This window comes from Peromyscus eremicus, chromosome 15 (genome assembly GCF_949786415.1).
Source record: "Peromyscus eremicus chromosome 15, PerEre_H2_v1, whole genome shotgun sequence".
NCBI classification, from domain to species: Eukaryota; Metazoa; Chordata; class Mammalia; order Rodentia; family Cricetidae; genus Peromyscus; species Peromyscus eremicus.
The window spans coordinates 58,448,645-58,499,487 of record NC_081431.1 but is presented as its reverse complement, the minus strand read 5'-3'; the positions used below and the strand labels follow the sequence as shown (position 1 = coordinate 58,499,487).

The window sequence follows — 50,843 nt, the reverse complement described above, 5'->3', positions numbered from 1 at the left end:
GCACTGGAGAAAACTGAGTTTTTCCTTTTTTTTTTTTTTTTTTTTTGGTTTTTAGAGACAAGGTTTCTCTGTGTAGCTTTGCGCCTCTCCTGGAACTCACTTGGTAGCCCAGGCTGGCCTCGAACTCACAGAGATCCGCCTGCCTCTGCCTATAAGAGTTTTTCCTTTTTGAGGAGTTGTCAAATGGAGATAGTTTCCGGGTTAGAAAAGGAAGCGCCTGTCCACTTCTGCTCTCGGCGGCGGTGCGGGGACCCCATCTGTCCTAGCGCTGTACGTTCCTGTGCGTGCTGCTAGCGTCTTTGTGGGTTCACACGTGTGCCGGTCCTGTTTTGTCTGGAAGGCTGTTTCCTTGGAGTCATCCATGCCCTCTGGCTTTTAGTCTTTCCTCCTCTTTGTCTACTGTTTTTTAAGCTTTTCTCAAAGCTAAAGAAACGAGGACTGCGTATAACCAATTGCTTTTCACTAGGATGTTTATTCTCCTTTACATTAGAAAAAGAATGTTGGAACAGACTTGGCAGCACATGCCTTTCATCCCAGCACTCAGGAGACAGAGGCAGACTGATCTCCGAGTTTGAGGGTACCTTGGTCTACAGAGAAAGTTCCAGGACAGCCAGGATTACTCGAAAAATGGAGAGAGAGAGAGAGAGAGAGAGAGAGAGAGAGAGAGAGAGAAGAAGAAGAAGAAGAAGAAGAAGAAGAAGAAGAAGAAGAAGAAGAAGAAGAAGAAGAAGAAGAAGAAGAAAAGAAGAAGAAGAAAAGAAGAAGAAGAAGGGGCTGGAGAGTTGGCTCAGAGGTTAAGAACACAGGCTATTCTTCCTGAGTTCAATTCCCAGCAACCACATGATGGTTCACAGCCATCTATAATGAGATCTGGTGCCCTCTTATGGCATGGAAGCATACATGCAGACAGAACACTATATAAATAATAAGTAAATCCTAAATAAAAAAACAAATAAATGAGTTCCGGTGATCCAAACCCTGGAGTTACTGGTATTATTTTTAAAAAAAGGAAGAAAGAAAGAAAGAAAGAGAGAGAGGGGGAAGGAGGGAAGGAGGGAGGGAGGGAGGGAGGGAGGGAGGGAGGGAGGAAGGAAGGAAGGCAGGCAGGCGAGAATGTCAAGTCAGCAAGGTGTCTCAGTGGGTAAAGCTTGCTACTGAGCCTGATGTCCTGAGTTCAACTCCTGGAACCCAACATGGTGGAAGGAGAGAACTGATTCCTGCAAGTTGTCCTTTGCCACACCAAGGCGAGCACACACACACACACACACACACACACACACACACACACACACACTTACATAGTCTCTCTGTTTCCCTCTTTTTCAAAACAAATGAACAAAAACAGAATGTCATGAGATACCATGTGCACATCATTAAAAAGAACGTAATTCAGCCAGGCATGGTAGTACACACTTTTAATCCCAGTACTTGGGAAGCAGAGGCAGGAGGGTCTCTGTAAGTTCAAAGTTAGTCTGGTCTACATAGTGAGTTGCAGATCTCCACTTACATAGTGAGATCCTGTCTTAAAAATAAATAATAAATTATACACTTACATTATTTTTTTAAGACATTATCTGACTGTGTCCCCCAGGAAGGCTCTGTAAACCCGCTGGCCTTGAGCTCACAGATATCCACCTGCCTCTGTCCCCCACCCCAGGCCTCCAGTGATAAGATTAAAGGCATGCACTTCCTTATTGGCTTATTTTATGTGGTGGTTTTGTCTACATGTATGTCTGTGAACTACATGTATGCATGGTGCCCACAGGGCCAGAAGAAGGCATCCATTCCTGGAACTGAAGTCACAGGTGGTTATGAGCCACCAGGAATTGAACTCAGGTACTCTGGAAGAGCATCCATCTTGCTAGCCCTCTGGCTTTTTTATTTTACTTTTTTATTTAGATTTTTTTTGGGGGGGGCGGGGGACAGGGAGGGAGGGTTCAAGACAAGGTTTCTCTGTGTAGCCCTGGCTGTTCTGGAACTCTCTCTGTAGACCAGGCTGGCCTTGAATTCACAGAGATTTGCCGGCCTCTGCCTCCTAGTGCTAGGATTAAAGGTGTGTGCCACCACCACCACCACCACCCTACCCCAGCTTTTTATTTCAATTTTTAAAAAATCATTTTGAGTCATGCGTCTGTGTATTGGTGTCAGTGTGTTCATATGAGTGCATGTCCCTGCAGAGGCCAGAGACATCAGATCTCTCTGGAGTTGAGTTATAGGCATTTATGAGTCACCTGACATGGGTGCTAGGAACCAGATCTTGAACTGGACCTGGTGCTAGGACCTCTACCAGAGCAGACCACATTCTTAACCACTGAGCCATCTCCAGCCTTTCCTTCTTTCTTTTTTTCTTTTTCTTTTTTCTTTTTCTTTTTTTTGACCCAGGCTGCAAACAGCCCTAGAAGCTAATCTCTTCCTCCAGGGCCCAGGGCAGGTTTGTTTATAAAGACAGCAACTCCCTCTGCAGAGATTTAGAGGCTGCCTCTCCAGTGATAATGAAGCAATGAGAATTCCCCTTCCTCCCTAGAGAAGATCTGTTTGTTCCCTAACCAGAATCATAAAGATAATGTCTCCCCGTGCGGCAGAGGTTGGGCAGGTTTGATAGCGATCCTCTTATAAAATCAGAGCTTTCCTTAGATTAGCATGACTCAGCCATGATGCAGGCCCTCTGTGTGAGCAGTGTCCATCCAAGCCTCAGTGAATCATCCCTCACTAGACTCCCCCCCGGGACTGGAGGGCATGGGGAATTGTTACCTATAGTGTCTGCTCCACCAGGGAAGTCTGGCATGTCTGCCCAACAGTTAGCTCCCTGGTGTTCAGGGAGTGCAAGACTTCTTCACTTACCCGCAGCAGTGATTACATTTTCTTTTGTGTGTTTTTCCCAGAGCCCTTTCTTACCTCTTTATTATTCGTACTGTTCAAGGCACTTAGGATGCATCAGTAAACAGAGACTGTTCCCCCCAGGAGTGTGCACACTGAAGAGGGAGCAGAGATGTTAGACAGATATGTGAGGGTGTTCCAGAGGAGCCGTGGAGGTTTTCTATCAGGGGCGCGGCACAGTGTGCTAAAGTAACAGATGGAAGTCAGCCCCAGCACTCGAGGAAGAAGCAGGCGGATACCTGTGGGTTCAAGGCCAGCCTGGTCTACATAGTGAATTTCAGGTCAGCCAAGGCTACATTGTGATACCCCCCTAAGAAAAAAAGTGAATTAAATTAAATCAGTACATTGATTACAATTAAAGTGATTGGAGGAGGATGGAGGTGGAAATGAGATTAGTTAGTTAGGATGCAACTGCAGGAATCTGCAGAAAATATGGAGGTGCCTCGGCCAGAGCATTAGCAGTGGAGTGGGTGAGAACTGGTTGGATGTGCTTTGCCATACAAGGGTCCTATTTTTGTCTGAAAAACAAAGGATTGAGACTGTAAAGTAAGAAAGCACAAAAGAGCTTTGGAGGTGGTAAAATTATCCTATATCTTGATTGTGGTGATTACACAAATCTATACATGCTCTAAAATTCATACAATAATACATCGAAAGCCTACTTTAATGTATAACCATTTGCAATTATTGTATGTGTGATAGTGACATTATGGTTCTTTTTAGTGCCTTATCTTTTCAAGTTGTTCGCTAAAATATTTAAGGGCAAATTATATGAAACATGGGGTTTGCTTAAAAATGATACTGGAAGGGCTGAGCAAATCAAATTGCCCAGTGAGTCAAGTGCTTGCCAGGCAGTCGTGAGAACTTGTGTTTTTCACCAGTGCCTGGGGGGGGGGGATGGATGTGGTAGTGTGTACCTACTGTCCCAGCTCTAGGAAGTGGAGATGAGAGGATCCTGGGGCTTACTGTGCAGCCGGTAGGCACAAGCAACCAAAGAGTTCCAGGTCCATTGACTGACCTTGTCTCAAAAAATACGGTAGAAGTTGGGTATAGTGGTGAACACTTTAAGCCCAGCAATCGGGAAGCAGAGGCACATGGATCTCTACGTAGACCAGGCTGGTCTCGGAACTCACAGCGATCCGCCTGCCTCTGCCTCTGCCTCCCTACTGCTGGGCTTGTGCCACCACTGCCCAGCACCCAACTATTTATTATTTTTAGGGTTTTCAGGGAGAAGGGGTCCATGAGGTGCTGAGTCAAATCATTGTTTAAGCCAATATAATGATGTTGGGGGGCGGGGAATATTGAAGGAAAGCTTCAGTTCCTCCTTCCACACAAAACAAGGTCTCTTTTTCAAGGCTCCTTCGGAGGAGGTAGAGAAGGGGAGTGGTGCTCCACCGTTAGAGTAACGAGCCTGGTGAATATGTGACCTGTGGAATGACTGGAATGACCTGTGGGGTCTACAGGATGGTTAAAATGGGATACTAGTCAGGCTGCTACTCCCGAAAGACATGGAGGTTGGGCATGGTCTTGTCAGCCCTTGGTGGTTACGGCCTACTTACCTGAAAGGCCTGTTTTCCTGCCCATGTGACATGACAGTTGGGAGCACACAGTATGCAGGATAAGCCAGTCTCACATGCCTGACCCAGTGGTCCTCATTGTGTGCCCCTTTGACTGTAAGTATCCTCTCCTCTCCTTCTGTATCTCTCCCCGCTGCCACATCCCACCCAGGAAAAGGAGGAGGACCTGGAAGGAGCCTCTACAGACAGAACCAGGCAGTGAAAAGGTCAGTGGTGGTCAGCAAGCTGGGGACATCGGGGGCTCCAGTGACATTCTCAGCTAGCCCAGAAAAAGAAAACAAAACTTTTCTTGGATCACTCAGAGTTGACTGGAAACCAAGACTTCATTGTCCCCAGTGCCCTGAAGGTGTTAATTTCTGATGTCGGTAGTGTTATGTATGGGCCTTTCATCCATCACTCAAACAGCAAGTGTCACTCACTCTCTTTGGGAAACTTGTGTGTGTGAAAGCATGTTCATCTTGGCAAATGTGCAGCCCCAGCGGCTTCTGGCATCCATTTCTAATTCCTGTTCCTTGTTTACGATGTCAGCAGAGCTGAGTCCTAAACCCTCATGGAGCCTTGGGGCTGTCTTCTGACTTAAAGCAGTGATGCTATCCAGTTAGTGTTTTTGCCCTCTGACAGACATTACACTAAAGACAAGCACATCTCGCTGCGCCTCAGAATAACCTTATGAACCAAATACCCAAAGATTACGAACTATATCACCTACTGATGAAGAAACGCAGAGGAATGGAGTAAGTTGTCCAAGGTCACAGGGCCACTAGGGGCTAGAGGCATAATTCTTGTGTAGTATTACCTGCCTTGGTGAGGACCTGTGGGAAGCTTGACTTGAACCAAAAGGAAGCCCTTGATTTTTAAAATACATTTATTTTATTTTTGTTTTGGGTATGAGTGTTTTGCCTCCAGGTATGTATGTGTGTGCACCGTGTGTGTCCGGCCCGAGGATGCCAGAAGAGGACACCAGAACCCCTAGAGTTAGGATGACAGACGGTCTAGTATATGGGTGCTGGGAACCCACCCAGGGTCCTGCACAAGAGTGATGAACTCTTTAACTACGAAGCCATCTCCCTAGCCCCTCTCGACTGAATCTGATGAACTGATGTCGTGAGCAGAATCAGTTGTTTTGTTTGAAGGACTAGGAAATGAAGTTGCCCTGCCACTCTTCCTGAAACATCAGCCAGACAGTACAATTGTCTGGCAAGGCAACCGGCTGGGAAAAAACCAAGAATTGCCCTCTGATGACTTCCTGTTCTACTTTAAGCTTGTCTCTGGCTCAACACTCCACTTTCCATGAGGTTTTCAAACCGGCCAGAAGATTTCTTATCACTCGAATTAGCCTGGCTCCATGTTAGACAGAACTGTCATCCCTTCCCTTTGGGGTACTGTAAGTGGTAGAGGAGACCAGAAAGCTAGAAAGAAGTGGGTTGGGACTGCCTAGCTAACCGCATCCTTGGACCACCCAATCCGTAGGGAGGAGGCGGGCCACAGGGCCCTCCCCCATAGACCACGCCCTGGAGAGCTCCGCCCCCGGGCCCGCCCCGCGGCGCATTATGGGATCTGTCAGCCCCACTGGAGCGGGACGTAACCCTAGGTCATGGGAATCCAACCGGTAAGACCCTTGTTCGGTGCCCTGAGCCCGGGGTCGCCGCCTCACCTGGTTCTGGGCAGTCGGCTCCACGGGGCTGGGCAGCCCAGCCCCGGATGCCGGGGTGTCGCTGCACCAGCTGCGGGTTGGGGACGCGACTCCGCTCACTTCTGTGGCTTTGGCATTCTCTCTCGCTGGAGCTCGGGATCTTCATCCCTGGTCCCCCACCTACCCCCTGGCTCCTCCTCTACCCGTAGAGCCCGGTCCTGCTAGCCTCTCTGGGGGTGGGGCTGCTGACTCTGTTCGGACTGGCTGTGGGTACCTATCTGGTTCGAAGATCCCGCCGGCCGAAGGTCACTCTCCAGGACCCGGATGAGAAGTACCTGCTGCGATTGCTAGACAAGACGGTAAGTTGTGAAGAAGGTGGGTAGGGTGGAGAGGGGACCGAAGTTCCCCTACTTTGAGGGATAGCATCCACGGGGTGGTTGGATTGCTCCAAGGGACTTGGCAGACCAGACCTGCTTGATGAAACATCTTGTCATCCATCCTCTAGACTGTGAGCCACAACACCAGGAGGTTCCGCTTTGCCCTGCCCACCGCCCACCACATTCTGGGACTGCCTGTGGGTAAGGAAAAGGGAGTAGGCTTCTCTCCTTAGCATCCTACGAGGGCGAGTCACTGCTTAGCTATTTTCCCTGTACACACCATTCCCCTTTCCTCATTTGGCTTGGAATCCTTCAGCCTGTGAGAGACCACTCCTTTAGGGTGTGGCTTCTGTGCCCCTAGACACCTCTAACCTCCAGCAGCCCTCCCTCTTTCCCGTAGGACTCGTCATAACCCCCCTCCCACCCCAGCAAACACTCATTTCTTCCCACTGTGCAAAGCCTCTGCTCACCTGCTGCTGCTAAGATCCTGGCGGTAGCTGAGGGAGTTTCCCAGGTGGGAGGAGGCAGGAACTACTGCTGAGGGATCCTCCCCGAGGGACAGTCCCTTGGACCCACATCGGGAAGCAAAATATCCTTTTCTCTCAGATTTGGGTATTTTTGAGAGGTGGCGGGGACACAGCACATCCACAGCAGCTTATGTAACTCTCCCCCTGGTTCCAGGCAAGCATGTCTACCTCTCTGCCCGAATTGATGGAAGTCTAGTCATCAGGCCTTACACTCCTGTCACCAGTGATGAAGACCAAGGCTATGTGGATCTTGTCATCAAGGTAAGCTTAGAGAAAAGAAACCACAGGGCTGGGAAGATGGCCTACTCTTTGGGTAAAGCCCTTGCCACACAAGCCTGAGTTGCTATTCTCCAGAGTCTATGCAAAAGCTGGACACAGTAGCCCATGCATCTGAAATCCCAGCATGCCTCTACTGGGAGATGGGAGATGGGTGCCTGAGAACTATACACCATAAACTCGGAGTTTAGGGACCCACTAGCCTTTCAAGAACAAGAAAGATCCTGTCTGAAACAAGATGAAAGACACACATCAACATCTGAGGTTGTTCTCCAGCCTCTCCACCCTTGCTGTGGCAGGCATGCGCACACATGTGTGTGCGCACACACACATTACATGTGTGCATACACACACACACACACTGAACACACACACACACACACACACACACACACACACATTCATACACATTTTCCTCTTCTCTGCATCATCAGGTTTATCTGAAAGGTGTGCACCCCAAATTTCCTGAAGGAGGGAAGATGTCGCAGTACCTGGACAGCCTGAAGATTGGGGATGTGGTGGAGTTCCGAGGGCCGAGTGGGTTGCTCAGTTATGCTGGGAAAGGTGATTATCTGTCCTTTCCTTCCTCCTGCCTCACTTCTGTCCCTGCAGTCCCCGGTACAGTCTGTTTGTGCGCATGCTGTGTCCCCAAAGCACCTATGCTACTGAAAGGCAGGTTTCACCTCGTTCACCAGCCATGGCGGCCAGCTGTGGAGATTACCAAACCTCTGCTTCTCCTTCACTACCTCAGAGTCTTCCCTCTGGCTAAGAACCTAAAGAGAAAGCTTTTAGCCCTTCCCAAGGGAACAGCTGGGTGCTGTACCATCCCCCTGGTGAGTCTCTGGACCACCAGGGAAACGAAATTCACCCTGGCACCATGCCTACCACCTTCACCAGGGAGCAGTTCTCTGTCGGAGGGTCTTTGCTCCACACACCTTCTCTTGCCCTCACTTGGCTCTGAATCTTGCAGACAGTGTGGGACCACTGGGTTTCTTTGGGGTGTGGCTTCTGTGCCCCTACTCTGAGAACTGATGGGAGGCAGACAGCCCAGGCCCTCTGTCCTTCACAAGTAATTGTCAGGGCAGGTTTAACTCAAACCTCCGCCCAAGTCCCAGGATCAGATTTCATAGCAGCTGCTGAAACAGCCTAGGGCATGTTTTCAATTCTGCGTTTGTTTACTTAGTCCGTGGCTGAACTGACTCTAACCCTACACTTGACTTCTCAGGGAATTTTAACATTCAGCCCAACAAAAAATCTCCACCGGAACTGCGAGTGGCGAAGAAATTGGGAATGATTGCTGGTGGGACAGGTCTGTATTGCTGGAGGGATACTTTTGCTTATCATTGCTGGGTTTTGCTATGCAGATTCCTATGTGATCTCAAGTTTTGTAATAGAGGACAAGCCATTAATCAAGGGACCCCCCCATCACTGCCTAGACTTCCCCAGCAGCTGAAATCATAAGCAAGTAGAAACAAAAATAATTTTTCACAGAATGAGAGCAATAAATCAGGAGGGTTCTCCACAAACTGAGTGGATTTGATGACTTCGAGAGAAACAGGTATGAGTAGTTGAGGAGAAAAAAGCCAGGCCTGGTGGTACAGGCCTGTAATTCCAGCGACTTGGGGTTTGAATCAAGAGGATCAAAACGTTTAGAATCAGCCTAGGCTACATACAGAAAAACAGAGTTCTAGCCCAGCCTGGCCACTTTAGTGAGCACGGTGGTAGAAGAGCACTTGCCTAGCATGTTGGGTGTCCTAGATTCAATCCTCTATATCACACAAAATAGACTACTACAGTACCACCATCTGTTACATACCCACTACTCTGTAAGCAGGTAACCACGATCCCTTCTCATCTGCAAATGAGGAAATGGGTATCTCCTAGAACTTAGGTTTCCACAGGGTTTTTTTTGTTTAGTTGGTTTTGGGTTTTTGGTTTTTAGAGACAGAGTTTCACTGTGTAGCCCTGCTGTTCTGGAACTCATTCTGTAGACCAGGCTGGCTTCTGCTTCCCAAGTGCTGGGATTAAAGACGTGCACACCACCACTACCCAGCTACCACAGGGTTATTTAGTTAGTAATGGCCACAGGCAGGATTTGAATCTGACTCTGCCTGATTCCAAAGAACATGTTCTTAGCCTCTATAAGCAGTGTTCCAGGAGTTTTTTTTTTTTGTTTTTTTTTTTTGGTTTTTCGAGACAGGGTTTCTCTGTAGCTTTAGAGCCTGTCCTGGACGAGCTCTGTAGACCAGGCTGGCCTCGAACTCACAGAGATCCACCTGCCTTTGCCTCCCAAGTGCTGGGATTACAGGCATGCGCCACTACCGCCCGGCAGGACTCTTATCATTGAAATAGAAGGGATGGCAGTGGTCTGTGATCTATGACTTTTTTTTTTTTTTTTTTTTTTTGAGACAGGATCTTGTTATGTAGCTCTGGTTGGCCCAGAACTCTCTCTGTCCTCACAGAGATATGACAGAGTGCTGGGAATTGAAGACATGTGCTACTGTATCTGGCCTAATCTATAATGTCTGTGTTCCTACCTCCAAGAGACTTTCAGAGCAAGTGTCTTAGATTGAGTCCTTCAAAGGGCTTCTACACTGTGTTCTTAGGTGAATATTAAGGCCCAGTAATGTAGGGCCTGGTGAACATGGAAGTGGAGGCCGAGGACTAGATACAACAGGAAAACACAGGGAGTTTGAATGATAAGCTTTGAGATGGCGGAGTTGGCCAGCGAAGGAGCTGGGCCAGAGCGGGGAGAACACATCTCACTATGCGGTATCCTCATGCAGGAATCACCCCAATGCTGCAGCTGGTCCGGGCCATCCTGAAAGTCCCCGAAGATCCAACTCAGTGCTTTCTGCTCTTTGCCAACCAGGTTGGTTTGCTTTTCTCAGTCCCAGCACTTTCAAGTTGGCTGTGTGAATAGATAGGACTGAGAGAGAGAACTGGCCTGGTGCCTATTGCAGTGTCTGTCCAGAAGCCCCTCTGGGAATACAGGGTTCTCTATCACCATAAGAAGGAAAGAGGGGGACCGGCAAGAAGAAGACGCAGATTTGGTTTCCAGTCCCCACATGGCAGCTTACGACCTTCTCTCTCTCCAGTTCTACAGGGTCTGATACTCCCTCCTAGGTTCCAGGAGCAATGGGCACCCATGCAATGCACTTACATACATGCAGGCAAAATACTCATAAAATAAAAATAAATAAATATTGTGAAAAAAAGAAAAGAAGGAAAGGAGACCTAATATTAAGCCAAATCTCTTCCCTGCCTCCCAGGAGAAACAAGAGAAGATGGAGGTGTCTCCTGCTGAGCATAGGAACCTGGGCCTTCTTGGTCAAATACTCCTTTGTAATGTGTAAATGAAGGCCACTTCCTGATCCTTAGCACCTACAAGCACTGCCAGGTCTTGACTCTTCCTAGAACCTGAGCATGCTTTAGCTTTCCCTTTCCTTCTTGGTTGGAAGGTTGTCATGGCAAAGGCCTTTCCTGATGGGGGCCGGAGATTTCTAAGACTCTGCTTCCCCATTTGCATTTCAGACTGAAAAAGACATCATCCTACGGGAGGACCTAGAGGAACTGCAGGCCCAACATCCTAACCGGTTTAAGCTCTGGTTCACTCTGGACCATCCTCCAGAAGGTATCTTGTCATTTCTGAACATCCGGATAGTCCCTCATTATCTAAATCAAGACCTTGCCCCTCTGCGAGTTCTGGTTTCAGTAAAACAGACCCTCCCGACACCGCCAGAATCCTAAATCTGTGTGCACAGACAAAATGATCTCCTGATCCCTCTCCTCGAGGCTCCTGTTTTTCAGGTGGGTGGCGGGGATGTGGCTATAGTTGCCTCTCCAACCTGAGGCCTTCTCTGGGTCTTCCCAGTGGTCTGTCCTGGAAACATCACCTTCTCTTGCTGACATGGATCGGAAGCATATGTTCCCTTCCTATACTCCAGGTTGGACCTACAGCAAGGGCTTTGTGACTGCCGACATGATCCAGGAGCACCTGCCCGCTCCAGCAGATGATGTGCTGCTGCTGCTCTGTGGGCCGCCGCCTATGGTACAGCTGGCCTGCCATCCTAACCTGGACAAGCTGGGCTATTCACAAAAGATGCGATTCACCTACTGAGCGTCTCGAGGCCTCCCTGGTCCCATGTGTGCATTTGTCCCTCGTCAGTTCTTGACCACCATGAGGCCTCCTCGTGCCTGGGCTAAGAGCATCAGCCTTTGGCGTCTCAGCCTGGAACCTGGATGCTTGCAGAAACGACACTCCTCTAGCTATGGTAGAAGCAGGTCAGGCTGAGTCACTCCCTGGAAGCCTCCCTCACCCTAATCTCCATGTGATAAAAGGTCCAGATGAAGCTCACAAGGAGCAGTCTCTTTTGTAGGGCCAGAAAGAAGGGAGTATATCCATTTGTCATAAGGCTGGCTAGTTCCTGAGAACATCATGGGCTCACCTTCTTTGTGTCTGTGACGAGAGGAACGGGAAATGTACATTGTGCTCAATATTCAGCATTTCACCTACTACTTATGTGCGTACAGGTAGAGTGGGGCTTAGAGATATAGTCCTATGGAAACTGAAGGAAAGGAATTATTTCCCAGAATTCTAAACCTCAGAGAAAGGAGTCTGACTATGTGTTTGCACATGTGTCTCTCAGCCCTGGCCCAGGATAGCATGAAGTGTGTACCCACAATTTAAGACTGCTGCTTGTACAAGAAGTCTCTGGCTGTTCCAATAAATGGAGCTGAGGCCCTGATGATCTCAAGGAGTCATTGTGTGTGGGGTCTTTGTCTCCTGATGCCTGAGGACACCGGAAGGGAATGGCTCCCAGCACAGCATCTCCTGGGGGTTTTAAAGAGCTTCTGAGGAGTTGTGCCATGTGCTGAAATGTGAGCCGCCACCAGACTCAGAGCTCATTCCTGCAGCTGCCCTGCAGAGCCACAGCCCAAGTCCTCCCTGGAGGCTTTAGGGGTGGAGGGAAGAAAACATGGCGAGAGGGAGCTTTTAGAGTATGGATAGCCCACCCAGTGGTCCCTTAACTTGGCCGGTCTTCCCCTCTTTCTGTGGGCCTGCCTTTACGTTATTTACCCTTCACGGTACCCAGTATACAAAACAAAGGATTGCCTTTCCATTTGGAAGGGACATCTGTCCCTTTAAAAAGTAACCTGACATCACCAGCTCTGAACAGATTTGGTGACTGGACAGAGTTGGCCTCTCCCAGCCCCATCAGTCCTAAATAGCCTTCTGTGCTTGAGAATTCAAGATTCAATCTACTCACTTCTCCCAGGACAGGACTAAGTCAGCACTTTGGCTTCTTTCTTAGTTTCATTGGGAGAAAACAATGCTTTGGATTCAGTAGGAAGGTCAATTTTTTTTCCATTTTATTTTATATATGTGGGCGTTTTGCCTGTATGCATGTCTACGCACCACATGCATGCAGCTCCCAAGAATGCCAGAAGATAGCATCAGATCCCATGTAACTGGAGTTACAGACATTTGAGAGCTGTACTTGTGGGCAGTGGGGATTGAACCCTGGTCCTCTGGAAGAGCAGCCAGTACCCTTAACTGCTGAGCCATTTCTCTAGCCCCTCAACATGTTTTTCTGCATGGAACTGGGTGTCTGACTCTGGGGCTCCTGACAGAAGACTTATGAGACCCTCAGAATTCACACACACACACACACACACACACACACACACACACACACCCTAGTGGCAATAGAACAGATTCTTCAGTAAATTCTGTTGGTGTTATTCCATCTAATATATCTTGATTAAGTAGTATGTGAGTTCCACTGCTCTGTGAGCCACCTCACCTTCGGAAAGGAAATTCTTGGGAGGATTGTTGAACTGAGCGAAGCAGCCCAGCAAAGACAGTTTCCTGTGTGGAAGCTTACTAGTCCTTTTGTGCAGAAATGAGTGCAAACGTTTATTAAGGACCCATCATGTGAGTGAGCAATGTACTCTGAGGTTATAGCTGTGACCAAGGAGAGCTGGCGGTAGATTCTTCTCCCCCAAACTCCTCCAAGTCTAAGATAGACAAATAACAAATCATCTCAGCACATAGTGATCAACACTACTGCAGAGGTGTAGGGTCCTAATAAGAAGGAGTTGAGAAAGAGTCAGAGGAGGAAGAATTTATGTCTTGTTAACAGATATGTACCAGGTACCATGCTAAGAATTCTGACTGCATTGCACAATGTAATCCTTACGATAATCCTGTGAGTTGAAGATTAAGGATTTGCTGAAGGAAATACGGCTGGTCAGTAGCTGGCAGAGCCTGAAGCTGAATTTAGGATTATCTGCAGCCAAAGCCAAACCTAGAACTGAGCATTGTAAACTGCTTGGATCTTTTGGAAGATGGTGAGGGGAAGGCACTCCACAGAAGGATCCGAGTGCAAAAGCCAGAGGAATGAATGAGAAGGCTGGCTAGGGAAGGAAACGGGGTCTAGATGAACCCAGAGAGAATGCTTTTAACCAGAACAAAATTGACTTCACTCTCCTGGGGCAGCCATCTAGCATGCGGACACCTTTCCCAGCACCTAGAAGCATATTAGAGGTGCATCATTCTTTGGCGTGTAAGAAAATGGACAGTCCTCAAATTCTATATTGTGTAGTTCAGCTACGGCAAGAAATACACCCTCTCTTGTCTTCCAGGTGTGCCCTCTGGGTCACATGGGAACATGGACTGGAGCGGAAAATTGTCAAGCTAGGCTTGTTTGAAACAACTTCTCCTTTTCTGAGAAATCACAGGAACCAAAACTCAAATCCAGTTGAGTGCCAGACTCATGGTAGTCATTCCATAAATAACATACAGAAGGAAGGAAGAGGGGTATGGTGGGGGGGGGGGTAGGAAATTGGATATAGAAATGAAGAGTTTCGGGGTTGTGTATGGAGGCGCACGTTTGTTATCCCAGCATTCGGGAGGCCGAGACAGGAGGATTGCCACGAGTATGAGGCCAACCTTTTCTTAAAACGAAACAAAAAAGTGTTTCGGTGCTAGATATGTAGTTCAATGGTACAGGGCTTGCCTAGAGGTTCAATTCCTAACATCGAGGGAAGGGGAAAAAAAAGTGTTTCGGAGCTGAAAAGCCGGGAAGTGGAGTGGGAAATTCGGCATTCCTTCCCAGGGTCTGCTCTTATTCTCCGGGATCCCTTTTCCATCACGCGCGCAGTGTGTGCCCGGAGAAGCAGCTTTTGCAGTTGGCCAGCGTGAGGCCAAGCTGCGACAGCGCGAGCGAGCTATTGGTTCGGAGAGCGGCGAGGCGGGGCGTGCGCGGGAGCGCGCGGGTGATTGGCACGCGCAGGAATGCCTAGATCGGAGCGGGTGGGGGGGTGAGGTAGCGCCGGGAAGGTGACGCGGCTGCGGAGGTGACGCGGTGCGGTCGCGCGGCCCTTCCGGCGCGGGCAGGGCGCTGAGGATCGGGCGCCCCTTGGCCGCAGGCCACCTCCAGCGCCGCGGGATGTAGCGCCCGGGCCCGCGGCCCCCAGCAGAGGCAGCCGGCCCGGCCGTAAGTGTCCCGTGGGCGGGTGGGCGGGCGGGCGGGCGGGACGCGGGCCCTGCAGGCTCAGGAGGGGACTGCCCGGGAGTGGCCCGCCCCTGGATCGCTGCTCACCGCCCGGCCCTCCGAGAAGTCCGCCGTAAACATTTCCGGCCCCTCCCACCGCGCGCCGCCTCCGTTCGGGGGGCTGCTCGCCGCGGTCGGAGCCCAGCAGTCCTGGAGTGCTGCTGCCTTGGCAGCCAGCCGCGCGGGAGACGGCCGCGTTCCAGCCCTGCTGGCGACCCCCGGACTTGAGCCTGCGAGTTGGGTGCGGGAGCACCGGCCCCCGGTGGCCGGGATCCCCAAGGCCCCACCGCCACCCGCAGGTCTAACGTGACGGGGATCCCTCCTGGATAGGGTTGGAGGGGAGGTTGATGGACAGTCGACAGGCCTAAGGTAATACTCAGCTAGAATGTAAACAGATGCTGAAAGTGTTGGGAAAGAACCCAGATTTCATTTCAGAAATCTAGGGTTGATAGATGCTGTTTCGTTTGAGAGTTTGTGTCTTCTAGCACTTGGTTTTAAGAAAATAAAGTGACAGTTCCTCAGTTTCTGGTGCTTCGTGAGTGAAGAAGAAGAAGCTGGGCGAATTTCAGTTTACACAGTTTCAGATGTCAGCGGAGCACTAAGAAGCCACGGGATCTGCTATATTAATCAGATTATTTCCCTCGAGTATTTAGCAGACGGGCCAGAGAACCCAGCAATTGCATTGCCGTGGTAAATCAAACGAAGATGGTAATGGGTAGCTCTTTTCCAAACCAAAGTAATGTTGGGATGTGTTTACTGCCTTTGCCTTTGATAGTGCCGGGCAGACAGTGATGGTGTAACCGCTGTTCCTGGGGCTTTATAGCAGCGAAACACTGCCCGGAACTCCGGACGGCGCTAAATAGATTGCAATGTCAGGGTTCCCGGCTTGCAGCCACTACACATCTTTATTCCAGAAGTGGTTTCTGTGTCCCTGTTTTGTGCTAGGTCCTTGAGAAATCAGTCTTAAAAAAAAAAAAAAAAAAAAGCTGGTGCTATCTGCGAAGTATTGGACTTTGGTGTGGACCTTCACAAAACTGTACCCACTTGCAGAGTAGAACTCTCAAGTGGTGTTCACAGTAGCCCAGAAATTACACGATTTCTGAGGAAGAAGCAAGTAAGTGACTACTCCCTGCATGTGAGAGAGAATGCTGGGAAGCAGCCCCCACCGCGGATGGACACATAAATAGGATGTTGGGCTAACTTCTGTCTCTTCGGGGTGACCTCATTTTGTTTTTCTAAGATTCCCTGATGGAAAAATGGATTGTTCACTGCGCTGGGTGCCATGCTTTTTCACACCTTGTTTAGATTACTGTGGTGCCTCCCTGGAATGCCCTGCTCCTACTATCTATACCCATCAAATCTTAAAATACTTCTGCAAAGCTTTCTTGATCGTTTCAGCTAAAGTGACACTTTTCTCCTCAGCACCTGTTAGCTCTTAGCTTTATGGCGATGCTATTAGAAAGCAAATTATCCAGTAGACATCCCCTCCCCCTTTGTTCTTGGTTTTCCGAGACAGGATTTCTCTGTGTAACAGCCCTGGCTGTCGGGGAACTCGCTCTGTAGACCAGGCTGACCTCGAACTCACAAAAGATCTACCTGCCTCTGCCTCCTTGAGTGCCACTATGCCCTGCTAATATTTTTAATTTTTAAAAATGTTATATGTACAGCTGTTTGGTCTGCATGTATATGTATGTGCACCATGTGCATGCCTGGTGCCCACAGAAGATGGGTCGGATCCTTCAGAACTGTGAGCCAGCATGTGAATGCTGAGTGTTAAACCAGGGTTCTCTGGAAAGCAGCAAGTGCTTTTAACCACTAAGCCAACACTCTCAATGGCTTACAGCCCTCAGTAACCCTTTCTCTCTCTCTCTCTCTCTCTCTCTCTCGGTTTTTTTTTTCGAGACAGGGTTTCTCCGTGTAGTTTTGGTGCCTGACCTGGATCTCACTCTGTAGACCAGGTTGGCCTCGAATTCACAGAGATCCACCTGCCTCTGCCTCCTAACCACCACCCTTCTTAGAGGTGGTCAGTAACCATGCCAAGCTTCTTACTCTGCTTGCCTTCTCTCTGTAGCCAGAACTGTACGTTCTGTAGTACTCAATAGATATTCTCAGACTAAAGGATAGAATTTATTCTTTGTTGTAGGCCAGTAAATATTCTCTGCTTCTGGAGGAAGTAGTGTAAAGCCAGACCGAGACTCTTCGACACACCCCTGCTACATTATCTGCCCATCTACTTGTCACTCTGAGGAGCTGTGTCATCTTCACATCTAGGAGCTTTATTAAGTAACGTGTTTTTCTTGTCTGGTGCTGGTATTCAGCAAACTTGTTACATTTTGTCCTTAATGTCCCTTTGTCCCCAATCTGCTCATCAGACAGTTCTCATCATGCTGAACTTAGTCCCATTCGCTGCTCAGAAACGTTGGGGGTATGACTAATGTTTATGAAGGTTGTAGCAGTCTTGAATTGCAAAGATCCTAAAGATACACTCAAGCCAAACCAGTTCCCGGTGATTGGCTTTTCAGCAAGTACCTGCCAGTTTCCTTGTGCTTCAGTGCGGCTTTAGGGGCGTGCAGTTTCAAGTGAGTTTGGGGATAGATGGTTTAAAGTGAATTTGAGGGTGCACGGTTTGGAGTGAGTGCTATATTGTGCTTCTGTATCGACCAACTATTTGTAATGTGCTCGATTTTAAAAAGCAGCTGGAAGGGCATGGTACATGCTTGTAAGTAATCCCAGCATTTGGGAGGCTGAGGGAGGAGGATTGCCAGAGTTTCTAGACCAATCTAGGTTACATAGGATGCCCCAAGCCAGCCAGGATTGCTTGGCAAGACCCTGTCTCAAGAAGAATTGGGGTGGTGACATGAAAATCCCCCTTATTCCCTGTGCTCCTCCTCCTGCTTTTGCTGGGTCTTTAGGAAAGTTTACCCATCTCTGAGATTAAAGAAAGGCTTCGTTTCTTCAGTTGGGATAGCTGTAACTGGCAGAGGGCTACAGAGGAAGTTAGATTGTGACTTGCTTCCCCTTCAGATTCTGAGTCAGTGACACTTGGCATCAAATAGAAGAGCTAAGGCCCCAAAACTGTAGTTTGGTAATGTCAAACATTGACCTTTGCCTCGACTCATTTTTCCCCAGTAGAGCTGTGAAATTAACCCCCCTAACAAAGACTGGGCGGAGGAGAAGTGGGTCTCTGTCTGGACTGCTAGGCTGGTCTTTCTCTAGAATGACGAGAATCGAGCTGCATACACAGACCCAACTCCCCTTCACACTCTCAGAGAGTCTAAAGCCTTAGGTCAAATCTGGACCCTTTGAGCCTTTGACTCCAGGGAAAGTGTGTGTCATAGCTTGGAAAACTTGGAAACTGCTTCAGAGAATAAATTATCAAAATCTCTAAGGGAAACTCTCCAGCTAATTGGGCGGTGATTAAAACTCAACTTTTTCTCCAAGTTTGGTGCTGGATTATCTTATTTGTAGGAACACAAATACCTCTCCTTCTCCAGAGCTTTACTCTATAATAGCTTACATTTATCCAGTTGGGAAGCTTAGTGGTAAAGTTTATTAGCTTGAGTTGAAGAAATCCCAACAAAAATGCACTCGAGTTGGCTCAATTATAATTTGCTGTGTTGGGTGTAGCCCTTTGAGAGGAAAGGTGTTTCCTCTAAAATGCATAAGGACATAGAGTGTGGGCAGAAAGTTGTACTTCTTCTTGGCTCTCCTGGGTCTCCTGGAATCGGTCTAACACCTTAGGGGTTTGTGTTGAATTTAAATTGACAGAATAAGATGCTTGTAATTTCCTGTTGTTGGTGAGTGGTTCACCATACAGCAATGTTATTTTCAGGGCCTAGTGTTACTGCTCTTTTTTCTTGCCAGACCTCAGATCCCTCTCTCTTCCTTTCCTGTCTCTGTGTTGCTACAGTTTAGAAGACCAAACTGGACAATGGACTTTTCTCACTATGCTGACATGATCTCCATTGACCTCCATTGTATGTACATTAATGCATGATGATATGTTTTGTATGATGAATTGTAGCTGATGGCTGCGATGTGAGTTAGCTGGGATGGCTGTTAGGTTTAGAGACTCTGGGTCTAAGGAGATGGGAGGGGCTGGGAGCTAGTGATGGAGGAGCTGGACAGAATCGGTAGAATCAAGTGATTTGGAAGGAAAAGAGAGTAAGACTTTGTCCAGTGGATTTGAAGTCACAAAACTTCTGGTCGGTTAAAGAAACCAGTAAAAATACCTAGTTGGATTCTGCTTCTGATCTTTGGACTCTTATAGTACAACTTAAAGCTTGTATTTTCCTTGTGTTTCTTGTGGAATATTTGAACAGCACTCAACTGAATTAAGTGCGTGACCATTCTGTTTAAAGAGTTCTCTTCCTGCACTGTTCTCCTGGAGCAGTGAGATCATGTCACTTAATGTGGACATGTCACAAATTAACTTAAGCCATCTGATTATGCCAACAGTGATAGAACTTCTGTTTTGCACAGGACCTCATACTACTAAGTATGTTTGTTAAATATTTGATGACTCAGTTGCCTTACCCTGGGGGAAAGGAGAAGAGAAAGCCCCGCAGTAGAGAAGAAAGGCACAAACCTTGACCAGTGGAATGATGATAAATCCTATGTTTGTTGGCTGGATTGTACCCCCTTCATTCGTTTGGAAATACAGATTCAGACCAAAACTGTGGATCTGCATCATTTTAGGACTCGTGTGTTATTATTGTGTTCCAGAATGCAAGTGCTTTTGTTTAGTTTCTCCCCTGGTTGCCTGCTGGAACTGGTAGTTTAGTGTGTGCCCTTCTTTTCAGACTTCTCAAAGATAACCAAAGCTATTTGTTGGTTTGTTTGTTCCTCAATATTACGAATTAATCTCGGAGGACTGTTTATTCGGTAGGACTTCCCTTTGAGGAAGTACGTTTTGAGGTCAGCAGTTAAGATTTCCCAATATTTCTTTTCATGTGAGTTGCTTATCCGCTGAGGTTTCCAGGGGCCTCCAGTTTCCTGTTCTTCTTGAGCTCAAGTGTTGACTGTGACTGTGTGTATGTTGGCAAATGTCTCGTCACAGTCTTGCCCACTTGAAGGAGGAGGAACTGGCTGTGTTGACATAAAGGTGTGCTGTATAGTGAGTTATTGTTTGTGTCTCACTGGGACTAGATTTGACTCTTTCAGCTTTGCGTGTGTGTTAAGCAGAGGATGATGCATGAGTTCTGAGGATTGCCTTCACCTGAGGGCAGATTAAAATATTAGTCAGGCATCTCCAGAACCAATAGGAGGCAGGCAAGCAGGTAGGTAGGTACAGGCATTTGATAGGGGGAATTAGCCCACGTGAGCGTGGAGGTTAACTCTCCAAATAGACCATCTGCAAGCTAGAGGACTAGGGAATCCAGTGGTGTCGTTACCAAGTGACGGCTGAGGGCTTCAGAACCTGGAGGCCCTTGGTGCTTGTCCCAGAGTCCAAAGGCCAGAGAACCTAGATTCTAAATGTCTGCAAGAAGAAGCTTCCATCACTGAGAGAGAACACTTAAAATTTATTTATTATTTATCTACCCATCTGTTTATTTATTTATTTATTTGAGACAAGGTATAACTGTGTAGCTCTGGCTGGTCTGGAACTCTATGATGTAGACAAGGCTGGTCTTAAATTCACCCAGATCCACCTGCCTCTACCCCCCCCTCCCCCCGCCCCCATGCAGATTAAAGGTGTGCAACACCACACTCCCTCAGAGTTCACTTTTCTTCTGTCTTGTCCTGCCTGGGGGGCAGCCAGTTAGATGATGCTAACTCTCATGGGTGACAGCAGATCTTCCTTACTTGGGGTCACTAAATCAAATACCAGTGTCTTCCTGAAACCCAGCACCCCAAAGAATGCTCTCCCAGCTATCTGGATGCTCCTTAATCCAGTCATTGATCCCTAAGATTAACTATAACCTACATATGCCTAATTATAATCTCTGGGAGGGAATTGCGATTACTCTTGGGTAAAAAGTAGTGCAGATGCCAGAGGTGTTTGTTTATACAGTGAGCTGCCGTGGGGAAGCAGTACGTCTTTGGGGAATAGTCGTGTTTACTTCTCCACCTGAAATTCCTCTCCCGTCATAAACCCACTCTTCTTTTTCTGCATTGTCCTGTGTTAATATTCTGGCTAGGGCTGTTGCTATAAGTAACAAAGGTCCTTGTCTGTGGAGAAGGAAGACTTAGTCATTTACAACGTAGTAGAAATCTTTGGAAACATTCCTTTCCTTTTTTATATTATTTATATCTCCCTGAGGCCTAATTTGAAAATACTACATCAAGTCCAATGCAGAAAATCCTAGAATGTTTGAGAGTTTTCTGAGAAGATTGAATTCTGATTTTCCTAAATGATCTTGTATGTCTGTATCTAGTTCATAAAAATGTAATTTGAGTGGGGCTTAAGTTTACGGGCTATGGTGGTTGGGACATGCTCTTGCAGAGCTGGTGATCAGGTATGTGTGTGGCAAAGGGCGAACTTGGGGTGCCTCCTGTTTTCAGCTTCCTGCTTCCAGGTAAGTCATTGTCTGCTGTTAGAGAAGTGTGATGGAAGCTATTGTTGGAGCCTTGAACTCAGACTGGACTGTATTCTTAAAAACACTGTGGCAGATTTTGCAGAGGAATTAACCAATGAGTGTGTGTGTGTGTGTGTGTGTGTGTGTGTGTGTGTGTGTGTATGCAAGGCATATTTATCCAAATATTTGTAGATAAAGGTTAAAGGCCAAATTAATTCAGTTATTTAATCCATTACTATGCCTGTGTGATCTTTTAGTAATTGTAGCCATGTGTGTGTTTCACTTAAAAAAAAAGCGGGGGGCGGGGGTTGGGGATTTAGCTCAGTGGTAGAGCGCTTGCCTAGCAAGTGCAAGGCCCTGGGTTCGGTCCTCAGCTCTGGGGGAAAAAAAGAAAAAGAAAAAGCTAGGCCTGGTGGCACAGGCCTAGAGCACTCTAGCACTCTGGAGGCAGGGGCAGGTGGATCTCTGAGTTTGAAACCAGCCTGGTCTACATATCAAGTTCCAGGCTAACCGGAGCTACATAGTAAGGCTGATCTCAAACCTCCCTACCCCCGGCCCAAAGAAGAAACTAGATTTAGTGAGTACACTGCAGTAGCCAGCTAGACAGTACCAAGAGTACAGTCTACAGCAAGTCTTGGTATTCTTGTTGTCAGTTTCACATCTAGGCCTCTCATGGGGAGACGGGGTTTGAGGAGGGAGTGGTAGGCATTACTGTCCTCACTGAGTGGGCTCCGTTCCTGTGGGAGAGCCTTTTCAGAGTGGGTGCCCACTTCGTGATGGTGGCAGTTTGGTATAGTAACAATAAAACCTGTGATGGCAAAGAAAAGTAGGTGTTACATTTTTCATATATATGTGTGTGTGTGTGTGTATGTATATATAATGAGATCATATATGTATATAATGAGATTCTATATGTATATGAGATTTTTATATATGCATATATCTGAGATTAGAGTTTCTGGTGAAGCATAGTATTCTAAAAAAGACAGTATATTTCATTTAAACAATGAGCTAGCCTTTACAGTTAGGGTCGGGTGAGCTGACTAGCTGTGTCATATTCAGTTAGAATTACAGAAATGAATTCCATGCTGTCAACACCCCTCATGTTCTTGTTTGCAGGTCCACCATCACAGGAAGATCTCTGCCCCCTGGGGCCGAGAGACCCCAACCTTTCCTCAAGCTGAAGCTGCAGGGTACTGAGGTAGCAGCCAGATGTCTTCCCACAAAGGGCCTGTGGTGGCACAGGGCAATGGGGCTCCTTCTAGTAACAGAGAAACTGACACAGTGGAACTGGCTGAACTGGGACCCCTGCTGGAGGAGAAGGGCAAACGGGCAACCACCAGCCCAGCCAAGGTAAGGAATTGTTCCCTCGCCCGGTGCCCTCCTGAGCCTCTTCAGCATGTTAAGATCAGTGTACCAGGCTCTGCTGACTCCCCATGGGAGGGCATACCATGTTGGAGGAGGGAATGGGGGAATGGGTTGGGGTGAAAGGCTGGAGGGGCTGGAGGAGGGAGGAGAGGGGGATCTGTGGTTGGTATGTAAAATGAATAAAGAATTCCTTAATAAAAAAAAAAAATTAAATCCGCCGGTTGGTGGTGGTGCATGCCTTTAATCCCAGCACTCAGGAGGCAGAGCCAGGTCGATCTCTGTGAGTTCGAGGCCAGCCTGGTCTACAGAGCAAGATCCAGGACAGCTGGGACTACACAGAGAAGAAACCCTGTCTTGAAAAAAAAAACAAAAAAAGAAAAAATTAAAATTAAAAAAAAGATCTCATCTTACTTCCAGAATAACCACAGTTCCCTGGGAATAGCTCTACGCGAGTCTTTATCGCGCTGACTTGTAGGTCTCTTTATTTTTCTCACTGTGCACTTTCGGGAGTTAATTTCCCAAAAGAGCACCAGTACTTTTGTAAACTCAGTGTTCGGCAGAAGAACTGAAATAAAATAATCACTAAGTGAACATGAATTAATGTAATAGAAGAAACCTCCTTCAACTTTGACTAGTGGAAATCTTTCAGGTAAAAGGATCCTAGAAGTAACCAATCCAGAGCTGATGTGGAGACTCCCTGACACACACCTCTCTTGTTCCTAGTCCTGGAACTCACTCTGTAGACCAGGCTGGCCTCCAATTCACAGAGATCCTTCTTCCTCTGCCTCCCAAGTGCTGGTGGGCTTTTTTTTTTTTTTTTTTTTTTAAGGCAAGTACTTTCCTGGGAACTGGGTATGGTAACATATGTTGGTAGTTTGAAAATTTGATAGGCTGAGGCAGGATGATTGCAAATTTGAGCCTATCTTGGGCTCTACCGACCTTTTCTCAAAAACAACATCAGCAACAGGAATTGCTGTGCTTAGTCGGGTGTGCGGCTCACGCCTGTAATCCTTTAATCCCAGCACTTAGAAGGCAGAGGCGGACAGTCTTTGTGAGTTCCAGGACCGACAGGGCAACGTAGACCCTCCTTAAATAATTAGTAAGTGACTGTTGCTGAGCTGGGTGTACTTGCTTGGCCTAGGGATGAGTGGACCAGTTTGGAGGCCCCACATGCCTGGGAGCTGCTGTAGATTCAGAGTGGTTGACACTTCGACTTTTTAAGAAAATATGTATTTTATGAGACAAGGGAGTGTGTGTGTGTGTGTGTGTGTGTGTGTGTGTGTGTGTGTGTGTGCATGCGAGAACCTGTGGAGGTTTGAATAGGGCATCAGATCCCCTAGAACTAGAGGATCTGCCTAGTTGTGAGCTGCCACGCCGGTGCTGGGAACTGAACCCCAGTCCTCTGGAAGAGCAAATAAGTTCTCTTAACCACAACGCCGTTTGCCCTATTTTTATTTTATTTGTTTTTGTTGTTGTTATTTTATGTAGCTCTGACTGGCCTAGAACTTAACTAATTTACCGTGTAGATGAGACTGGCCCCCAAAGTCTCAATGATCGACCTGCCTGCCTGCCAGTGCTGGGATTAAAAGTGCGAGCCATCACCCCGGCCACAGCTGTCATGATAGCAGTCCCAGAGTAAGTGATCAGAGAGCAGCAAGTAACAGTGTCAGCATAGTCACTAAGGCGACAGGCTTTCGGTTTTGTTTTGAAAATCAGTGGACTGGAGCTCAGTGTGATGGTGCAGTTTCAATCCCAGCTCTCAGGAGGCAGAGGCAGGTGCATCTTCCTGGGTTGAGGGGCCAGCCTGGTCTATTTAATGAATTCCAAACCAGCCAGGCCTACATATTGTAAGAAACCCTGTCAGAGAGGGGGGGAGGAGAAAGGAGAGGTAGATAGATAATTATTAGTAGACTGGAAGATAAGACTGTTTGGGAAAGTGGGGGAAGTTGTGGACTACTTGTCCTCCAAGAGATGTGGGCTGGCAGGATGGCCCAGTGAGTGAGGTGCTTGCTGCCAAGCCTGCAGAGCTGAGTTTGATCCCTGGAACCTACATGGTAGAAGGAGAGAACCAACTCCCTCAAGCTGACTTGAGTTCTGTATGCCTTCACATGTGTGCTCATACACACACACACACACACACACACACACACAAATAAATTTTTAAAAAATGCTTTAAGAGAACAGGTATAAAACGTCTAAGGCAACATGTACCTGTAGTAATATTGAAGTAAATGAGATTAAATTAAAAAAAAAAAATCTAGGGCTGGTGCACTAAGCCTGTGTCCTTCCAAGGCTAGTCTCTGTCAGTCTGCCTCCTCTGTGCCCAATAGAACTTTACTCTGGTATTGACGAAGTGTGAACCTGAGACAGCAGTGGTGTGAACTCTGTATGTTTGGGAGAGGAGGCACCGCTTTACGAGGAGGCTGGGTAGGATGCCGTGACTTTGAGCTCCTTTGGATCTCCCCGGAAACGGTCCAGGTTAGGAGGTGAGGTCTAGCTCATTGTGTTGGTTGTCCTTAGGCTGAAGAAGAACAGACATGCCCGGTGCCTCAGGAAGAGGAGGAGGAGGTGCGGGTGCTGACACTTCCTCTGCAGGCCCACCATGCCATGGAGAAGATGGAGGAGTTCGTGTATAAGGTGCAGCCTAGAGCTGGAAAGGGAAGGGTGGGGGATGGGGGGGGAGCAGGCTTGTCTGGGATGTTTCCAACTGGCAAGCTTACCTGGGGTTGAAGAACATTTGCTTGATGACCTGATTTCAATCCCTTGATCCTCGTGGTAAAAAAATGAATGATTCCCACAAGTTGTCCTCTGATCTTCACATGCCCACTCCTGAACATGTATGAACACATAGATGCATACAGAATAAATACATTTAAAAAAGAAAGAAGAAAGAATTCCTGCTTTAAAAGATGTAGTATTAGCCCAGTAAGAACTTAGTATGTAAATGGGGGCAGAGGAGCAGGAGACAAAGGGTCTTTCTAGGAGAACATCAGAGGAAGGATTTGTCTATAATTTGAAAATTCAAGAAGCCTAAGGAGGTTCACCATAAACTGGTCAAAATATGGTCAATACCCTGATAGTCCCATTTTTTTTTTTTTTTTTTTCTGTCTTTTGGTATCTCCAAGTCCAGGCTTATTTTGCTGTGACTTGGGACCATCTGAATCCTGAGTGACAGCCTCCTAGACAGGTTCTTCTGCAGTATCTCAGAAAACCTGCTCTTCACTGTGGCCCATCTAAAGGTGCTGTGTGTATTGTAGGTCTGGGAGGGACGCTGGAGAGTCATCCCATATGATGTCCTTCCGGACTGGCTGAAAGACAACGACTACCTGTTACACGGCCATAGACCACCTATGCCCTCCTTTCGGGCTTGCTTCAAGAGCATCTTCCGCATCCATACAGAAACTGGCAACATCTGGACCCATCTGCTTGGTGAGTGATTTAGATGAGGAAAACACACAATTTTTATTGACAAGTGCTATACCACTGAGCAACATTCTCAGCAACTCTAGTCTTCGATTAGTGGTAGTGATGCACACTGTAGTAGTTTGAAAGAAAATGGCCCCATAGGAATGCCACAGGAAGTGACACCATTAGGTAGTGTGGCCTTGTTGGAGTAGGTGTGGCTTTGTTGGAGGAAGTGTGTCACTGGCGGTGGGCTTTGAGGTCTCAAATGCTCAAGCAAGGCCCTTTGTGACATTCTCTTCCTGCTACCTGCCAATCCAGATGTAGAACTTCCAGCTCCTTCTCCAGCACCATGTCTGCCTGTGTGCTGCCATGCTTCCTGCCATGACGATAATGTGAACTGTAAACCACCCAATTAAATGTTTTCCTTTATAAGAGTTGCCGTGGTGCCGGGTAATGGTGGTGCACACCTTTAATCCCAGCACTTGGCCTACAGAATGAGTTCTAGGACAACTAGGGTTGTTACACAGAGAATCCCTATCTTGAAAAAAAAAAAAAAAAAAGAGAGTTGCCATGGTCATGGGTATCTTCACAGCAATAGAAACTCTAACTACGACACAGGGTCTCACCATGTAGCTCTGGTCAGCCTGAAACTCATATAAACCAGACTCAAACAGAGATCCAAGTGCTAGAATTAAAGGTGTGTGTCTTAGTTGGGGTTTCTATTGCTGTGAAGAGACACCATGACCACAGCAACTCTTATAAAGGAAAACATTTAATTGGGGCTGACTTACAGTTCAGAGGTTCAGTCCACTGTCATCGTGGTGGGAAGCATGGCGCCTGCAGGTAGACTTGGTGCTGGAGAAGGAGCTGAGAGTTCTACATACGAATCTGCAGGCAGCAGGAAGAGTGAGTGAGCATGACTAGGCCTGACTTGGGCATCTGAGACCTCAAAGCCCACCCCCAGTGACACACTTACCCCAACAAAGCCACACCTACTCCAACAAGGCCTCTAATAGTGTCATCCCGGGTGAGCCTATGGGGCCATTGTCTTCCAAACCACCACACCGTGTCTCAAAACCAAAGACACAAACAACAAAAAAGGAATTCCAGTCTTACTTGCTAAGGAAGTCTGTAGTGTTTGTCCATGGGGAGAAATAAAGTTTCTCTGAATAATTGATATCAGGAGTCTTGCCTTTAAATCACCATTGACCTTAATTGACATTTGCTTGCTGCTCTTTACAACAGAGTAGAAGCCCCAAAACAAGGGAAAATGGTACCATGTGTCCTATTGGATTCCTGGTAGAACGTTCATGTGGTGGGAACTTGCTGCTATAAAAACAAAATGCCAACATTTCACAGAATATTATTTTTGTGGCCTGAGAATGTACGTTTGCTGATAGTATGTTTGCCTGTCTTCAAGAAGCCCTGGGTTTGATTCCTGGCACGATTACACTGGGCATGGTGGCACATGCCCGTAATCCCAGTCCTCAGGATGTGGAGACAGGAGGATGGGAAGGATCATCCTTAGCTACACAGGGAGTTGGGGGCCAGTCAGAGTTACATGACACCCTGTCTCAAAAATAAAATGTCTTGCTGGGTGGTGGTGGCCCACGCCTTTAATTGCAGCATTTGGGAGGCAGAGGCAAGTGGATCTCTGAGTTTGTGGACATCCAGGGCTACACAAAGAAACCTTGTCTCGAGAAAATAAGAAGAAGAAAAATGAAATGTCTTTGTTTGGGTTGGTTTCTCTCGCTGATGGCAATTCTCATGGCTGCTTCTCCTGGGTGACTGATAGAAGCAGCAGCTGTCACGGCTCAGACATTCCACTTTTCCTCATGGGTTCTGTGTTTCCTTTTTTCCTTGTGCAGGTTTTGTGCTGTTCCTGTTTTTGGGAATCTTGACCATGCTCAGACCAAATATGTACTTCATGGCTCCCCTCCAGGAGAAGGTGGTTTTCGGGATGTTCTTTCTGGGCGCAGTGCTCTGCCTCAGCTTCTCCTGGCTCTTCCACACCGTCTATTGTCATTCAGAGAAAGTCTCTCGGACTTTTTCTAAGTAAGTTGAAAGGACAGCAGTAGCGGGGACCATGTGCGTTATTGTCACATCTTGTCCCAGTGCTGAACAGGTGCTTGAGTTGCTCTAACGATGACTGAACCCCTGTTGTACCCAAGGGAGTGAAGTCTTCTCTTCTGTTGTTATGACAAGATGATGAGGTTTTTCTTGAAAAACTTCATGATAAACTTCCCACAGCCTCCTCAACAGATGGAAACAATCCTGACTGTGTTTTCTACTGAAACAGTACTGTCTTTTGTGAAACTTGAGGTGTCAGTGGGTTGTCTTCAAGGCCAAGTACATAACTGTAGCTTATCTTTGTATTGGCTCAGCCAAAGTCGCGTGTACAGGCAGTCTGTGCTTCATACAGCTAGTGCTCTTCACCCCCACCCCCGGAAAAGTTTATCTTTGTTGGCCAGGCATTACTAGACGCATCAGACCAGCTGCCTGTCAGGCGCTGTTGATGTCCCTGGCTCAGCCTGGGGATTTGTTTACTTGAGTGGTGGTGGTTGTTCCTGCTTTCTTAGTAAGGGTGGTAGATGATTTCATTTCTCCCGGTAACACCAGTGACTAGAGTACATCTTTATTACCTTGGTCTGTGCGGTGGTAGATGATTTCATTTCTCCCGGTAACACCAGTGACTAGAGTACATCTTTATTACCTTGGTCTGTGCGGTGGTAGATGATTTCATTTCTCCCGGTAACACCAGTGACTAGAGTACATCTTTATTACCTTGGTCCGTGCTGAGCAGGATGGAATGTACCTGTATTCTCAGCTACTCGGCGGCGGGATAAAGGAAAAGACAGGTCTGGTAGCCAACATTTGTAATCTCAGCCTCAGGAAGCTAAGGCAGGAGAATTGCTTTGAGTTTCAGGCTAGCCCAGGCTACATAGTGAATTTCAGGTCAGCCTGGGATAGAGAACAAGACTTACTCCAAAAAAAAAAACAAAACAGAGAGTTGGTCGGATGGCTCAGTGGATAAAAGCATTTGCCACTATGCCTAATGACCCACGTTCAATCCTGGGAGCCACATGTAGAAGGCAAGAACCACCTCTGACCTCCATACTCAGGCGATAGTGAACATACACACATATACACAGTAATTTAAAGGGAAAAGTAATGCGAGAAACCCAAGGATGTCTGGGGAGAAGACTTATTTATTAAGGGATGAAATGGACCACACCCTCACAAATACAAAAATGAAATGATGCCATTGCCTCTTCGTCTCCCAGAGACAGATGGGGAACGCTCCAGACCAGTTCACTGAACCATGCATCAGGAAGCCTTCCACGTCCAAGAGGTCTCTCAGCTCCAGCCCTCTTCCCTGTTAAGAGCTCACGTAGGCAGGCGAGAAGCACCGCCTCTATTGGGCCACATAGCCCAAGGTCATGGGTGGAGCGAATTCCCACTACACTTCCCCTTTTTGTCTAAATAAGAAGGTTCTAAACCTAATACAAAACTATATTCAATAAGAACGATTATCAAGTATTTTCCAGGAGAAAGAAACAAAAGTGGAACTACAACCAATAAGAACCTTAAGTAAGAAAGATACTAAATGTCCAGATCATAGGTAAATGGCAAATTATAGAGATTACTCCAAAAGCTGTCCTATCCTGAAGAATCTAAATCTAGTACCTGATATGCTCTTAGCTAAGATACGAATTGTTTACAACTGTAACCATCTAGTCTTCAACCCCATCAAAGACCTGAGAAGAAAAATATTATTACCTGGGTAAACAGGAAATGCAAGCAAGCAACTTCCGAAAAAATGCAAGAAACGACAGAGACAGCTGGCTGCCTGGACAGTCACCCAGAGTTTCTCTGCAATGCTGGGGCATCCACTTGGCTATAGACCTAGAATACCTGACAGACCATTTTCAGAAGCAGGATGTTTTGAAAGATTGTCCTACCCTGTCTTGGTAAGGTTCAATAGTTACTTTTCCTTGTGTCCTGCTCATCTGGAATGAACAGAATGCTTACTGTCAGCAGCTAAGGCAAGGGCAGTTCTTTACCCAACAGCCATTTTTTGCCGAGAAGAAGACAAACTCCATATGGAGTGTCTTTGATGCCCAACATCCTCTTGGGAGTAGATCGATGCTACCAGGAGCAATCGTGTCTCACATCAACAGAATTCTAAGTTATCAAAACATTTAAATGCCATATTCTTTAGGTCTATGACGTGTTTGAAGATCACCTATCTATCCAACATGTATTTCTGTATACCTAGAAAACCTAACTAACATGATCATAAATATGACAAGCATGGGTGACTATTGACCTGTAATATTATCAACCTAAAGAGCTTAAAGACTAAGGCTTCACATTACAAAAATAATCTGTAAACAGATGTCCAGTATAAGGACAATGACCTTGAATTTGTGACAATATACAAAAATATCTTAATCAGAGGTAGAAATGTATAGTATAATATGACAACAGTATCTTTAATATGTATCAATATACAAAATAGCCTAAACAGGTAGAACATACATACAGTATGACAAATGTAATTTTATATTTGCATCAATATACAAAATATTTCAAATAGTAGGAACATAAGTACAATATGACAAATATAGTTTTGTATTTGTATCAATATACAAATTATCTTAAACAGGAAAAGAAAAATAATTTTACATTTGTATCATTATACAAGAATCCATACCAATGCAAACTATCTAAAGCTGGTAGTTACTGATTTAGTTTATAAGTAAATACAATAATCTACCTTATTATAGTTCTCTTTTTTCTTTTCCAAAAGAGAATACTGAGTCTAAACTTTATTGTTCCACCCCCAACCCTTTTACAACTTATAATTACAACTTACGACCAACCTCGAGCAGATGACAATTATCCATAACCCTGAGAAAACAAAACCTGTTGGGAGAGGGGGGCATCGTTTTCTTAAAATTGCTTCCTGCTGTGTAGGGAACGACAGCTTCTGTGTGGGATTCTGTAAGAAAACCAAAACAATGGTTAAGTCTCATAAGAACTAGCTGTAATGTTAGTAGCCAGTCTCAGAGTAATGGGCAAAGCTTATATAAAGTTCTGGCTAGAGGTGTAAGATGGTGGACCATCACAGCCACCTTGGAATTGTCTTGGGCAGCTTGTAGTCCAAAGCTGATCTTTGAGTAGTGTTTATCAGCTTAATAGCATCATTACGAACCGTAAGAACAGGACAAGTGAAAGTACCTTACACCAGGCATGGTGGCCATAACTGTAATCCCAGCACTCAGGAATAGAGGCAGGAGAATGAACTACACATTGGAGACCAGTGTAGGCTACCTAACACAACCAAAATCCCCTATGCTCTTAATCTAGGGTTTTGTTTTCAGAACTCCATCAGATTGGGGAAATAACTCAGAGCCCTTCCTGAGTGTGATGCTGAGAACTAGCTGGATTGTGGCAGAATTTCTAAAAGTGTCTTATGCAGCCCAGGATAGCCTTAAGTTCTCTGTGTAGCCTTGAACTCCCCATCCTCTCCCCTCCACCTTCCAAGTGCTAGGATTATAAGTGTGCTCAACACACCAGGCTTTCTTAGAGAATTTTTTACTGGAAGGTAAAATATGCTTAATCTTGTGGAATCGGGAACTACAGAGTGAGTTCCAGGACAGCCAGGGCTACACAGAGAAACCTTGTCTCAAAAAAAGACAAAACAAACAAAACAATGTAAGTTTTATTGAGAACTTCATACTTGAATACAATGTGTTCTGATTCCATCTGTTCCTCCTCTAGCTTCCTTCCAGACCTTCCCCGGCCTGTCCTCTCCCAGCTTCATGCCCTCTCTTTTTTTTCTTTCTGTTTTGTTTTCAAATGGTCCGTTGAGTCCAGTTTAGTTCCCAGGATAGATTGTGGGGAAGGCTGAGATTGGAGAAGGTCAATTCTGGGTGCAGGTGAAAAACAGTAAACTGCAATGAGCCACAGGAATTCTTCACTTCTCCCATTCATGCGCTTGATTTTTGTGGCTTGTTTTTAGACTGGACTATTCAGGGATTGCTCTACTGATTATGGGGAGCTTTGTCCCCTGGCTCTATTACTCCTTCTACTGCTCCCCACAGCCACGGCTCATCTACCTCTCCATCGTCTGTGTCCTGGGCATTTCTGCCATCATTGTGGCACAGTGGGATCGGTTTGCCACTCCTAAGCACCGGCAGACACGAGCAGGTGAGTAGGACTGACTGGGCTTGGTGCTGCCTGCCTAATCCAGTGGTTCTCAACCTTCCTACTGCTGCAGCCCTTTAATACAGTTCCTCACATGTGACCCCAACCAGAAGATGATTTCTGTTGCTATTTCATAACTGTAGTTTTGCTACTATTATGAATCACAATGTAAATATCTAAGTTTTCCAATGGTCCTAAGTGACCCCTGTGGAAGGACTGTTGAACACCACCACCCCACCCCACACCCCACACCCCACATCCCAGAAGGGGGTCTTGACCCAAGATTGAGAACCACTACTCCACTCCCAAGTACTCAAGAGATTGATGTGGCTGGATCAGAAGTCCAAGGCCAGCCTGATGACCCTGTCTCAAAAGATAAAAGGGCTGGAGATAATAGTTCCAAGGAAAAGCATTTGCTTTCTGCCTAGTATTTACCCTAGTCTAGGGTTCAGTCCCTGGTACTAGAGAGCGGGGAGGAAGGAAAGAAAGGGGCCTGAGCAGGTAGGAAGACATGTTGTAAAGCTCAGAGGTGTTAGACCATGGGATGAATCAGCCCAACCCTATTGTTTTGTCTTGGGTTTTTTGTTTTTTTGGTTTTTCCAGACAGGGTTTCTCTGTGTAGCTTTGCGCCTTTCCTGGAACTCGCTTTGTAGACCAGGCTAGCCTTGAACTCACAGAGATCCGCCTGGCTCTGCCTCCCAAGTGCTGGGATTAAAGGTGTACACCACCACTTCCTGGCATGTGCAGGTGTTTTAATGATCCCTTAAAAAAAGATTTTATTATTTATGATTATGAGTGTCTTAGTATGTATCTGTGTATGTGCCCATGGAAGCCAGAAGAGAGTGTCAAATCTCATGAAGCTGGAGTTCCAGGCAGTTGTGAGTCGCCTAACCTGGGTGCTGGGAACTGAACTGGGAAGTTTCTGGAAGAGCAGCAAACACTGATACACACTGGCCATCTCTTCATCCCTTTCTATGGTTTTAGTGGCAAACACGCTCTCCTGGCTGTGGAGCCACTGAGCCCTAGCCATCTATGATCTCTACCAAGTCATAGATGAGTTTTGAAATAACCTTTTGTGATTTTTCAAATTTTGTTTATTTTGAGAAAAGGCCTCACTAGGTAGCTCTGGCTATCCCAGAACTCAAAATGTAGACCAGGCTGGCCTGAAACTGAAAGAGATCCACCATCCTCTGCCTCCCAAGTTCTGAGATTAAAGGAGTTCACCACCAGCTAGTCCCAACCCCCCTTATTTATTTATTTATTTATTTATTTATTTATTTATTTATTTATTTATTTATTTATGTGTGTGTAAGAGTCTGTGTCTGCCATGTGTGTACAGGTGCCCACAGAGGCCAGAAGAGGGCATAGGATCCCCTCGACCCACAATAACTGTCAACTGTTAGTCATCTTCGCCTAAATCCCCTAAACGTGTACTACTCATCAGAAAGTAGTTGCTTTTCATAAACACATAAATTCCAGATTCAAATCGGAGCCTTCCACATAGCTCTCTCCTGCTTGACAGTCATGTCTGTTCCATTCAGGAGTGTTCCTGGGACTTGGCTTGAGTGGTGTTGTACCCACCATGCACTTTACAATCGCTGAGGGCTTTGTCAAGGCCACCACAGTGGGCCAGATGGGCTGGTTCTTCCTCATGGCTGTGATGTACATCACTGGAGCTGGCCTGTATGCTGCTCGGATTCCTGAGCGCTTCTTTCCCGGAAAATTTGACATATGGGTAAGAAATGACTCTTAGCAGGGCCTGGGATGGGGAGGGACTGACCCAAGGTCAAAGCTCCGAGGAGAAGGTGTTAAGCAATTTGGGTCGTGAAGCATTTGACTGTACACTGTGTCTGAAGGACGAGGATAAAGTCAACACTGGTGTCTCTCTGGTAGTTGTTTATAATGTTCTCTAGCGAGCATCCCTTTTGTGATATCAGACAGTTCTTAAGCGGAAACCAGAAGGGGCGAATGCTTCCTCCGACTCCCCCCCCCCCCTTCCTCCTAAAGGTGGGTCTCTGTTTATTCCTACAGTTCCAGTCTCATCAGATCTTCCACGTCCTGGTGGTGGCCGCAGCTTTCGTCCACTTCTATGGGGTCTCCAACCTTCAGGAATTCCGTTACGGCCTAGAAGGTGGCTGTACCGACGACTCCCTTCTCTGAGCCTTCCCACCTGAGGGTGGAGGAGGAACTTCCTAAGTGCTTTTAAAAATAACTTCTTTGCTGAAGTAAGAGGGAGAGTCTGAGTTGTCTGTTTCTAGAAGAAACCTCTTAGAGGATTGAGTACCAGTCAGCCTCAGCTCACTGTCACAGCCACCGGGCAATAAACCTCCCCCTTTCCATTCCCTGGCTGGGATCCACTTCTCAGCAGGCCCCTCAGCAAGGACTACTGGTCCTTCCGGGATAGGACTTTGAAGCTCATGTTGAGATTTCACCCATTCCTCCAGCCATTTTGGGGAAAAAAAATTATGAACTGGGATTCTTCAGAAATTATGTTTTGTTTTTTCTTGAAGAAAATATCCCTCCCTTACCCCCATCCTTACTTTGTAACCTGGCTGATAACAGGCCACCCATTTTTGTAGCTCACTTTTCAAAAAACAATTATAACCTGGTCCCGTCTTTCTAGGGCCTAGATCTGCTTATATGGCAGGACAGACGAAGTCCCCGCCTTGATGTAGGCCGGCTAATCATGGAAGGATGTCCAGGCTTCAAGTAACTTGAGTTTAAAACCTTTTTTTTCTTGGCAGAGTAATGTAAAGTTAAAATGGGGAAGATATTTAATATTTAATACTAAGCTTTAAAAAGAACCCTGCTATCATTGCTATGTACCTTGATGCAAAGACTATGATGATAATAAAAGAAAGTACAGACAACGCTTGGCATTCAAAGAGTTCACGTGTATTGTCTCAAGTGCTTGCTCACAGCTCCAAGGAATTGAGGCTTAGGATGACTCCAGCTTCTACTGAGACACAAATCTGAATTGTGCTGACAGTCAGACATGCGTGGTCAGGGAGTAAGCACTATTCGGTTGCCAAGCCTCTGATCTCCAGTACAACTTACACCACACAGACATCGAGGAGGAAGATGACTGTGCAGGCTGGGGCTGCCCCTCCGACTGGGAGAGTGTTTGCCTGTTACGAGACTGGTATTCATGAGACTCTGTCTCAAACGATAAACATCATTGTGCTATAGTAGTATGAATTATTACAAGAGTCTCAAAAGTGTTGAGATATGTATACCCTAGAGCTTGGGTGCTAGAGAATGCTTGGTCAGTTCAGTGTTTCACATCGAAAACCAGGGGAGGGTGGTATGCTCTTGTCATCCCGGAGCTGGGGAGACAGACAAGTAGATCACTGGGCCTCCCTAGCCAGCCAGCCTAACCTAACTGGCTAGTTGCAGGCTAGAGAACCTGCCCCCTCTCCCCCAAAAGTGGACAGTGCGTGAAGAACAACTCCTGAGGTTGTGGCCTGCATGTCTGTGTTCCCTCACACGTACCCCACCCACAAACGCCCACCTTGTTTGTTGTGACTGTCCCACCAAAGGCGATTTATGTTCTCTGATACTTTGTGAATTATATTGAACTTGACTAAGGGCTTCTGTTCATTGGGTACTGTAAGCTATAGTAATTCTCAGCAAATAAGCAGTCAACAGAGAGCCATGGGTTACACAGTGTGTTCACTTTAAAGTTGGTACAACTGAAGACAAATGATCTTTTGAGGAAACAATTAGCCGAGCATGGTCATGCATGCCTTTAATCTCAGCGTACCAGAGGCAGAGGCAGGAGGACCTCTGTGAATCTCAGCTAAGACTACTTAGATTCAGTCTCCAAAACAAAATCAAAAAATAGGAAAGAAACAATTCACGTAGACAAAGAAATAGAAATTAAAACCAAAAGGAGAAAGGTGGACACAGTGATTTGTGCCTTTCATTCCCACAACCAGGAGGCAGAAATAGGTGGGTTGCTATAGATTTAAGACTAGCTTGGTCTCCATACTGAGGCCTCAAACTCACAAAGATCTGCCTGCCTCTGCCTCCCAAGTTCTGGGATTAAAGGCATGCCCTGACCACCCAGCTCCAAGTCCCAATTTTTAAAAATTATTTTTTTGTGTGTGTGTATGTGTTTTGTTTTGTTTGTTTTGTTTTTGGAGACAGGGTCTCACTATGCAGCCCTGGCTGGCCTGAAACTCACTATGTAGACCAGACTAGCCTTGAATTCATAGGGACTCATCTGCCTCTGCCCCCGAGTACTGGGATCACAGGTGTGCACCACCACTCCTGGCTAATTTTTAACATATGTTTTTTAAAGGTATGCCCTTTATTATTTTTAGCAAATTTAGCTTGTTCTCAAATAGTCTATTATGCCTCCAAAGAGGTATCTTTTGGCTCCCGCTTTGGGTCAGTTTGAATTTTAAAAAAAAAGCAAAACAAAAACCACAATCAATGTTGCCATCGGAATCTGGTTGTTTTGTATGATTTGGATAAAGAGAACCTGGAATTTTGGTGATTCTCTAATCAGAGTCAATAGAGCAGTGTTATGTGGGAGGTGAAAGTATTACAGGGCCTGGAAAGAAAGGGCAGTTGGAGCCCTTGAAGCTGAAGGCACAGGCGGTTGTGATAAGCTGCCAGACACGGTGCTGGGAACCAAACTCAAGTCCTCTTGAAGAGCAACAAGTGCTTTTAAACACTGATCAGCCTCTCCAGCACCCTGAATAACTGAATAATTCTTTGTGACATAATTTTTCCTACTGCTTCAATGGTACATTTTCTGACAAAGGAAGATTCAACCCAATCAGAAAACAAGTGAATTTAACACTGAGATCCATTTTTATCCTTATCTAGGAAATATTTGGATAAAATCTAATCATCAGGTATCAAATAGGAAAGGGGTAACACAGAAGTCTTGTTCTTCAATTCAGTTTTTTAAAATGGAAAGATAAGAACTTAGTGTAGGTAGAAAGTTGCACTGTACTTCTGTGGTGGTTTGAGTAGGAGTGGCCCCCGTAGGCTCACACATTTAGATGGTTGGACATTAGAGAATGGTGTTACTTGACAGGGATTAGGAGGTGTGGCCGTGTTGGAAGAAGTGTGTCACTGGGGGGTGGGCTTTGAGGGTTCTGGAGCTCAGGCCAGGCCCAGTGTCACTCTGTATTCCTGCTGCCTGCCAATCCAGTTGTAAAGCTCTCAGGTCCTTAATCCCGGTTTTTAATTTTGACCTAAGAAATTGTTTTTTACTTTTTACTTTGAGAGAGGGTGTCACTACATTGACCAGGCTGCCTTTGAACTCACTCTGTTGCCCAGGCTAACTCTCCATCAGCCTCAAGAGTAGCTGGGATTACAGGTTTGCACCACCAGGGATTTTTTTTTTTTTTTAAGTTGGTCTCACTATGTAACTCGGGCCTAAAACTCTATGTGGATCAGGCTGGATTTGAACTCACAGAGACCCGCCTGTCTCTGCCTCCTGAGGGCTGGGATCATAAGTTTTATCTTTCACTGTTTTTACAGCCTATTTGGACTTTCTAGTTTTACCCTCACCCTTTCCATTTCCATTTCCATTCCTTTCCTTTAGGACAGAAGTAGTTTACAGTTTAGAAACCCTTTCCCTCCAAAAGCATTTCTTTCTTTCTTTCTTTTTTTTTTTTTTTTTTTGGTTTTTCGAGACAGGGTTTCTCTGTGTAGCTTTGTGCCTTTCCTGGGACTCACTTGGTAGCCCAGGCTGGCCTCGAACTCACAGAGATCTGCCTGGCTCTGCCTCCCGAGTGCTGGGATTAAAGGCGTGCGCCACCACCGCCCGGCTCTTTCTTTTTTTTTTAAAGAGGTTCTCTTGCAACCCAGGCTGGCCTCAAACTTGCTATGTATTAAAAATGGCAAAATGATGAGATTACAGGCATCTTCTGCTACACTCCGTTTATAAAACATTTTTTGTTGTTCTTTTTTCTTAACAAAGTTACTATATTTTCATAAAAATTTGTATCTGCAACAGGCAGAAGACATTAACATGGATGGGGTATGTTCGGTTGGGAGAGTACCTGCCTAGTGTGGATGCAGTCCTAGGGTCGATTCCCAGTACCACATAAACCGGGCATGTTTCCCTGTAGGCATGCTCTCTGTGATACCAGCACTCGGGAGTTCAGAGGTAGGTGGATCAGAAACCAACATACTTAGATTCATTTATTGAAGATTTAAATCTTATATAACAGGCACTCAGAAATGGACCTCGCTAAAAAAGCACTGACTTCTCATTTGGGTTCACAAAACAAAACAAAGCAGCCTTGAAGTCTGGCGTCTGTCTCCTCCTGTGTTTTTCTTTTTTCTCGCAGGACATTTCCTTAGCAGAAAGATGTGTTCTTATCCCTCTGAAGGAGGTGTTTGGATAAAATCTAACCCTGTTTGGATGTGATATAGTTAATATGTAAGCACATTAACTCACTGAGTTGCCGGTTTTAATGAAAACATGAAGGTAAATAATTATCTTAAACCGTCAGTCATCTTGGATTCCAGGGACAGCAGAGCTTCCCAGGATAGACCTTCCCTTATATGTGGGCAATTATCTATGAAAGTGCAACTGCATCCTGAGACAGAAGACGTCTTTGAGAATCATTTTGTCTCCTCAAGCAAAGGACTTCTTCTGGCCTCGAAGAACAGGAACTCAATGATCAAGACGGTACCTCGACTAAAGCTGTCTCGATTATGTACACCTCTTGACCCTTGTCCCATTTTCTTTTTCTCTACTCAAATTTAAAACTCACATCAGTACCTCAAAAATGGACTTGGGGACCACTGGGCCCCTCCATTTGTCTCTCCCAACATTGCTATATTGATGCAATTTCCTCTTTGACCCTCAGTGTTACTCAGCTCTTTAATTGGCACATTGAGACAGGTGACCAAGCCCAGTAGGGCTGTCAGACCTGGAGATTGTGCCCTAAAATTCATATCACAGATCACATTACAAACTGAAAGGATTTGGACTAAGTCTATATGAGTGTTTAATTACTTATAAGTCAATTTGAGTCAAACCTTGTAAGTAGAGTTTTCCTGTCCTGGAGCCATTTCCAAATTACCACACAGAGGCTTGTATTAATTGTAAATGCTCAGCCAATAGCTCAGGCTTATTACTAACTAGCTCTTACAACTTAAATTAACCCATTTCTATTAATCTACATTCTGCCTCGTGGCCTGTGGCTTTACCTGTCCTCCAGCATATCCTGTACCCTCTGGCTCCTGGTAACTCCCCTGACTCTGCCCTCCTTCCCATCATCTCAGTTTGGCTTTCCCACCTAACTTCCTGCCCAGCTACCAGCCTGTCAGCTTTTTATTAACCAACGAGAGTAATACATATTCACAGTGTACAGAAAGATTATTCCATGGCAAAACCTTTTTGGGGGTAAGGGTACTAGATCATGTGAGCATACCATATAACATGCCAAGATGTAGTATACAGATACAACAAAATGAGCTGCCCTTTATGTTAAAACTTGTAAGATGAGGGGCTAGAGAGAAGGCTCAGTGGTTAAGAGCACTGATTGCTCTTCCAGAGGACCTGGGTTCTATTCCCATCAACCACATGGCAGCTCACAACTGTCTGTAACTCTAGTTCCAGGGTACCCGACACCCTCACACAGACGTACATGTGGGCAAAACACCAATGCACATAAAATAAAAATAATCAAAAAAGAAAGAAAACTTGTAAGACGAAGCAGGGGCTGGGAAGATACTTTAGTTGGTAAAGTCCCAGAAGATCTGAGTTTGAGCCCCAATATCCATGTAAAAAATAGGACACAGAGGCACAGAAGTAATCCCAGTGCAGGGGAGGTAGAGACAGATGGATTCCTAAGGCTCATTAGCCAGTCATCTTAGCCCAACTGGGGAGCCGTAGGTCCCAGTGAGAATCTGTCTCAGAAAACAAGGTAGATGCTCCTGAGGAATGACTTTGGGCCTATACACACAAAATGAAGTAAAGTCATTTAAAAAGGAGTGTGAATCTAAATTTATAACAGATTGAAACAAATTAAGATCATCTGCTCAGTTAGTCAAACTATAAAATCAACAATTCCTATAAATATGGAGCTCGTGGAACAATTGCATCAAATCACAACACACTCAGTAAAAACAAAGCAGAAACATTTCTTTAAAACATAAAGGCCCCAGTGAAATGGGGGCCAAAAGCTGGTGCTTGTTTTGTAGACACAGGCTAATATCTCTCTGTTTTAAAGAGCTGATCAAGGCCAGAGAGGTGACTCAGTAGGTGTTGGTGCTTGTACACAGGCTTGGTGACCTGAGTTCAATTCCATCATCCAACCAGGTGGCAGGAGACAGCTGACTTCAGGACAGTTAGGTATTATGGCTTTTGTCCTGTGCATGGATTACTAGAGAAAAGAGTAAGGAAAGATGGTAAAGCTGGGGGGCTGGAGAGATAGCTCAGTGGTTAAGAACATGTATTGTTCTTGCAGAGGACTTGAGTTCGATTCCCAGCACCCACATCAGGCAGCTTACAACTGCTTGTAACTCCAGCTCCAGGAGATGGCCCTAGCCTCAGGTACATGCATATATATATGTACAAATAAATAATAATAATATTTTTTTAAAAAAGATTATAAAGCTGAAAGGCAAGGAGGACAGACGAGAATAGAGTTGAGAAGTTAGATTCCCCAAAATTTATCTTGAGTTTGACACTTCTAATTTTTTAAATGTTTATTATTAGGGGTGGGGGGTGCCAGGGCACAGGTGTGGAGGTCAGTTCTTTCCCACCTCTGAGCTTCGCATGCATTCCCTGACACAGGGTGCCTAAAGGAACACGCAGGCAATGAAGCAGCCAGTCAATAGAGCTCACGCATGAGAGGAAGATCCCTTTACAAATGGAAAATTTCAGTACAGGTCAGGATGTCCTATTAAACATATTTTTAGGTTTATTTGTTACGGTAAGTTATGAGTGCCTTACTGTATGTATATATGTACATGTGTGCAGGAGCCTGCGGAGGTCAGAAGAGAGCATCAGATCTCTTGGAACTGGAGTTACAGGCCGTTGTGAGCTACCACGTAGGTGCTGGGAACTGTAACTGGGTCTTCTGCAAGAGCAGTAAGTGTACTCAGCCACCAGGCATCTCTCCAGCCCCAGGGAACACTATTGTGTAGGTCTATAGGGTGGTCAGAAATTTATCAACAAACCCCAGAGTACTGATACGGCTCAGGAAACCTCATAATCGCATTTTAGCCCAGTTTTTGCCCAGGGAATTTAGGTAATAGCAGAGGCTTTCTACCCTCTTCAAAGAGGCTTCAGACCCTTTTCCACTGACAGAAATTTGTTCTCTTTATGGATTACTAGTGAAAGAGTGAAGGAATGGTAAACCGGCAGGCAAAGGACAGACGGCAGTAGAGAGAGACCCCCATGACCAAGGCAATTTTTTTCTTTTCCTTTTCCTTTTCCTTTTCCTTTTCCTTTTCCTATTCCTTTTCCTTTTCCCCTCCCTCCCTCCCTCCCTCCCTCCCTCCCTCCCTCCCTCCCTCCCTCCTTCTCTCTCTCTCTCTCTCTCTCTCTCTCTCTCTCTCTCTCTCTCTCTCTCTTTTCCTAGACAGGGTTTCTCTGTTTAGCCCTGATGTCTTGGAACAGACTCTGTAGATCAGGCTAGCCTCAAACTCAGAGATCCACCCGCTTCTGCCTTCCGAGTGCTGGGGTTAAAGGCGTACGCCACTCCTGTTCAGATCGACCAAGGCACCACTAAAAGAAATTATTTAGCTAGGGACTTGTTTACAGTTTCAGAGGCTTAGTCTATTATCATCATGGTCACGTGATAGCAGGCCCAATGGTGGAGAACTGAGCATGTGTGGAGGCTGGAGGGAGTCAGGGGAACATAACTGGGGCTCCCTTCCCAAAATTCACGCCATACTCACCACTTCCCACCTCGGCTCTCCCTCTCCAGAGAGTTGGTAAGTTCGCTGTGACCTTGCGGCTCTCACAGTCTCCAGCACTGCTACCCCCACTTCCCACTCCCACCTCTGCAGCTGCAGACCCCACCACGGCCCAGACCCAAGACAACCTTGAATCGAAACTTTAATTTTTTTTTATCAGTGCCTGGTGGTATCTACCATGTGGGCTAGGTGCTTTATTACCAACACTCCCACATCCCCAGCTTATGAGAGCATGAAGCCCCTTTGTTCCCTGGAGCTGGAGGGTCTGGCTCCCCCTTTAGGGTTCCATTGTGCTATCTATCTATGGTGTGGTGCTGTAAACTCTCCTAACATTCCAAAGCTGAAGAGACTGGAAGGCTGTTTATTTCCCTCTAAGACCCCAGGCATGCTGTCCATGATGGCTGGTTCTGCTAATGAAGCTCTTTCTGAGGCCTGAAGTCCTGCTCTCTTTGCAGGCCTTAGCATGGCTGCCTATGGCCATGAGGCTAATAATTCTAATAAAACTTACCAGAAGGGCAATTTATCTGGCTTACTTTCCACAAACCTGTAACATCTTTAAGTCCATCGCCCTCTGCCCTATTCCCTGGAAACAAGGTTTCTCACTGAACCTGGAGCTCACCATTTTTCTGGCTGGCTGCCTAGGAAGCCCGGTACTCCTCCTTGCTCCCTCCACCTGCAGCTCTGAGGTTATTGCCAGGTATGGCCACACCCAACTTCTAACCTTTTTTTTATTTGCTAGGGATCCAAACTCAGCTCTTCCCCATTGGGAAATCTCCCCAGTTCCAATATCTCTTTTTACATACAGTCTCTAAAACTTTCATTTCTTTTTGGACAGGGGTTCATATACATATTTCATAATTCCTTATTTCTTTTTCAGTTCCAGTTAAAGTCGGTTGTACATTCACTATAGTTTGCTTCGTTGCCTGGGACTTGTAGCTTAGCACACACAAAACAATCAAAACTGGTTTATGAATATCAAATACTCCCCTTGAGAAAAAACATAAGCCAAGCATTCCTTCAAATATTTGCAGGTTGAATCGCCCTAACTACCAAAGGCAAATGTAGCTACCATGCCGAAGCGTAGCCCCGCCCCCTCTGGAACACGTGAACCTTCTTCGAGTTTGTTTCCCATTATTATCTCTTTTCTTTCTAGAAAATTGCAACCTTCTGCATTAGCTGGGGGGATTCCTGTGTGGGATGGGATTTAAGTGCTATTTCAGAACTAGTAGTTCTCTCATGTCTCACCCAGAGGTGGCTCCTTCCCCAGGGTCATGGGTTTGTCCTACACATGCACAGCACTGTCGGGGGCTCAACGCAGCAATAACTGTTAGAGTATAGGTGAGAAAGTTACAGACCACCATGCATATGAAGCCAAATTAGTTTGTTATCTTTGGCCAGTTACCAAGAGGGAGCTAAAGCCTCAGAAAGACTCTTGGTGCTTTAGTTCGGGGGTACAGTATTTTTTTAATGATTTATTTTTAGTTTATGTTCATTGGTGTTTTCCCTGCATGTGTGTCTGTGTGAGGGTGTCAGATCCTCTGGAACTGGAGTTACAGACAATTGTGAGTCGCCATGTGGGTGCTCGGAATCGAACCAGGGTCCTCTGGAAAGAGCAAGAAGTACTCAACCACTGAGTCATCTCTCCATCCCCCAAAGAAATTTTCGTTTTGTTTTGTTTTGCTTGTGTTTTGAGAAAGAGTTTCTCTGTGTAACAGTCCTGACCATCCTGGAACTCACTTTGTAGAACAGGCTGGTGTCAAACTCAAAGATCTGCCTGCTCCTGCGTCCCAAGTGCTGGGATTAAAGGTGTGTGCTGCCACTGCCCAGCATGGGGTACAGCATTTTTAAAGTCAAAAAGACCACACAGACCGCAATTACATCTGACCCTAGATGAGGGTCAGAGTAAACTTTCAACATCTGCTTTGGCAAGGTATAGTAGTCATTTCGCACATAACATGACCATTGATTTTGATGTATGCCTTTACCGGTTATTGTACTTTGTTTAGTTTGTTCAGACATTAATGATCTGGACCATGGTTAGGGTCAGGGACAATCCCAAATGTGCTGCCAAGGAAGTCATGGCTGCTGAGAAGTGTCTAAGCAGACACAAAACGGAGTCAGGACGACAAGATGGTCTTATCTTAGTCATTTCACTTTTCCCATTTCTTTTACTTTTGAGTCCTTGATTTTTATGGAGAAGGTACTGGGTAGCAATCAGTTAAGCAGGGCCTGGTCATTAAACCCAGGAGGAGGACAAGCGTCCATGTAGCTTGCTATGAAACCAGGGATTGTTGGTCTATTTTATTTATCATTTATGAGGGTCAACTGTTTTTCTTTTTAATCTACAGACATAACTTTATTGGCTACAAAGCGTTAGGGTGCAGAAGGGATTAAGAGTCAGACTCTGTGGCTGGTGGTGGCTTCTCATCATGGGGACAATCGATGATGTCAGCCAGCATGGCAGCTGTGTTGTCTTGCTCCTTTTCCTGGGGACTTGCAGCTCCTGCTTCTGTCTCCACCTCTTCTTCTGCAGGGGGGGTGGCACCCTGTCACTCCCACCCTCAGTCAGGGGCCAGCTGTTATTTGTATGCACAGTCAGGAAATCATAATTTCTTATAAACCTGTTATTTTTAGACACAGCAAAGCTAGTAAAATGCTGTGTCATAGTCCAGTCCTGGTGAGCTGCTGCAGTTAGCCCTACAGGAAGAAGCATTTGACTAATTTTACCATGAGTCCACAGAGAGAAAAGGGCCTCGTAACTTCTGTCTCCAAGTATCGCTGTTGAATTTCTTAAGCTTTATACATCAGAAGGCACACTGGCTTCTGAGCTGTGACTGGAGCAGGGCTCCAGAGCTGGTCCCCATCCTCTCTGGAAGGCGACTCAGAGAGCCTGGTCTGGGTGTGCATTCACAGACCAGGTCTCTTCCTCAAGGCCACGTTGTTTTCTGTACACAGCTGCGGTGGATCCACAGGATAACACGTCTTTAAATGGATGTCCATAGTTGAGCCTACTGTGTTGACTAGTCCTGTGACAGAACTTCTATCTCATGGTATTTAAAATTGTCTTGGGGAATATAAAGAACCAGGTAATTGCCTCTCAGCCCTGGAATTAGCTTTTGCTAAAAAGAAGAAAATTGAAATCTAGGGTAGAGGGTGTGGCCAATTGAACTAGTATGCAGGTCCCATAGCAGTCGGTTGGCAGGCTTGGGTACAAGCTTCCCCTGTTCATGGCATCCTCAGATGTCAATTAGGGAGACATTGGGTGCAGAGTAATTGTTACTTGCCTCTCTGTTGTTTGAGACACTTAGGATGTAGGTGCAGACTCTAAGATGCTCCACTGGGCTAGAGTCCATCCCTGGTCACGTGAGAGATGAGGAGTAATTCATCTTTCCTATATATGAGGAGGAGAATTTCCTGGTCAGGGCTGCACAGCTGGAGAGCAGGGCAGCAGATTTCTGGCATGTCTTAACTTCACCTCCATCTAATCCTGTAACAAGGCTAGCATGCAGTTTACGATGATAGGATCTGTGTCCACCCAAGGGAAAGAGTACTACTTAAGACTGGTCATGTCTGCCATGTAAGTGAACTGTAAATTCAGTCCAATTTCCTCGAGCATTTAAATTTTCATAACCAGTTTTTAAATATATCTGATTTTGAGTATTATTTTATATTAAACAAAATTTAAGTTTACTTTAACTTGTTTTGAGTTACCTGTTTTAGGCTTAACTTTGACAACATCTACAGATGTCTATATATATATATATATATATATATATAAACAGGAGTTATAAATTGATCTCCATCTAATCTTGTCTCTGTAAATAAGTAACATTTGTGTTTAACATGACTACAATTCTGAGCACATTAAACACATTAGGTCTTTTATAAGGTTACTAATCATTAACTTTTATGTCTTAATTGTTTTTGTTCTAAAAGTTTACAATAAATTATTAACTCATAAGATTAGGATTTTATAATTTTATCTCTGTTAACATTTTGAGCCTTAGTCAGGTGGTACCTTCAATCCAAGCACTTGGGAGGCAGAGGCAGGTGGATCTACTTGAGTTCAAGGCCAGCCTGGTCTATAGAGTAAGTTCCAGGACAGCCAAGGCTACACAGAGAAACCCTGTCTCAAAAAACCAGAAGAAAAAAAAAGATTTTGAGCCTTAAAGATTACATTATTGAAGTGAAGCTCTTTTAGCATCAAAATAAACTTTAAACCATACACAGTCCATGGGGGAACTGGTTTTGTTATGACTCATTTTCTCCCAACGGTTAAAGCTTAACAAAGTTAGCAAAGACATAAGTGATTAGACACACAGTTTAGTTAGCCATATATTTGTAAGTCACTTTTTGATACCATGAATAGATCATAATCTTAAGAATTTATAAATATTATCAAGCATATATTACCCTGAAGTCCCATCCCCCACCAACCTTGTATAATGTTCTCAGACCTTCTGCACCTTGACTTTAAGCTTTTATGGTATTTTGTCCTCATCTCAAAGTGCTCTCTAACACGCCGGAGCATGGTAAACATGGCGCTGGCAGGTTCTTCCTTTTCCCCAGGCCCGAGCATGCTAAATCGTTAGATCACTTTCCTAAAGCTAGCCCTCAAGGTCTATCCCCTCATTTGGCTGCTGAATCATGCCTGAGACGAAACACCAAGGTCTGACAATCAAAATTCATTATTTGCCTATACTGGCTAGCCTGTCCAATCAGTACTTACCAATTCACCCTAGCACAGACTTCTCCATTTCTCCTTAAAAACTCACTTAGGCAGAAGCACCTGCTGATTCAGAAGTAGTTACCCCCCCCCCCCAGCCCCTGCTTGCCACTCCAGGTAATACATCATCTCCTTTGTGCTGAGAATTTGGTGTCTGGGTGTGTTCTGTACTGACTCTGAGGGCCCAACCCTTACCCATCTGTCATATTTTTTCTTAGGACAAAATCTTATTTTATCATACAAAAATCCATCCTTATCCAAAATACTTGTAGTTATTTTTACCAAAAACACAGCTTCATATTTTATATAATTTTAAATATTTTATGCTTATTTATTGTTTTTTTAAAGAAGAGTTGAAATCAACATGACATATGGAAGCAAGCTAAGATTGCTTGTACACATACTTTTTGCTATGAAGCTTTTTGTTTGTTGAAACTGGCTCTTACTAGGTAGCTCTGGTTGGCCTATCACTTCAATAACACTTTATATGTGGCTCATCAGCAGACCCAACATGACTCCTCGCAACCCAGGAAGGGGTATATTGTCTTGAACTTTGCTGTGAGGATGATCCTGGGGAATTACCTGTGGGGGAGTGTTTACCACTCTAGAGGTGGTGGGAGAATGGAGCTGATAAATGGGGCAGGCAATAGCCTCATGCAATAGCCAGCTTTATTCAGAGCATCAGACAATTTATACTCTGAGGGTTCAGAGAGGTCACCTGAGTAATATTCTCATGAGTTCAAGCTGTATACAATCACAAGGACAAGCTGCATATGCCAAAAACATGTTTTTCCATAGAGGCATATAAAGGATATTTTAAACATTTAATTGAATAACATCAGCAAGCAATAATTGAGTAATCTGAAGTAAACTCACTCCTATCTGCTACACCTGGGAGGAACCAAAAAGCACATTCCAAGAAAAATTCTGCGTTCTGAGATAACAAGACTCTTGTCTCGTTTTCTTGGAGTTTGCTCACAAGCACTCAGAAGTCTCCTAATACAACTCCATTCTTGAATGGTGTTCCAACAGAGGAGGAGTTGGGGAACGTACCAGCCTTGTCAAGGCAGAGTGGGGCAGTTGACCCTGTCACAGAGCCAGGTGGGCAGCCTGACCCAGTTCAAAGGCTTAGGAAGAAGTTTTTTAAAAATGCTTGGGGCTGGAGTGGGCAGGCCAAATTCCATCTCCACCACCTGATTTTTTAATAGAGTAGAGCACTGGGTGACAACCTTTTAATATTAATATTACCCAAACCCAAATGACATTTAAATCTCTGTAATACTGAGCCCAGTGGTGGTAGGTGGGGCGAGCAGAGAGCAAAGAAGTTTGCTTAAAGATAAGAGATTTTCAAGAGTGGAGAGTGGAGAAAGCTCAGAGATGACAGATTCTGGATCATTGGCTTGTGCAGTGGCGGAAGTTGTTACAATCTGTGAGAATTTGGAAATTGAGTGTGCCTTTTTCAGCCATTGAGACTGTATCTAGTTTGAACTGAGGCTGTTTGCAGTAAAACAGTGTGCCTAAATGGAATCTCTGAGTCCAAGAAGGGTAAGAGATTAGAGAAGGCAGGGAGGAGACAATGAGTCTAACTCCCAATGGGAGCCCATGGTTAGAGACAGAGCAAGTTCCCAGGAGTGAGTGAGAGATGGAGCAGGTGGGAAGGAGACATCCTTAAAAGGGCAGCAGTAAAAACTTCCAGGAGCAGAGCAAGGAGGAAGTGAGAGAGACTTAAGGGCCACTGTAGGAACGAGACACAGGAAGGCGAGGGGTAAGTGCTGTGGTGACATCCCTAAAGGGAAAGAGGTGCATCAGAGAGATGCCCTGAATCACAGTGGAGAGATGTCCTTGACATATGAGGGTGTCCAGGAGGGCATAGGGAGACTGCCTGGCACACAGGTGTGACTTTTGTTGAGTAGGTTCCAGGAGCCAAGAGAGACAGAGAGACCCGATGATACAGACAGAGCGGGTGGGAGACAGTGGTTAGAGTAGGTGGAGGACAGAAACAGCTGGAGAGATGGACTCTAAAATTTTGGAGTCAAATATAGTTTGTAGGGTCAATATGGGTTGTAGGAGCCCACAGAAGTAAATGATCCACACCCAGGAGGGTTAAAATGTGCAGTGTGGTTCAGTTACGAGGGTCAGAGACCTTTAGAAGGGGCCCACTGTTCTTCTAGGCTTTGGCACCAGGTGTAAGTGAGGGCTTACCACTGGACTAGACCACTCCATGGGTAGAAAGAAAGGCTTATTGGGGATCAAACTGCCAAAGCTATCTCTCCGGGTGGGAGGGGGCAGAGAGAAGAGCAAAATGGCGGAAAAGGAGATTTTATGACAATCATCAGGGTAGGGGAGGGTCTTTGAGCTGATACAGACTGTTTGGACTAAGAACTAGATGCCCTTGCCCAAGGTAGTTGACCTTTGAGGGTGGTTTAAGGGAGATTCCTGGCAGATTAAAGGAGGTTCCTGGTGTTGGTGGCCACATCAGAGGAGCAGCAAGTGGCAACTGAAGTTCAAGGTGTCAGCCCACCAGGAGGAAACTCTCTGATGGGTCAGTCTCGTTTAGGCAAGGCCACAGGACTGCAGATCTCAAATGTCTTTTGCTTCTGCTGTGCATTTACATGTTTGCTGTAGCTGTCTTTCTCTGGTATCGGCATGGTGTGAATGGGTGCGGAGAGATCCCCACTGCCTGTGATGTAGTGTGTTTATCTCATGGAAACATCCCATTCTACTGGGCATTTAAACCTGTGGATTATTATGAAGATGATTTCTTCATAAGCTGTACTGTCTAAATAATGATAATAATGTTAGGGGACTGAAGACATGACTCAGTGGTTAAGAACACTGACTATTCTTTCAGAAGACCCAGGGTCAATTCCCAGCACCCACATGGTGGCTCACAACTGTCTGTAACTACAGTTCCAAGGGACTGGACACCCTGACACAGGCAAAACACCAATGCACATAAAAATAAATAAAAACTAAAAAATAATGTTAGTTTAAATAGAGTTTTGATGATTAAAAATATAAACAAGGAAGTGTCACATTGCTACAATACATGAGTTCTATTGAGGAGCCATATAGACTGTGGCTTAGATTAATGATTAAGGAAAACATCTGAGTCCCAGTTAGCCCAGCTAGCTTAAATTCTTTGAACCTTAATGTTAGGAGATCTGTTCACAGGTTTTGGAGTGCATCACAGCTGAAACAAAGTTTTGAAACTAACTTAGAGTTAGACTAAGATGTTTTTGTCAAGTAGCTTTGAGGTGAAAACCCCAAGAAGATAATTTAAAGTTTTAGAAAGGTACACAGTTGAATGAGGAACTTGTTAAGGTCAGGGAACAAGAACAAGGCAGCCCAATTATTACTAGCTGATGCACCTTTCTTGCTAGGATTGATTGATGACCAAAGGTGATGATTAATTCCTTGTACCCATTTCTGCCCTCAATCTCCTGATGTAAGAAACTATTGATGAGTGGGTATGCACCCTAAAGATTTAAAGTAGAGCTGACTGACTCTTTTTCATATATAAAAGTTCAGGTTTGTGATTTCTTTAAGATTCCTTATAAGATTACCTTTCGAGATAAGTAATAAAGTAATTGGCCCTTTCTTTGTAACTGCAAAATGCAGCCTGCCAGTAAAAGATTTGACTGAGAAGAACACCTTGCTTGTCCACACGGTTAATCTATAACGAGTTGCTTGAGTATGAATGTATGTGGGTCTTGGGATAATTTGTTCTTCACCTGTAATACCTAAAATGTTTAATCACTTGAAAAATAGACTGTAACCACGTTGTAATTCCTATATTGCCTGAAAAACTTTGTTGGGGTATAGAAGCTGTAGAAAAACAGTATGAAGTAGAAAGAGTACAGAAAGAAATGAGACGAACAGAGGAG

At 45.6% G+C, this 50,843-nt stretch overlaps 2 protein-coding genes across 3 annotated transcripts; both read left to right on the top strand.

The window, feature by feature from the left end:
- The first annotated feature begins 5,929 nt into the window (after positions 1–5,929).
- LOC131925019 (NADH-cytochrome b5 reductase 1) lies at positions 5,930–12,027 on the top strand. Its single transcript, XM_059280258.1, has 9 exons — positions 5,930–6,063; positions 6,297–6,446; positions 6,593–6,665; positions 7,146–7,252; positions 7,702–7,831; positions 8,493–8,576; positions 10,054–10,139; positions 10,802–10,901; positions 11,215–12,027. Exons 1-9 carry the CDS (start codon positions 6,049–6,051, stop codon positions 11,385–11,387), a joined length of 918 nt encoding a protein of 305 aa, XP_059136241.1. The 5' UTR covers positions 5,930–6,048; the 3' UTR covers positions 11,388–12,027.
- Positions 12,028–14,652: 2,625 nt separating this feature from the next.
- On the top strand, positions 14,653–35,218 carry Adipor1 (adiponectin receptor 1). Of its 2 annotated transcripts, none has more exons than XM_059280891.1 (8): positions 14,653–14,769; positions 22,464–22,697; positions 25,233–25,349; positions 25,970–26,141; positions 27,986–28,172; positions 32,146–32,333; positions 33,872–34,065; positions 34,362–35,218. In XM_059280891.1, the coding sequence occupies exons 2-8, from the start codon at positions 22,557–22,559 to the stop codon at positions 34,488–34,490; spliced, it is 1,128 nt and encodes a 375-aa protein (XP_059136874.1). In that variant the 5' UTR covers positions 14,653–14,769; positions 22,464–22,556; the 3' UTR covers positions 34,491–35,218. The 2 variants fall into 2 exon arrangements, with proteins under 2 accessions (XP_059136874.1, XP_059136875.1); XM_059280892.1 differs by lacking the exon at positions 14,653–14,769 and adding an exon at positions 14,962–15,195.
- The last annotated feature ends 15,625 nt before the right edge of the window (positions 35,219–50,843 follow it).

Excerpts from the sequence above, each read along its gene's own strand:
- Adipor1 (XM_059280891.1), top strand. The coding sequence starts at position 22,557 with ATGTCTTCCCACAAAGGGCCTGTGGTGGCACAGGGCAATGGGGCTCCT. Across the intron at positions 22,698-25,232 it reads CAACCACCAGCCCAGCCAAG|GCTGAAGAAGAACAGACATG; the intron begins GTAAGGAATTGT and ends GGTTGTCCTTAG. Across the intron at positions 26,142-27,985 it reads CATCTGGACCCATCTGCTTG|GTTTTGTGCTGTTCCTGTTT; the intron begins GTGAGTGATTTA and ends TTCCTTGTGCAG.
- LOC131925019 (XM_059280258.1), top strand. Across the intron at positions 6,447-6,592 it reads TGCGATTGCTAGACAAGACG|ACTGTGAGCCACAACACCAG; the intron begins GTAAGTTGTGAA and ends TCCATCCTCTAG. Across the intron at positions 8,577-10,053 it reads AATGATTGCTGGTGGGACAG|GAATCACCCCAATGCTGCAG; the intron begins GTCTGTATTGCT and ends ATCCTCATGCAG.